The sequence below is a fragment of the Adiantum capillus-veneris genome, chromosome 25 (genome assembly GCF_014529385.1).
Source record: "Adiantum capillus-veneris isolate H3 chromosome 25, ASM1452938v2, whole genome shotgun sequence".
NCBI classification, from domain to species: Eukaryota; Viridiplantae; Streptophyta; class Polypodiopsida; order Polypodiales; family Pteridaceae; genus Adiantum; species Adiantum capillus-veneris.
The window spans coordinates 25,613,407-25,685,495 of record NC_140955.1 but is presented as its reverse complement, the minus strand read 5'-3'; positions in this window follow the sequence as shown (position 1 = coordinate 25,685,495).

The following is a 72,089-nucleotide window of genomic DNA, read 5'->3' as shown; positions in this document are numbered from 1 at the left end:
TCCCTGGCATGTTCCACATCACCCTATATGGAGTGTCATCAAAAATTAAGGTATTGTTTGCATCCAAATCCTCAAATATCTTCCAAATATCACTCAGATTTTTGTGATAAACCCTTGTAAATCCTAACATGATATTTGGATTTTGGCAATTTTTGTTACTCATAAACACCTTGAACTTGGTATACTGCTCAGGAAAACACTTTTGTGTGATGCGTTGCACCCTTGTTAAGTTATAGCAACTCCATATCCATAGCTCAAAGTATTCAGCACAAAAATCCAAAAAACTTTGTGCGTCTGGTCGCACCACATGATAAACTTCATCTTTGTCCTCCACAAGTCGCATGTGTTGAGCCCAAGATGGCATAGAATCTCCATGTTTCATTTCAACTGTCTTGAGAAGTAACCCCTCTAGATCCAAGATAAGTACTCTTTTGATGTCCTTGAAAGCAAGTGGTAGGTGATAAGGAGGTGATTCATTCCTTGGACAAGGTCTTGGAGGAGGTTGGATGGGTAATTCAATAGTTTTCTTCAATTTATGCCAGCATATAGCCAATCCATTTTTCTGTAATGGTTCTGAAATTAAAGAACAAGAACACTTAATGCAAACACAACAATAGACATGATTTTTACATTGTCTACCCTAAGGTTTTATTAGATACCAAAATCCATCTATGATCTACTCATTAATAGAAAGAAAGTCAAATTAAAATCCTGACTCTTTTTTATGCTACACTCTCTCTTAGTCTCAATACCATGGAGTTCAACTAGACTTAAGTCAACTAATAACTACTACTTGTTGTTAAAGGTATGCTTGAAGTGTATAAGGCTTAACCAATGCTCTAGTGTAGAATGGGTATTTAGGTCTCAAGGTCTACCACTTATCCAAGCAAAGATCCATTTAGATATGGAAACCCAATTTTTCTTAATATAATGATATAGAGTGGACAAGTGGTGAATCCTGAGACCAAGCCACTCATGCTACTAGGGATAATAGGTTGGACAAGTGGTGGACCTTGAATGTAAACCCCCCATGTACAAAGTATCAGGGGTTTTGGGTATTTCAATGGACTCTAGCATCTTGGAAACATGGTGGAGCTTACTTCTCTCCATGTTTCAATGGAGTCTATCTTGGATAAATGGTGGAGCATCATTCTCTCCATGTTTCAATGGAGCCTACCTTGGACAAGTGGTGCATGTTTGTTTCTCTCTATGTTTGAACAGATTTAGCTTGGACAAGTGGTGGACCTTGGAACAAAATCCCCATGTAAAACATATCATGGACATTACAAGTGGTGAGAAAAAATACCATTCAATATATAACCTTATAGGTTGGAAAAGTGGTGGACCTTAACACCCAATTATTATTAATATAATGACATAGAGTGGACAAGTGGTGAATCTTGCGACCAAACCTACTAGGAAAAGTACGTTGGACAAGTGGTGGACCTTGAATGCAAACCCCCCATGTACAAAATATTACTCATGCTACTAGGAATAATTTGGTATTAAGGTCCATGTTTCAATGGAGCCTAGCTTGGAAAAGTGGTGGACCTTTGTTTCTCTCTATGTTTCAATAGAATTTGCTTGGACAAGTGGTGAACCTTGGAACAAAACCCCCATGTAAAGCATGTCATGGGCATTACAAGTGGTGAGAAAAAATACCATTCAAGGTATAACCTTATAGGCTGGACAAGTGGTGGACCTTAGCACCCAATTCCTCTTATTATAATGACATATAGTGGAAAAGTGGTGAATTGTGAGACCAAACCTACTAGGGATAATAGGTTGGAGAAATGGTTGACCTTGAATGTAAATCACCCATGTACAAAATATCATGGGTTTTGCGTATTTCAATGGAGCCTAGCATCTTGGAGACATGGTGGAACTTACTTCTCTCCATGTTTTAATGGAGCCTATCTAGGAGAAATGGTGGAGGTTCCTTCTCTCCATGTTTCAATGGAGCCTAGCTTGGACAAGTCGTGGACCTTTGTTTCTCTCTATGTTTGAATATGGTTAGCTTGGACAAGTGGTGGATCTTGGAATGAAACTCCCATGTAAAACATATCATGGGCATTTCAAGTGGCGAGAAAGGATACCATTTAAGATATAACCTTATAGGTTGGACAAGTGGTGGACCTTAACACAATATAATGACATAGAGTGTACAAGTGGTGAATCTTGAAACCAAACCACTCATGCTACTAGGGATAATAGGTTAAACAAGTGGTGGGCCTTGAAATAAAACCCCCTAGAGTGTTTCAATGGATCCTAGCTTGGAAACATGGTAAAGCTTGCTTCTCTCCATGTTTCAATGCAGCCTATCTTGGATAAATGGTGCAGCATCATTCTCTCCATGTTTCAATGGAGCCTAGCTTGGACAAGTGGTGGACCTTTGTTTCTCTCTATGTTTAAATAGAGTTATCTTGGAAAAGTGGTGGACCTTGGAACAAAAACCCCATGTAAAACATATCATGGGCATTACAAGTGGTGAGAAAAAATACCATTCAATATATAACCTTATAGGTTGGACAAGTGGTGGACCTTAACACCCAATTATTCTTAATATAATGACATAGAGTGGATAAGTGGTGAAATTGGGACCAAACCTACTAGGGAAATAGGTTGGACAAGTGGTGGACCTTGAATGTAAACGCCCCATGTACAAAATATCACTCATGCTACTAGAAATAATTTGGTATTAAGGTCCATGTTTCAATGCAGCCTAGCTTGGAAAAGTGGTGGACCTTTGTTTCTCTCTATGTTTCAATAGATTTATCTTGGATAAGTGGTGTACCTTGGAACAAAACCCCCATGTAAATCATGTCATGGGCATTACAAGTGGTGAGAAAAAATACCATTCAAGCTATAACATTATAGGTTGGACAAGTGGTGGACCTTAACACCTAATTCCTCTTAATATAATGACATAGAGTGGACAAGTGGTGAATCATGAGACCAAACCTACTAGGGATAATAGGTTGGACAAGTGGTGAACCTTGAATGTAAACCCCCCATGTACAAAAAATTATGGGTATTGGGTATTTCAATGGAGCCTAGCAACTTGGAGACATGGTGGAGCTTATTTCTCTCCATGTTTCAATGGAGCCTATCTAGGAGAAACAGTGGAGGTTCCTTCTCTCCATGTTTCAATGAGCCTAGCTTGGACAAGTGGTGGACCTTTCTTTCTCTATATGTTTTAATAGAGTTAGCTTGGACAAGTGGTGGACCTTGGAATGAAACCCCCATGTAAAACATATCATGGGCATTTCAAGTGGTGAGAAAGGATACTATTTAAAATATAACCTTATAGGCTGGACAAGTGGTGGACTTTAACACATATTTCTTCTTAATATAATGACATAGAGTGTACAAGTGGTGAATCTTGAGACCAAACCACTCTTGCTACTAGGGATAATAGGTTGGACAAGTGGTGGACCTTGAATGTAAACCCCTCATGTACAAAATTATGGGTTTAGGGTATTTCAATGGAGCCTAGCTTGGAGACATGGTGGAGATTGCTTCTCTCAATGTTTCAATGGAACCTATCTTGGAGAAATGGTGGATCATCCTTCTCTCCATGTTTCAATGGAGCCTATCTTGGACAAGTGGTGGACCTTTGCTTCTCTCTATGTTTTAATGGAGTTAGCTTGGACAAGTGGTGGGTCTTGGAACAAAACCCCTTTGTAAAACATAGCATGGACATTACAAGTGATGAGGAAAAATATCATTCAAGATATAACCTTATAGGTTGGAAAAGTGGTGATGGACCTTGACAAGTGGTGAAGGATACCATTTAAGATATACCCTTATAGGTTGGACAAGTGGTGGACCTTAACACCCAGTTATTCTTAATATAATGACATAGAGTGGATAAGTGGTGAATCTTAAGACCAAATCACTCATGCTACTAGGTATAATACGTTAGAGAAGTGGTAGACCTTGAATGTAAACACCCCATGTACAAAATATCATGGTTTTAGGGTGTTTCAATGGAGCCTAGAATCTCGGAGACATGGTAGATCTTGATTCTTTCCATGTTTGAATGGCACCTATCTTGGAAAAATGATGGAGGTTACTTCTCTCCATACTTCAACGGAGCCTAGCTTTGACAAGTGGTGAACCTTTGCTTCTCTCTATGTTTGAATAGAGTTAGCTTGGACAAGTGGTGGACCTTTGCTTCTCTCTATGTTTGAATAGAGTTAGCTTGGACAAGTGGTGGACCTTGGAATGAAACCCCCGTGTAAAACATATCATGGGCATTTCAAGTGGTGAGAAAGGATACCATTTAAGATATAACCTTATAGGTTGGACAAGTGGTGGACCTTAATACATAGTTCTTCTTAATATAATGACATAGAGTGTACAAGTGGTGTATCTTGAGACCAAACCACTCGTGCTACTAGGGATCCTAGCTTGGACAAGTGGTGGACCTTGGAAAAAAGTCCCCCTGTACAACATAGATGAGTTTTTTCATGTTTTAATGGAAGAGAGATTCGACAAATGGTGGAGCTTGCTTATCTCCATGTGGATTTTAGAACTAGCTTGGACAAGTGGTGGAGCTTTGCTTTTTTACTCTTCATAATACAATGATGTATAGGTTGGTTACATGGTGAATCTTAAGGCCAAACCTCCCATCTTACTAGAGATGATAGGTTGGACAAGTGGTCAACCTTCTATCATTTCTCCATGCCTATAATTAGACAATTAGTAGAACTAGCATCTTTCTATGTTGTCTAGAGCTGAGCTTGGACAAGTAGTGGACCTTGCTACTCTCTTCCCTTGGATTATTAGTTTGAAGACTCATTATATATACTTGCTTAGATCTATATAATTACTCATTAGTTAGGTTACAAGTGGGTATGTAATTTGTTAGCCTCAAGGGACTTTGAATATTGAATAGTAAGACCAAGTGCTGGTTTGAAGATCTTTTGCTTATCTAAACTAGACTCTAACTCAATAATAAGTTTCATAAGTTCCACGAATTGTCCTATCTAGGCTCCAAAAGAGTCTTAATTGGTTTGTGCTAGATTATAACTTCCTTGATGGGGTAGAATCCTAGAAAAATGAGGCACTATAAGTTTTACCTTAGCTCAAATGGATTTTTCACTTAAACTCGACTGCAATTTGGCTATCTAGTCTTTGTCTCGATGGAGTTTAACACTAGATACATAGTAGTGATATTTAAGCTTCATGTCTCTTCACTTGATCGAGATATGAGACCATACTTTCAAGGTCACCACTTGTCTTACCTAAAGACCAATGTGAGACATGGGAGCAAGAAAGCCATCCGATATTGTTTTAAGGACTATTACATAGGCAATCAATAACTTAAGTAAAGAAAAAAGACTTGGATCTTTCACAATTAATAACTTAAGTAAAGCCAAAAAGACTTGGATCTTTGACAGTTTTTTTCAAACTAAAAAAGCACAATCTCATGCTAACAAAACTATAAATCACAATTGAAAGGTTTGAACAAGAAAAAGATCAACAATCTTAATAAGAAGGATACTTTTCATTTCATTTGATGATTACAAACTAAAATAAAGTCTCTCAAGAAATTGATAAACAAAAAATGTAGGTGACTGCTTCATTATTTTGAGCAAAAATATCAAAATCTCTATTGATTGAGCTCCATCTAGTAGTATCCTTTGTAAGATCCTGCAAGAAGGAATAAAAAGAAAGATTTGTTAGATACCATGCACATGAGTGTTCAAGCATGTGTATCAAGAATATATGACATGTCACTAGTACCTTAGGGTTGCTTTCTATCCAGCCTTAGAAGATTGTTCTCAGCTTTCACCTTATTTATATAAGCCTTTGCTGTGGTTGCCTTCAAAACTCCTTTTGTGTTACAACCCAATTGCCTAGCTAAAGTGGTCAATTGTGACGCCTTCATGCTTTCAATGGGTGTACGCTCCTTTGCCAAGATCTCTTGTATTTGGGCTCTTCTCATTTCATTGCGGTGGCTTGTGTCACTTGCATCTTCAATGATAGTTTCATCTCTGTCACCTTTTGCAGGTGGTATTCTTCTTGTAAAGAACACCTTAGCTGACCAAACATCATTTTTCTGCTTCCAATACTCCATGATTTGTTTGTATTCACTATCATTTGTCACTATAGGTTGTCCATAACGATTAGAAGCAATTAAATCACGCACATCCCTTCTCTCATCAAGCTGAATCAAGTATGGCAGTAGCTCCTCCAAGAGCATATTGTCAACCATCTTCTCAGCATCAAATTGTGGTGGAAAAATGCAATTGTTTGCTGGTGAAATACATCCCTTGTAAGGAGAGTCATCAATAAGCACTGTTCTTTGTGGATCACATTCAAACCCCATGGCAATTTTGGCTAGAGGCTTGAACATTGCCTCAACGTTTGGATTGTCGGGTCTAAACAATTTTTGAGTTTGAGCGGTGTAGCAAACATCTTGCGACCAAATTGCAAAGAAAGGCAATGTATCCTCAGCTAAGTTGTTTAGTGCTGCAAGGATTTGATACACATTATTCCTAGTAGCTGTCGACCAAATTGCAACATTAAACCTTTGTAAAATAGTCTTCAAGAATTGGATGCAACCTGGCCTGAGTATAATATATCTTTTTGAATCCATTTGCACTGAGTTGTGGTGTGAGGATGGTTGAGGGGAACGTTTCAACAATAGACCATTTAAATCCAATATAATTGTAAGCATGGATTTCTCAACATCTACGCTACATGACGTAGTACCAATTGGCAATAGCTCGTGAGTGGACTTTTCAGTCTCTTTTGATGTATGTTGCATTTTTGAAGCATCGATTTCTTGGTTCTCATTATTGGAAGCTTGCTCAAGTTGCACAACACTAGACTCTAGTATAGAAATATCATCCATCTTGGGCACTTTAGAAACCATAGAATCTATGGATTCTATAGTTGTTGACTGAACCATAGGAGCATTATCCATCCCAGTTTGTGAATCTAAGAAAACACACACACAAATGGTATCTCAAAACCACTAGAATTTTATTCACCATATTTATATGTAGAACTCCTAGTAAGAAATTTATTTAAGGTAAAGTCGTTGTTAGAATCCTTGCAACCATTTTCAGCATTCGTACACCAAACACCACTTGTCTAAAATACAATCTACTAACTCAACATTTTCCATCCTACACTTTATTAAAGATGAGTACTTAAAGTGAAAACTAAAAGCCACCCTTGTTGAGGAAACATGGATACAAGGTCCACCAAATGTCCAACCTAGACTACAAGAAAATAATTAGAGATTTGGCTTAGATTTGGATTCAAAGGCCACCACTTATTCAAGTAAGATAACTCCACTTGTTTAAGACAGTAATGTTTGAAGCCCCACCACTTGTCCAACCTAGACATTGATTAAATTTTGGTAAGATTTATCACAAATCTAGAGTAGAATCAAGATTCTATGGCCAAGGTAGTCAAATATGTTAGACAACACACAAAGCATAAGAGCACTCTAGATTCTCGTTGAGCATAAACTAAACAATAATCAAATGTTATATTCACTTGAGATTTCATCCATGAAAAATGAAAATGATGCATGTACTTGAGATTTCCATCCATGTACAATACTTTACAATGTCAAGTAAAGTTATAGTCAGCAAACAACTCTTCTCCTGCTTCAACTTGACAAATAGTCTCAATGCATACATGGCCATATTCTTCTGACTTGATGTGTGAAGAGGTGCATTTATGCCAAGGTGGCAAATTTGGATCAAATGTATAGCGTACGTTGGGACAGACATTTGTACTGTGAGAACTATTTATATAGCCCGACACGTTTCCTTCTTCTACACAACCAATAATGTATGATTGATCTTCCTCTTCTTCTATGTTTGGATCCTCTAGAAGAGAATATTTATAAGCTCTTGGAAATATTTTGCATATCTTTTTCAGTCTTGAAATCTATACTTATGCCCTCCATAGTTTAGAATAGTCAAACCACTTTCCAGGGTAGTATGCACAAATAGCCCATAACCAGCTCCTTCAATACATGAAAGTCGCACTTCAAAATCCACACCGTTAATATGGAAAATTACATCTTTGGGAATAGGAAAAGTTGGTGTCCCAAAAGGATCTTCATGCCAATCATAGTGTGAAATACATCTAGTTTTTATATCACTTAACTCCTTTGTGTCTGCAAAAAGAAGAAAATATTATGCATAAAATAATGACAATATCAAAGAAAGATATCATTATTTTATAGTCCAATAGGTCCATTGTATGGAAGACTTAGAGTGCCTCTTACATGGTGCCTCCAAGGTTTCCAAAAAATAAAATCATTGGAAAAAAAAGGCCACTGTGTCTCCAATCTATTGCCCATTTGAAGCATAGAGAGAACCAAGGTCCACCACTTGTCCAAGCTAGACATGGAGCATTGACACAAGATCCAACACTTATCCAAGAACCCTATAGTATATGTGGTAACATGGGATGCATTGATGCAACAAAAGTAGTCTAGCCTCCTCATCCATCTCTTTTTTCTTGTAGCCTAGAGGGATTAGTTTCAAGGTCTATCACTAGTCAAAAACTACACATAGAACATTGATACAAGGTTCCACCACATGTGAAACCTATCATCTCTAGTAGCATGGATGGTTTGATATCAAGGTTCATCGCGTGTCCTACCTATACTCTATTGTAGCATATAGATTCTGGTTTGGTGGTACTACACTTGTCCAAACTTGGCTTGTTGTTGATATCTGGAGGTAATCAAGGGTCCTCCACTTGTCCAAGTTAGGCATATAAAACAATTGCAAGGTCCACCATGTGTACAACATATGATTGATTATAGCATGCATGGTCTTATTTCATGGGCAACCATCTTCTCTCCAACATGTGTCCAACCTCGGCTCCATTGAAGCATGGAGAGAAGCAAGGTCCACCACTTATCAAAGCTATTATTTTCTCCCAGTGCTTTCAAAACCCATAATACGTTGTACATGGGGGGGGGGGATTCTTGTTTCAAGGTCCACCCCTTGGCTAAGATTGGATCCATTGAAACATAAAGAGAAGCAAGCTCTACCATTTGTCCAAGCTAGGAGCCATTGAAACATGAAAACCCCATAATATGTTGTATACGAGGGGTGTTTTTTCAAGGTCTACCACTTGTCTAAGCTATGGTCCATTGGAACATGGAGAGAAGCAAAGCTCCACCACTTTTCTAAGCTAGGATCCATTGAAACATGGAGAGAAGCAAGCTCCATTGTTTGTCTAAGCTAGGCTCCATTGGAACAAGGAGAAAACAAGCTCCACCACTTGCCTATTATTGCATAGAGATTCTGGTTTGAAGGTCCACCACTTGTCCAACCTTGCCTTCATGTATGGAGATAATCAAGAGTGCAATGCTTCTCTAAGCTAGGGACATAAAAGAGTTTCAAGGTCCACTACATATACGATCTATGATGGGTTGTAGCATGGGAGGTTTCATTTTAAGGTTGACCACTTCTCCAGCTCCGCTTGTCCAACCTCAGATCCATTGAAGAATGGAGAATAAAGGTGTACCAACTCTCCAAAATAGGCAGGACAATCTCTATAAAACCCATGAATTGTTAATATATGCTATGCTGTGGAGTTTTGTTTGAAGTTCCACTCCTTATCCAAGCTACAATCCATTGAAGCATGGAACTAAGTAAGATATATCTCTAGTCCAAGATAGGATCCATTGAAACATAGAGAGAATCAAGGTCCACCACTTGTCCAAGCTATGCATGGGTAATTGATATAAGGACCACTACGTTTTCACCTATACTATGCTCTATCATGGATGGTTTCATATCCCACCAATTTTCCAACCTATTTAGTAGGTTGTATTATGGGGGTTTGGTTTCAAGGTACTTCACTTGTCTAAGGTGGGTTCCATTGAACCATGGAGAGAAACTATGTCTACCACTTGTCCGAAATATGCTCCTTTAAAACATAAAAACAAGGTCCACCACTTGTCCAAGCTAAAGTTTCTCTCCATTGAAGCATGGAGAGAAACAAGGTCTACCACCTGTCCAAAATATGCTCCATTGAAACATAAAAGCAAGGTCCACCACTTGTCCAAGCTAATATAACAAATGGGTGTTGGTTACAAGGTGTACCACACTTGTCTAAACTAGTCTTCATGCAAGGTCTACCACATGTCCAAGCTATATGAGCTTGTTTTGAAGGTCTACCACACCTCTTGAAATTAGGATCCATGTAAGGTCCACCTTTTGTCAAGCTATGCATTTAATGAGTACTAAAACTAAGTAAATTGCAGTACTTAAATACCTTTCCAAGCTCATTAAGATTTTGGTCTCTAAGGCCGGCCACCACCACATGTCTAATCTATGCTCTAATTGATTACTTATGCTATTTCTCTCAAAGTCCAAACATAAGCTCCCTTCTAGCAAGGTTAGTTTAAATTTAGGCTCCAGCACCTGTCTAAGCTAGGTTCAATTTATGAAGCATCACCATTTAACCATGCTACGATCTAATGTATCATATCAAGGGGGTATTGATAAAAGGTCCAAAACTTATTGAGTTCAAGCTCTTAAGTAATTAAGTCTTTGTGAGTATTAAATGTTTTAGTTTTAGTCTACAGATCCACCATTCAAAAACTCAAGTAATTTACTATTTACATTCAAACCTTGAATGCTTGAGATAAAAAATACAAGCTCAATCAATACTATATAAAGCAAAATCTAACATTAAGAGTATCAAATCAGTAACAAGAAACACTAACATGCACAAGAAACTCAAAACATACGTGTCTCCATTTCCAAAAAGTCCTCCATTGACAGAGGATGGTGTTGTTGTTGTTCTTCTTCTCTTTGTGGAGAGCACTCCTCTGTAACAGGCACAATGTCGCCTGATTGCGAAGTGGATTGTTGAAGTCCAGCCCATTTTTCTATATCTTCATGAGACTTAACAAAGTCTAGCAGCATGGTCTCCATGCTTTTTGCCTCCTCCACACTATCAATTAAGCAGATGACTTCTTTTTTCTGTTGTATTCCTTCTTGTGCAACCAAGGAGCCATCACCAAAAACATCAACAAGCTTGCGGTCTTCAAAACAATATGTACGAATGTAGTGCTTGACCAAAGCTCTTTTTTTGGCCTCCAAATATTGCAAATCTGACATATCGTTATCTGCTACTTGAAGAAGAGAACAATCAATTGGCATGGGATGTTCCTCTGATCTTCTTCTCAGGTCTTCAAATGCATTGCCTTGTCCCAAGAAGGCAATAACTGTTAGGAATTGAATTGCTCCTTTGCAAGGAGCTGATGGAAAGTGATGCAATGCACCACAACAATGGTAGCTCAGATTATCTCCCATGGCGTGAAAGGCACATTGCAATTTTGTGAAGTTAGTGAAATCCACAAATGCAAGAAAGACAAATCCAGGATCTGTTGACCCTCCAGCAATAGCCAAGATCCCATCCAAAGCATTGTTAAATGTCTCCTCACTCCACTTCAAATTGCCTCCAACGTTTTTTGTCATATCTAAAACACATAAGCCAATAGGCACTTTATTATTGAAGTGGCGCATCAAGTAGAGATTGCCTTCCATTTGTAGGCTCACCACATAGATTGACCATGGCAAATCTCTAGGCTCAGTTTTCTCCTTTTGAAGGTGAATTGCCCATTGCATGTATTTTATTGCTCCATCTGGAAAAGCCATTTTCTTTGTTCCACGCGTCAAACTAGATCTGATCCATTCCTCGCATAGCATTAAAATTGTTTTATAAACAACATCATTGATGTTATACATTTTGACCACCTCCTCCCAGTCTTTACATGGTGAAGACTCATTCAAATTGTTGAAGCCTTCAAGAAGTGCATCTTGAATCAATTTGTCTTGCTTCAACTGCTTGATTCGATCATACATGTCAGTTGCATCACCATCCTTTGCACTCTTTGACAGTAAAATCTTCTCATCTCTAATCTCTTCTTGAATAGTCTTTACCTCTGATTCCTCAAGGCCACAAAGATATCTAAATACAGTTGTTGGGGGTTTCTTATTCTCCTCTTCTAGATTTTCAATGATTTCTATCCAGCAATCATAAACTAAATCAGAGTAGTGACCATGTGTGCCTGTTTAGCAATCCAACTTGCTGCTGCACTCATTCTTGCCAATCGAAGAAAACCCTAAAAAGAAATAGAGAAATAATTAAACTATTGAGCAAGATTTGTTAATTAAACACTATCAAAAAGACAAAGAAAATAACTTACATCCCATCCGGCACGAGATGCATGTCCCTCTGCAATTCCACTTGCTGCCTTTGGTGGTCGTCCTGAGAAGATCCATTGACTCCGTAAATGTCTCAATATTTGGCTGTAAGGTTGCTTGACATACAATGCCTGAGCCTCCTCATTTGCAATGGCAGATATAGCAGTTGCAACAAATGGAGGAGCATTCACAACAATGCGAGCCTTTCTAAATTTATACACGCTAATCAGTCTTTCAAAGATCTCTTTGTTGTTTTGTTCATTGTGAAGCAAAACTTTTGCAGCATAGATTGAATGCTGCCCATCAAGAATCCAATAATGATAATCTTTAATTTTTTGCTCCTCTACCTCTTCTACTGCCAAAGGAGTCCCCTTCTTTGATTTTGCATTTCGAACAGGCATCAAATATGCACATGCTGCAGGCTTGGTCGTACTCCGTGAAAATCCAAATAACACACTTTCAGCGTGTTTTTTATCCATAATACGTGCATTATAGTGATCAGGAGCAAGCCAACAATTTTGAATAGGGATATCAAATTCCCTATATTGGAAAGGAAAATAATTTATGTACTTATTCATTCCACCTGTATCTTTTTCTTGTCCTTTCATGGCCTCAGCTTCTAAAACATCTGGATCCACAATTCTCATCTTTGACATTGAACCCTCTGTTGATGAGGATGCCAAAGATGCCTTGTCTACATCCAAAATGGAGCTAGTTCGCTTAGCTTCTACTTTCTGCACTTTTGCTTGCTTCTTTGTGGATGGTGGTCGTGAAGCTTTCACCTTTTTTCGTTGTAGTGTGGCAATGATGGAGCTTTGAAGTTGATCTGCTGTGATATTTGGATTTGATTCTGCAAACTTCCATCCTCGAGAAAACATTGTCTCTTCTTTGTTTCTAGACATGCGCTCCAATGCATATGCTCCTGGAGATAGTTGAAATTCTAGATTCATTGGAACTAGAATGTCAATGCATTCCACCTCTGGATGACTATCAACTACAGAGACAGATGCTTCCACAACTTGTCCAACATCTTCAAACAAGCTGTCATTCTCCTTTTTGGCAATAAATAGATGCACCTTATGAAATTGTGCACCCTCTATACCATGTATGTCCAAATACCATTTCCTAAGATCATTGCAAGTATAGTCAACTGAGACAGCAACCCTTGCAACCTGTTTTTTTGGAGCCATCTTTCCTGAAACAAAAAAAACCAAATGTTATTTTAACATATACTTTTTTGTAATGGATTAAGTTTGTGTGAATACAAGTTCCACCACTTGTTCAAGCTAGATCTAAGCAAGTATACATAGTGATCATTTAAGCTAGTAAACTAAGGGAAGGGAGAAGTAAGGTCCACCACTTGTCCAAGCTCAGCTCTAGACAACATGGAGAGATTGGAGGTCTACTAATTGTCTAATATAGGCTAACTATATTGAAACATAGAGAGAAGCAAAGGTCCACCACTTGTCCAATCTAGGGTCCATTGAAACATGGAGAGAAGGATGCTCCACCATTTGTCCAAAATAGGCTCCATTGAAACATGAAGAGAAGCAAGATGCACCATGTCTTTGAGATGCTAGGCTCCATTGAAATACCTTAAACCCATGATATTTTGTATATGTGGGGTTTAAATTCAAGGTCCACCACTTGTCCAACCTATTATCCCTAGTAGCATGAGTGGTTTGGTCTCAAGATTCACCACTTTTCCACTCTATGTCATTATATTAAGAAGATCTGGGTGTTAAGGTCCACCACTTGTCCAACCTATAAGGCTATATCTTAAATGGTATTATTTACCACCACTTGGAATGCACATGATGGGTTTTACATAGGGGTACGGTTCCAAGGTCCACCACTTGTCCAAGCTAACTCTATTGAAACATAGAGAGAATCAAAGGTCCACCACTTGTCCAAGCTAGGCTCCATTGAAACATGGAGAGAAGGATGCTCCACCATTTGTCCAAGCCAGGTTTGATTGAAACATGAAGAGAAGCAAGCTGCACCATGTCTCCAAAATGCTAGGCTCCATTGAAATATCTTAAACCCATGATATTTCGTACATGGGGGGTTTACATTCAAGGTCCACCACTTGTCCAACCTATTATCACTAGTAGCATGAGTGGTTTGATGTCAAGATTCACCACTTTTCCACTCTATGTCATTATATTAAGAAGATCTGGGTGTTAAGGTCCACCACTTGTCCAACCTATAAGGCTATATCTTAAAGGGTATTCTTTCTCACCACTTGGAATGACCATGATAGGTTTTACATGGGGGTTTGGTTCCAAGTTCCACCACTTGTCCAAGCTAACTCTATTGAAACATAGAGAGAAGCAAAGGTCCACCACTTGTCTAAGCTAGGGTCCATTGAAACATGGAGAGAAGGATGCTCCACCATTTGTCCAAGATAGGCTCCATTGAAACATGAAGAGAAGCAAGCTGCACCATGTCTCCAAGATGCTAAGATCCATTGAAATACCTTAAACCCATGATATTTTGTACATGGGGAGTTTACATTCAAGGTCCACCACTTGTCCAACCTATTATCTCTAGTAGCATGAGTGGTTTGGTCTGAAGATTCACCACTTTTCCACTCTATGTCATTACGTTAAGAAGATCTGGGTGTTAAGGTCGACCACTTGTCCAACCTATAAGGGTATATCTTAAAGGGTATTCTTTCTCACCACTTGAAATGTCCATGATATGTTTTACATGGGGGTTTGGCTCCAAGGTCCACCACTTGTCCAAGCTAACTCTATTGAAACATAGAGAGAAACAAAGGTCCACCACTTGTCCAAGCTAGGCTCCATTGAAACATGGAGAGAAGGATCCTCTACCATTTGTCGAAGCTAACTCTATTGAAACATGGGGGGTTTACATTCAAGGTCCACCACTTGTCCAACCTATTAACGCTAGTAGCATGAGTGGTTTGGTCTCAAGATTCACCACTTTTTCACTCTATGTCATTATATTAAGAATATTTGGGTGTTAAGGTCCACCACTTGTCCAACCTATAAGGCTATATCTTAAGGGTTATTCTTTCTCACCACTTGGAGTGACCAGCATAGGTTTTACATGGGGGTTTTGTTTCAAGGTCCACCACTTGTCCAAGCTAACTCTATTGAAACATAGAGAGAATCAAAGGTCCACCACTTGTCCAAGCTAGGGTCCATTGAAACATGGAGAGAAGGATGCTCCACCATTTGTCCAAGATACACTCCATTGAAACATGAAGAGAAGCAAGCTACACCATGTCTCCAAGATGCTAGGCTCCATTGAAATACCTCAAACCCATGATATTTTGTACATGGGGGGTTTACATTCAAGGTCCACCACTTGTCCAACCTATTATCTCTAGTAGCATGAGTGGTTTGGTCTCAAGATTCACCATTTTTCCACTCTATGTCATTCTATTAAGAATATATGGGTGCTAAGGTCCACCACTTGTCCAACCTATAAGGCCATATCTTAAACTTTATTCTTTCTCACCACTTGGAGTTACCAAGATAGGTTTTACATGGGAGTTTGGTTCCAAGGCCCACCACTTGTCCAAGCTAACTCTATTGAAACATAGAGAGAAGCAAAGGTCCACCACTTGTCCAAGCTAGGCTCCATTGAAACATGGAGAGAAGGATGCTCCACCATTTGTCCAAGATAGGCTCCATTGAAACATGAAGGGAAGCAATCTGCACCATGTCTCCAAGATTCTAGGATCCATTGAAATACCTTAAACCCACGATATTGTTTACATGGGGGTTTAACGTCAAGGTCAGTCACTTTTCCAACTATTATCCCTAGTAGCATGAGTGGTTGGTCTCAAGATTTACCACTTTTCCACTCTATGTCGTTATATTATGAAGATCTAGGTTCTAAGGTCGACCACTTGTCCAACCTATAAGGCTAGATCTTAAAGGGTATTATTTCTCACCACTTGGAATGACCATGATATGTTTTACATGGGGGTTTGGTTTCAAGGTCCACCACTTGTCCAAGCTAACTCTATGGAAACATAGAGAGAAGCAAAGGTCCACCACTTGTCCAAGCTAGGCTCCACTGAGACATTTAGAGAAGGATGATCCCCCATTGGTGGAAGATAGGCTTCATTGAAACATGAAAAGAAGCAAGTTGCACCATGTCTCCAAGATTCTAGGATCCATTGAAATACCTTAAACCCACGATATTGTTTACATGTGGGGTTTAACGTCAAGGTCAGTCACTTTTCCAAGCTATTATCCCTAGTAGCATGAGTGGTTTGGTCTCAAGATTCACCACTTTTCCACTCTATGTCATTATATAAAGAAGATCTAGGTGTTAAGGTCGACCACTTGTCCAACCTATAAGCGTATATCTTAAAGGGTATTCTTTCTCACCACTTGAAATGTCCATGATATGTTTTACATAGGGGTTTGGTTCCAAGGTCCACCACTTATCCAAGCTAACTTTATTCTTCTCATAGAGAGAGCAAAAGGTCCACCACTTGTCCAAGCTAGGCTCCATTGAAACATGGAGAGAAGGATGCTCCACCATTTGTCGAAGCTAACTCTATTGAAACATGGAAGGTTTACATTCAAGGTCCACCAGTTGTCCAACCTATTAACGCTAGTAGCATGAGGGGTTGGTCTCAAGATTCACCACTTTTTCACTCTGTGTTATTATATTAAGAATATTTGGGTATTAAGGTCCACCACTTGTCCAACCTATAAGACTATATCTTAATGGTTATTCTTTCTGACCACTTGGAGTGACCATGAAAGGTTTTACATGGGGGTTTGGTTCCAAGGTCCACCACTTGTCCAAGCTAACTCTATTGAAACATAGAGAGAAGCAAAGGTCCACCACTTGTCTAAGCTAGGGTCTATTGAAACATGGAGAGAAGGATGCTCCACCATTTGTCCAAGATAGACTCCATTGAAACATGAAGAGAAGCAAGCTGCACCATATCTCCAAGATGCTAGCCTCCATCGAAATACCTTAAACCCACGTTATTTTGTACATGGGGAGTTTACATTCAAGATCAACAATTTGTCCAACCTATTATCGCTAGTAGCATGAGTGGTTTGCTCTCAAGATTCACCACTTTTCCACTCTCTATCATTATATTAAGAATATTTGGGTGTTAAGGTCCACCACTTGTCCAACCTATAAGACTATATCTTAATGGTTATTCTTTCTCACCCCTTGAAAGACTATATCTTAATGGTTATCCCTAGCTATTATTGCTAGTAGCGTGAGTGGTTTGGTCTCAAGATTCACCACTTTTATTAAGAATATGTGGGTGTTAAGGTCCACCACTTGTCCAACCTATAAGGCTACATCTTAAAGGTTATTCTTTCTTACTACTTGAGTGACCATGATAGGTTTTACATGGGGTTTGGTTCCAAGGTCCACCACTTGTCCAAGCTAACTCTATTGAAACATAGAGAGAAGCAAAGGTCCACCCCTTGTCCAAGCTAGGGTCCATTGAAACATGGAGAGAAGGATGCTCCACCATTTGTCCAAGGTAGGCTCCATTGAAACATGAGGAGAATCAAGGTGCACCATGACTCCAAGATGCTAGGCTCCATCGAAAAACATTAAACCCTGATATGTCGTAGATGAGGGGTTTACATTCAAGGTCCAACACTTGTCCAAGCTATTATTGGTAGTAGCCTGAGTGGTTTGGTCTCAAGATTCACCACTTTTCCACTCTATGTCATTATATTAAGAATATGCGCGTGTTAAGGTCCACCACTTGTCCAACCTATAAGGCTACATCTTAAAGGTTATTCTTTATTACCACTTGGAGTGACCATGATAGGTTTTACATGGGGGTTTGGTTCCAAGGTCCACCACTTGTCCAAGCTAACTCTATTGAAACATAGAGAGAAACAAAGGTCCACCACTTGTCCAAGCTAGGGTCCATTGAAACATGGAGAGAAGGATGCTCCACCATTTGTCCAAGATAGGCTCCATTGAAACATGACGAGAAGCAAGTTGCACCATGTCTCCAAGATGCTAGGCTCCATCGAAATACATTAAACCCACGATATTTCGTAGATGAGGGGTTTACATTCAAGGTCCACCACTTGTCCAAGCTATTATTGCTAGTAGCCTGAGTGGTTTGGTCTCAAGATTCACCACTTTTATTAAGAATATGTGGGTGTTAAGGTCCACCACTTGTCCAACCTATAAGGCTACATCTTAAAGTTATTCTTTCTTACTACTTGGAGTGACCATGATAGGTTTTACATGGGGGTTTGGTTCCAAGGTCCACCACTTGTCCAAGCTAACTCTATTGAAACATAGAGAGAAGCAAAGGTCCACCCCTTGTCTAAGCTAGGGTCCATTGAAACATGGAGAGAAGGATGCTCCACCATTTGTCCAAGGTAGGCTCCATTCAAACATGAGGAGAAGCAAGGTGCACCATGTCTCCAAGATGCTAGGCTCCATCGAAAAACATTAAACCCACGATATGTCGTAGATGAGGGGTTTACATTCAAGGTCCAACACTTGTCCAAGCTATTATTGGTAGTAGCCTGAGTGGTTTGGTCTCAAGATTCACCACTTTTTCCACTCTATGTCATTATATTAAGAATATACGCGTGTTAAGGTCCACCACTTGTCCAACCTATAAGGCTACATCTTAAAGGTTATTCTTATTACCACTTGGAGTGACCATGATAGGTTTTACATGGGGGTTTGGTTCCAAGGTCCACCACTTGTCCAAGCTAACTCTATTGAAACATAGAGAGAAACAAAGGTCCACCACTTGTCCAAGCTAGGGTCCATTGAAACATGGAGAGAAGGATGCTCCACCATTTGTCCAAGATAGGCTCCATTGAAACATGACGAGAAGCAAGCTGCACCATGTCTCCAAGATGCTAGCTCCATCGAAATACAATTTAACCCACGATATTTCGTAGATGAGGGGTTACATTCAAGGTCCACCACTTGTCCAAGCTATTATTGCTAGTAGCCTGAGTGGTTTGTCTCAAGATTCACCACTTTATTAAGAATATGTGGGTGTTAAGGTCCACCACTTGTCCAACCTATAAGGCTACATCTTAAAGGTTATTCTTTCTTACTACTTGGAGTGACCATGATAGGTTTAACATGGGGGTTTGGTTCCAAGGTCCACCACTTGTCCAAGCTAACTCTATTGAAACATAGAGAGAAGCAAAGGTCCACCCCTTGTCTAAGCTAGGGTCCATTGAAACATGGAGAGAAGGATGCTCCACCATTTGTCCAAGGTAGGCTCCATTCAAACATGAGGAAAGCAAGGTGCACCATGTCTCCAAGATGCTAGGCTCCATCGAAAAACATTAAACCCACGATATTGTAGATGAGGGGTTACATTCAAGGTCCAACACTTGTCCCAAGCTATTATTGCTAGTAGCCTGAGTGGTTTGGTCTCAAGATTCACCACTTTACCACTCTATGTCATTATATTAAGAATATGCGCGTGTTAAGGTCCACCACTTGTCCAACCTATAAGGCTACATCTTAAAGGTTATTCTTTATTACCACTGGAGTGACCATGATAGGTTTTACATGGGGGTTTGGTTCCAAGGTCCACCACTTGTCCAAGCTAACTCTATTGAATATAGAGAGAAGCAAAGGTCCACCACTTGTCCAAGCTAGGGTCCATTGAAACATGGAGAGAAGGATGCTCCACCATTTGTCCAAGATAGGCTCCATTGAAACATGACGAGAAGCAAGCTGCACCATGTCTCCAAGATGTAGGTGCCATCGAAATACATTAACCCACGATATTTCGTAGATGAGGGTTTACATTCAAGGTCCCACCACTTGTCCAAGCTATTATTGGTTATAGCCTGAGTGGTTTGGTCTCAAGATTCACCACTTTTATAAGAATATGTGGGTGTTAAGGTCCACCACTTGTCCAACCTATAAGGCTACATCTTAAAGGTTATTCTTTCTTACTACTTGGAGTGATTATGATAGGTTTTACATGGGGTTTGGTTCCAAGTCCACCACTTTCCAAGCTAACTCTAATGAAAGATAGAGAAAGCAAAGGTCCACCCTTGTCTAAGCTAGGGGTCCATTGAAACATGGAGAGAAGGATGCTCACCATTTGTCCAAGGTAGGCTCCATTGAAACATGAGGAGAAGCAAGGTGCACCATGTCTCCAAGATGCTAGGCTCCATTGAAAAACATTAAACCCACCCCCGATATTTGTCGTAGATGAGGGGTTTACATTCAAGGCCACCACTTGTCCAAGCTATTATCACTAGTAGCATGAGTGGTTTTGTCTCAAGATTCACCATTTTTCCACTCTCTAGTCATTATATTAAGAAAATGCGCGTGTTAAGGTCCACCACTTGTCCAACCTATAAGGCTACATCTTAAAGGTTATTCTTTATTAACCACTTGGAGTGACCATGATAGGTTTTACATGGGGCTTTGGTTCCAAGATCCACCACTTGTCCAAGCTAACTCTATTGAATCATAGAGAGAAGCAAAGGTCCACCACTTGTCTAAGCTAGGCTCCATTGAAACATGGAGAGAAGGAATGCTCCACCATTTGTCAAAGCTAACTCTATTGAAACATGGGGTGTTTGCGTTCAAGGTCCACCACTTGTCCAAGCTATAGTGCTAGTAGCATGAGTGGTTTTGTCTCAAGATTCACCACTTTTTCACTCTATGTTCATTATATTAAGAAATATCGCGTGTAAAGGTCCACCACTTTCCAACCTATAAAGGCTATATCTAAGGTTATTCTTTCTTACCACTTGGAGTACACATGATAGGTTTTACATGGCGGTTTGGTTCCAAGGTCCACCACTTGTCCAGCTACTCTATTGAATAATAGAGAAAGAGAGCAAAGCTCCACCACTTGTCCAAGCTAGGGTCCATTGAAAACATGGAGAGAAGGATGCTCCACCATTTGTCCAAGATAGGCTCCATTGAAACATGATGAGAAGCAAGCTGCACCATGTCTCCAAGATGCTAGGCTCCATCGAAATACATTAAACCCACGATATTTCGTAGATGAGGGGTTTACATTCAAGGTCCACCACTTGTCCAAGCTATTTATTGGTAGTAGCCTGAGTGGTTTGGTCTCAAGATTCACCACTTTTATTAAGAATTATGTTATGTTTAAGGTCCACCACTTGTCCAACTATAAGGCTACATCTTAAAGGTTATTCTTTCTTACTACTTGGATTGACCATGATAGGTTTTACATGGGGGTTTGGTTCCAAGGTCCACCACTTGTCCAAGCTAACTCTATTGAAACATAGAGAGAAGAAAGGTCCACCCCTTGTCTAAGCTAACTCTATTGAATAATAGAGAGAAGCAAAGGTCCACCACTTGTTCCAAGCTTAGGTCCCATGGAAACATGGAGAGAAGATGCTCCACCATTTGTCCAAGATAGGCTCCATTGAAACATGAAGAGAAGCAAGATGCACGATGTCTCCAAGATGATAAGCTCCATCGAAATACCTTAAACCCACTATATTTCGTAGATGGGGGGTTTACTTTCAAGGTCCACCACTTGTCCAAGCTATTATCGCTAGTAGCATGGTTTGGTCTCAAGATTCACCAGTTTTCCCACTCTATGTCTTTATATGAAAGAATATCTGGTGTTAAGGTCCACCACTTGTCCAACCTATAAGGCTATATCTTAAATGATATTGTTTTTGACCACTTGGAATGTGCATGATATGTTTTACATGGGGTTTTGTTCCAAGGTCCACCACTTGTCCAAGCTAGATCTATTACATATATATTATACATACAATATTCAACTAGATTCCCTACCTATCATGTCCAGTAGCATGGATGCTCTAGCTTGAAGGTCCACCACTTGTCCAACCTATACTCTCTTATGTAAGGGAGATCTCGCTATAAATTCAAAACCTTCCCGCCTAAATTTAAAATATTCCTCCCAAATCTTAAATATCCCGCCTAAATTTTCAAAATATCCCGCCCAAATTTTAAAATTCAAACTTTTTTATAAAAATTTAAATTTTACTACTTAAATTTAAAATATTCCATGCGAAATTGATTTTAAATTCAAGTTTACCACAAAAAGATATCATTATACCACCTAAATTCAAATATGCAAACCTCAAAACATTATATTGTACATAAATTCAAACAAATTCAAATTAACAAGCCTAAACTGATATTAGTTTGCATAGATATGAATTTATCACACCTAAATTATGTCACCATGTTAGAGAGAGTGGTTAGAGAATTTGAACAAGGTCCACCACTTGTCCAACCTAGATACCAAGAAGGATTGAGTGTACAAGGTATTGTTTGGAGGTCCTTATAGTCCACTGGTCTCAAGGTCCACCACTTGTGGTAAGGGTCACCAAAAAGTGTATATATTCATCCAAAGAAATACACGTATTTTTGGTCTACATGTCCTAGTTTAAACCATTTATGTCCATTAGGTGTATCACTAAACAACACTACTATTTTTGAGAAACAGAAGTTACAATCATATCTACAAATGGATTAGAGGAAAATCAACTCAGCATACATCCAGAACTCGCTACAAGAATCGACTTTAACAGATCACGCAAGTAAGTCTTCCATTCAATTTTACTAGTATTACAATGTGTTAGTTATTTGTGATATTTATGTATGTATATATACTATGTATGCATATCGTAATTAAGTGTAATTGTGTATCTGCATTATGTATGAGTATTACAATGAAATAACACAAATATACATACATACACATAGATAACACAGACGCACACATACATGAGCATGTATTTTCAAGAGAGAGATAGCAAGATACAGAGATAGATAGATAGAGAGAGAGAGAGAGAGATAAATACCTGTTTTTTAGAGAGAGGAGAGAGAAAGATAACAGATTTCACTGTGTTTATGTATGTGGAAGAGAGGAAGACGATGTATGGGAATATGTGCACGTATTTTCAAGAGAGAGACAACAAGATAACAGATTTCATTGTGGTTATGTATGTGGAAGTGAGGAAGACGATGTGTCGGAATATGTGCATGTATTTTCAAGAGAGAGACAGCAAGATAACAGATTTCACTGTGGTTATGTGTGTGGAAGAGAGGAAGACGATGTGTGGGAATATGTGTATGTGTGCGGGGATACTTTTAAACTATGTATCTCTGTCTTTTGACGAGAGAGTGTGTGTGCAAGAAGAGTTACAGAGAACCATCTTCTCTATATGGAGAAAGACAGAGAGTGAGAGAGAGAGAAATACCTGTTTTTTCTCTATTCGTGAGGTGTGCAATGTCTCCCGAGAAGACTGCCCGATCCTGCCCTTCTGGAAAGCGTTGTGTACGCTGCTGTTTCTTTATCTTGTGCGCGAACTTTCAATCCTGTGCACTCCACCTGTGTGTTGTGTACGATGCCGAGCTTGCTCCTCTATGCGCGCGTATACTCCAACTGTGTGCGATCCGTGTGCGATTTTTGTGTGTTTGCTGCTCGCCTGCTTTCTCTGTGTGCGTTGCTCGTGCGCTCTCTGTGTGCCTAATCTTGATAGGGTTTATTAGAATGGCACGTATGCTACAAGTCCATGTTTTATCATAGGATTAAAAAAAACAAAAGCAATATAAAAAATTAACCAATTCACACGACCAAAATTAAAGAAATCATGGTTGAAAATATGAAAAACATGCGTAACTCTATACTAGGAATTGACCCCGCCCGGGGCGCTGCCCCGGACCCCGCCCAGAACAATATCCCAAAATCAACCTCCCAAGCCCCGCCATCGAGAGCGCTATATTCCACATCCCCATCAAGAGCGCTACCCCCAAACCTCACGTGGAAGCGCTGTCTTGTGGCATTGCCCTAAGACCCCGCATCTGGAGTGCTAAATGGGAACATTCTTCATTAGTGAAATTTTGAACATAAATTATATTAGCATATACTTAAATATAATACAAATATTAACATATTAGCTATACTACTAATTTACTGTAGCAGTTCTAGATTATGTCCCATACTATATTTAGGGTGCCAAAGGTTTGGCCTTATGGTCCTAGATTTAGCCAAGTGGTTAACACATATAGGACCAAGTGCACACTGTGCCACAAAACTTGGCCACCACTTCACTTGCCAAAGTTTAGGCCACATGGTCAATCCTAAGTTTCCAATGTTCTTATTATGTCACCTTTTGCCTCGTGGAAAACCTAGGCTTGTTTTCACATACTCAGGCACTTCAAGCCACAATAAATTGTCATTACTCTTCGGCAACCCTTTTGTTCAAGTCTTTGAAAAAACATTGTTTAAGGCCACCCTAAACCATTTCATTTAGGGGTGTCTAAAACTAGCTTTTTGGCAATTCGAGAAGAAAATGGTCAAAGTTTTATACTTAGTTTTAACCACTTGACCAATTCAATATTGGAAAGCAAGGTCTTGTAATACTTTTCTTTGGACATCACACATTAAAACTAGGTCCCTCACTTGTCCAAGCTATGCTCTAATACAATAAAGGGCTTTTGGTTTCAAGATGCACCACTTTCCCAACCTTGATTCCATTAAAGAAGCTAGCTCTACTTAGACATTTAATAGCAAGGTCCTGCAGCAGTTCAGATTGAACATTTTCCATGGCAGCTAGGTCCACCACTTATCTAAGCTATGCTCTAATAGAGTAAGGGGGTTTTGGTTTCAAGATCCACCACTTGTCCAAACTTGATTTGGGAAGCAAGGTCCTATAATAGTTTGCTTTGGACATTCACCATTACAACTAAGTCCACCACTTCTCCAAGCTATGTTCTAATACACTAAGGAGGTTTTGGTTTCAAGGAGAACCACTTGTACGACTTTGTTTTTGGAAGTAAGGTCTTTACATAGTTCACCTTGGACCTTGGGCATTGGATACTACAACTAAGCCCACCACTTGTCCAAGATATCCTCTATATATAGCCAAAGGGTTTGGGTTTCAAGATTCACCACTTTTCCAAACTTTCTTCCATTAAAGAAAGGAGGGGCATTATAACTAGGCCCACCACTTTTCCAAGCTATGCTCTGATATAGAAAGGGGATTTTGGTTTCAAGGTCCACCACGTGTTCAACCTTGCAAGACTCAAGGGATACTTGGACATTGGAAAGCATAGTCCTATAGTAGTTGATAGGTGGCAGTGGGTATTACAACTAGGTCCAACCTATGCTCTCATATAGCAAAGAGGCTTTGCTTTCAAGGTCCACCACTTGTCCAACCTTGCTTCCATTAAAGAAATGAGGGGCTACGTAAACATTGGCAAGCAAGGTAGCAAGGTCCTAAGGTGTTTCACCTTGGATATTGAACATTATAACTAGGTCCACCACTTGTCCAAGCTATGCTCTGATAAAGAAAGGGGATTTTCGTTTCAAGGTCCACCATGTGTTCAACCTTTCTAATATAGAAAGGGGATTTTTGTTTCAAGGTCCACCACGTGTTCAACCTTGAAAGACTCAAGGGATACTTGGACATTGGAAAGCATAGTCCTATAGTAGTTGATAGGTGGCAGTGGGTATTACAACTAGGTCCAACCTATGCTCTAATATAGCAAAGAGGCTTTGGTTTCAAGGTCCACCACTTGTCCAACCTTACTTCCATTAAAGAAATGAGGGGCTACGTAAACATTGGCAAGCAAGGTAGCAAAGTCCTAAGGTATTTCACCTTGGATATTGGGCATTATAACTAGGTCCACCACTTGTCCAAGCTATGCTCTGATATAGAAAGGGGATTTTTGTTTCAAGGTCCACCACGTGTTCAACCTTGAAAGACTCAAGGGATACTTGGACATTGGAAAGCATAGTCCTATAGTAGTTGATAGGTGGCAGTGGGTATTACAACTAGGTCCACCACTTGTCCAACCTATGCTCTCATATAGCAAAGAGGCTTTGGTTTCAAGGTCCACCACTTGTCCAACCTTGCTTCCATTAATATAGCAAGGAGGATTTGGTCTCAAGGTTCACCACTTGTCCAACCTATGCAAACCTTTTTCATGTTGTAGCATGATTTTTTGTTTGAAGAGTATTTTTCTATAACTATGGATTTAACAATGTAATCTTTTTACTTACAGGATGGACTTCGAATCTGGGGAGAAAGTACATATGATACTTGACAATGAAATCGTTGGTATTGGTTGTGTGTGTAGAACAGATCCAGATTCCACTTGTGGTGGTACAAAGATAGGGCTGGGAAATGTCTCCATACTAGTGGAGGAATGCTTGAAGGATGTGGTCCTACCTTTTCCTACAATGGATACTTCATCTCTCCAAGGCTCATTATGGAGTGTTGTTCGATGGTCAAGCTTCTTTTGCAACCTTTTGTATTAAATGGGAACTTAATTGATCCACACGAAAGCTACAATGGTGATGAAGAACATGATCATTCTGATCCTCTAGTTACAGATGCAATACCTATGACAAGCCCAGAATTTGAAGCAATGATTCGAGAGTCTTGGAGAAATCAGAGGGTCCTTTTAAAAGATGACACAATGATGCAAACCATGAATGAAGGGACCATCTTATATGTATTTCCACATGATTATGTCAACTTTCAGGAACTTGGTCCTGATTGTGTGGGTGTGGGTATTGAAAGAGAAAATGCAAGCATTCATGATGTGGTTGAAGTGGGTAGCATCACTTTGCGAAAGTGGCCCATCAAGCAAACAACAATGTTGAATGGGAGCCCATTACAACGCTTTGTTCCTGTTGATGGCATGCATGCTACATATGAGGATGTATCCAACGATGGCAATGTTGGAAAAAAACTTGATGGGAGTAATGTTGTCCAGTTGTCAAGGAAGAGACGATACACTTTCATGAACAGGACTCAAAAATCAAAAGCAGCACCAGCTTCGACTTTTTACCTTTCAAACAAATCAATTCAAAGGGTATCATGCATTGATTGTTGTGCACAAAAATGCTGCCAATTTGCAGATCGTGATATGGTGACAAGGTTACGACAACAATTTTGGGGAGAGTCTCAAAAATCACGCACTAATTATGTTTATGATGTTCTTTCTATATGTTATCAGAAAGATGAGAAGTCACGATACCAATTCAGGCTAAATGGCTCTATTGTTTGTTGTAGAGCATGGTATGAGCTACATGGAATACCAAAGACATCATTTTATCGATACAAGGAGAACTTTGAAAATGGTGTGCGCCAATATGTACATGGGAACACATGTACATTGAGAAGGGGACTTCAACATACTAGTTTAGCAAGAGCACTACTAAATGAGTTTGTGGAAAACAACTCTGAGAAGATGCCACATAGAAGTAGAACACTGCTAGATGGCTCAAGAGAGACTCAATTGGTGATTCCATCAACATACAAACAAGTGGATATTTTATGTGAAATCAACACGACACTTGACCAAATGGGCTATGAGAAGAAGCTATCCCAATCTTCTTTTGGTAGAATTTGGAACAAAGAGTACCCACATGTCACTTTAACAAAGACGAGTGAGTTCTCTAAGTGCAATATTTGTAGCTCAATCAAGGCAAGGTTAGAAGCTAAACCTTCTCTTGAAGAGAGAGCTCTTCTCTTGAGGGAGAGAGAAGTTCACATGGCACAACAAAAGAGTTGCAGAAGCCTATATTATGCATGGCGCACGTATTCAGAAACTCAACCACAAAAATATGTATGCATAATCCATGATAAGATGGATCAAAAGAAGACTGCCATTCCTAGATTACGCATTGTTCCCAAGGGTGTGGATTCAGGATATAATCTGCAGGTGGCATTGATTGGCATGATCACTCATGGACATGGAGAAGGTCATTACGGACACTTTGTCTTGAATGGTTTGTGGCCAGCTGATCCAAATCTTACAATTGGCTCAATTGCTAATTGTTTACATAACCTCGAGAGGATAGATAAGCATCCTCTTGGTGATCTAGTAACAAATGGACTTCCAAGGAGCAATATTTCACTACTACATGCTTTGAACTCAAGGGATGCTTTGGACTACCATAACTTGAGTGATGGAAAAGAGCCCATTGTGCAGTCGTCAGAAATTGCAGAAGAGGAATTGGGGTCAACATTTCGCAGATTGCCAGAGAACTTGTTGCTACAATTGGATAATTGTGCAGGGGAAAACAAAAATCGATACTTATTTGCCTATTTGTCAATGCTTGTTGCAAGGGGTGTTTTCAAAACCATCCAGCTGGGATTTTTAATGGTTGGGCATACACATGAGGACATAGACGCCATGTTTAGTAGGTTTTCAGAGAAGTTGAGAGTTACACAAACCTATACTTTGCCACATTTGATGGATACATTACGAAACAGCTCATCTTCATCTCCAGCTCCATTTTTTCTCACAAAGATCCCCGATTTCAAGCAATATTGTGATGGCTATCTTTGTGATGGACAAGACATACTTGTTGGACATTCCAAACCGCTTCAGTTCAGGTTCTTTATGCAGGATGAGACACCAATGATGCAATATAAGGCACATGTAGGTGTATCAAGTTGGAGTGGAAGTATTCGCCTTTGGAAAACAGACACAGAAGGCAAGCCAATGTTACCACATGGAGATCCACCTCTAGTACAAATGGCGGAGTATGTCAAGGCCCACGAAGAAGTCATTTTGGGGCTAAAGAACTATATAAAATTTTGGAAAAATTTAGGGAATGGTTCAAGTATTCCGCGATATTATAGACCCGTGATAGATTATTGGAGTAAGGTAATTGAAGAGATTGGAAAAGCAATCATATCAGAGGGAGTCTTGTATGAAATGTTTTGGCCAAAAACTCAAGAATATTCTCATCTACAAAGCACTACAATGAATTTGCAACAAGGAGCAGAAAGATTCCTAGGCCTTGAAGAGTTGAACGATCATTTTTGTGGGCCTCAACGAGATAGGCCAAGGGAAGAGTTTGACCCTATGTCTGATGTGCACCAAGGTGACTTTCTTATGCTTGTTCCGAGTGACACAGAAATCTATCCAGTGTGGCTTGCAATGGCTTTATCTGACATTGATAATGAGCCTACATCACCAAACTACAGAAAACTCTTGATTCAATATTGGGCACCTTGCGCGAGAAAAAGTGGGATGACAGATACTCAAGCTTACAGTAATTGTTGGAAGGGTTATTGGGCTGTCAACTATAAGGACCCACAAGTGTGGGAAACTATAGATGCAATTGTTTGGTCCTGGAGACCCAACAAAGAAGGACCATTTTCTAGAATAAAGATTCCAGAAAGACATGCTCTAAAAGCCAAAGAAGGCCTCACTGGTGCACATCAGCCACACTTGGATCAAAGTTCAGATATGGTATCAAATGTGGAGTAGAATTATGTGGAGCTTCTATTGTGACTATACTAGTCAATTTGTAAACAAAATCTTTTTTGTATCTTCCTTTGTTTTATGTAATTTATAGTTATTATTCAAATCCATGTGTTGTACATCCTCTTGACTTTTGGTGTTTATCAACACCACAATCCTATGAGATTTTCACTTTATTTACTAGCCACACACCTCAATTTTTCCCACTTTAAGTGGAAAATTCCCAAATTACATGAATTCGGTCGATTTGGAGATTCCCATAATGTGAGATTTTTACCAAAATACCTAATATGGTCTTTGTATATGATTGTGTGTAAAACTAGAATCAAAGAGGATGAGTGTATCATGTTCTCTCAATTTTTTCCATGCAAAGCATAAGGGACTTCCATGTGGAAGACCGCCCTCTTCTTGAATAGATACATTGCTATTCTAGGGGGTTCCTTCTTTGCATGCTTTTGAGGACATGCCTGGTAAAGGAGTCTTACAAGTTGGCGAGCGAGTTTTTTTTAGCAATGAAAAAACTGAGTGAGTCCCTCACTAAATATTAATGGGCTGATTTTTGAAGATGCATAGCAACATGTTAAAGTTTGGATGACTCTAAAAAAAATTTATTCCCTAAAGGCTGCATCAAATTACTATATAAAACCCAAAACTTTGTCCACATTACCAAAAGTTCTTCTTTCCCTTTGCCTCACATTGAGGCTTCTTCCTCTTCTTGTAGAAAATGAGTGCTTCTTCCGCTCAATATAATTTCTCTTTTTGAAGTTCTTTACAAGAATTCATAGGCTTTCTTTCTCTTCTTGTAGCAAAGGAGTGCTTCTTCTACTTCATATAATTTCCTCTTTGGGAGCAAGGACAATAAGATCCAACCGTGTTTGGACCACAAACTGCAAAGAAGGATTTTCCATAGCTTCTTCTAACCTACAAGTAATAAATTCAATTGTCCAAATTTCATTAGCAATGGCATCGTCATTGTGTAGATCCAAACTGGTGAAGTCAATCACTCTCTCCTCTTCCTAATTGTGTTCAAACATAGTGAAGGTGCTTCATGAATTAGAAGTTCTTTGAGAGAGATAACTATTTTGTGTGAACAATTACAACTATGTCCTTTGTGAATCAAGAGAAAGTTCTTTGGATCTTACACACTCTAAGTTCTGGAGAATCAAAACTATTCCCATTTGTGAATCAAGAGAAATCTCTTTAGATCTTACACATCCTAAGTTTAATATATTTTAATCAAACAAGGTAGAGAGCAAGGTCATAGCATTGCCCATCTTGAAGCTAACAAATTACTTTCAAGCTTTCTATATAATCAATAATGATAAAACCAAAGGTACCCCCCAGAAGGATCCACTATCTCTAGGACATCTTTCAAGGTGTTTACATTGCAAAATACACGGGCTAATAGTTCCGAATACTCACTTACAATGGTTAATTAAAAGGTTCAACCTTTACGCTCAATCCTAGAACGATCCTTTCTTCAAAAAGAAAGAGATAACCTAGATATGATCTATTACCAATGTTAGAGAATTGGAATTAAAGTGTGATGAAAATCATAGATTAACTAGAATAATTAATTAATTGTGGAACACTAAACATATTTTGAGCATGATGCTACAAAGAAAGCATTAACTTAGATTCAAATCACAACATCAAATACATTTGTTGAAATTAAGAGAGAGAGAGAGAGAGAGAGAGAGAGAGAGAGAGAGAGAGAGAGAGAGAGATTTCGTTAGCATCCTCGAAGGTCAAAATATGACCTATGGGACCAAAGTTACATATGGTGTAGTATGTATGGGGCTGATGAGTGATTCTCAATGATCCAAAATTATGGTGATGAGAGTCACAATGGAGAGCCCACAATGTGGTAGAGAAAAGTGTGTAGGTCTAATTCATGGCTAAAAATGTGAGGGAAGCAAGTTCGGATGTGACCAAAATTTGAGCACTCTAGTAGTGTATGGTAATTGGACTCTCAAACTTACAGTGAGCATAATGTGCACAATCAATTTGACTCTTCTTCATTTCCCCAACACCCTGTCTTGCATCAAAGGAAGAGGGAGCTCGCCGAATGGCTTCAATAGTGTGTATCATTGATAAGGAGATAGGCTCATTCATATAAGGTTGAGTACGGATTCCTCTTTCAACAAAGAACATGGTTTTGTAGTTGGGGGCAATATGGGCGGTGTCATATATAAACCACGACCCATCAAATTTCTCTCAAGATGTAATACATTAGCATTCTAGAAAAGCTTCATTCACTTGGGAGTCTATTGAGGCATCATGTAGCAAGTGTAACGCGTCCCATCTCCAAAAATACTTCTTTATGCCTTGCGTTCATCTTGTGCTCAATATCTTGCTTTTATGTATCTTTTAACTTTTTTTCTTGCTTCCCATGCAATTGTAGGAAGTCAATGTCAGGGGTTTTGACACATCTTTATCATGTACTCCACAACACTTTCCATGCCCATAACCTCATTTGGAAGGGATCTTGACTCAAGAAATAGGAGTATATATGGTGTTTGTATTTGAACTTGGAGAAAGTTTGTAAGAAAATGCTTTCAGACATTCTTGAACTCTTTCCAAGTAGACTTTGAGATGCTCTTGCCCCAAACTTCAGCTCCATAAAGAAGAACTGGTGGCACCAATGCGTCAAAAAGGTACTTCTTGAGAACCCAACATTTGACATTTCCTGCTTTACACATGTTCTTAAATGCATAGTATGCTCTCTTTATTGGGAATAAAGGTGTAGCTAAATAGAGATTAGAGTAGTTTACTTAATGGATGGAGATAATTTTCACACACAAGAGAGATAATAGAGGAAGGAGAGAGACAGAGAGATACATAGACAGATTGAATTATCATCCACGGATATCAGATATGACCCATGGGACCGAAGACAAAAAAAACATTACAGCGATCGCTTTGGATGAAGCGTAAGTACATATCAATTAAGGCCTGAGGGTCCATCAAGAGAGAAAAACGGAAAAGGGATAAAAACTAAGGGGGGTTGGGTGAGGGGGAAGCTGGTTTGGGAGTTCAAAACTCTTGGATGATGGATTTACCACCTTGGTAGACTGCCCATTTACCTTGTTTGCACACTTTGTGCATTTTCTTGAGCTCATTGGCTTTGGCCTTGAGTTGATTCGGAGTCAATTCTTCAGCAATCCAAAAAAAATTTCCCTTGAGAAGATGAGATTGTCATAGTAACTTCCTCCGCTCTTCTTTGTCCTTGAAAGTGAGGATACAATGCTCGGGTGGTACCTTTCTATGTGTGTCATTGATCCAAGAGACGGCCTATGGCTTGATATTTGTTGGCTGGAGAATATTGTTGAGCTTGGAAATTGCTTCTTCAAGAGTGTCCGCATATGTGCACCATGGTGAGTGGAGTCTTCCAATCCTGACCTTGAGGCCCAAGGATTTTTGTAGCCAATTTTCTTGTAGTGTTGCTCAAAGTTTGTTGTCAATCCTTTTGTGTGTTGCCTCCTGGACTTCTTTTTGGGCTACCTTGATAGAATCGCTAGGCGAGGTTTTGACCTCCTGTTCTTTTGCGAGTAGAGTCTGACTTTCCACTTCTTTTGTTTCTTCAAGCTTGCAGGTGTTGCTCGAGTTGAGTGTGCTCCTCAATGAGATCTTGAATCTCAGCCTTTAGGGCTGCAATCCTTGCCTCTGGACGAACCACTGGGTCCTTCTTTGGAGCAGCTTCCATCACAAGAAAGGTCTTGCGGGTGATATGAGCGTGGATATCATCATGTTGCCAAGGTGGGATAGCACCCTTAAATTTTGTGTTTATCTGAGCTTAGGTTTGTTACCTATGTTTGATTTTTTGTTGCTTGACTTCAGAGCCTGCTTCATTAACCCACTACAGAGAGTGTCGCGTTGCAGAGCTATGCGATGGGGAGTAGAGGTACGATGCTCGAGACAGTGTCCCCCTGGTTCAGCTAGTAGGGTAGGTTGGCCAATGGATTAGAGGGCAAGCAAGCAGCAGACACCTCCGATTGTCATGCAAATAGAAGGCACGAGAGAGAGAGAGAGAGAGAGAGAGAGAGGAGAGAGAGAGAGAGAGAGAGAGAGAGAGAGAGAGAGAGAGAGAAGAGAGAGAGAAGAGAGAGAGAGAGAGAGAGAGAGGAGAGAGGGGGGGGGGGGGGGGGGGGGGGGGGGGGATTAGAGGGCAAGCAAGCAGCAGAAACCTCCGATTGTCACGCAAATAGAAGGCCAGAGAGAGAGAGAGAGAGAGAGAGAGAGAGAGAGAGAGAGAGAGAGAGAGAGAGAGAGAGGAGAGAGAGAGAGAGAGAGAGAGAGAGAGAGAGAAGGGGTTTTCCCTTGTCTATATTTGGTAGCAGCTCTTGTAGGAGCCTTTGTCTGTATTTGGCAAACAACACATAGGACAAGGGCCTGCTCTGCAGTGCATGTGTAAGGCTTGACTCGGGGGCCTCTTTGTATGACACGCTAGGGAAGAGGGCAAAGCTTGAGCCTCGACACCCCCCCACAACGCTGTCCTCGCCCAGGGGGAGACACACTTGAAGTAGAGAGGGAGGGCTTAGGGTTTGTGGAGAGAGAGAGAGAGAGAGAGAGAGAGAGAGAGAGAGAGAGAGAGAGAGAGAGAGAGAGAGAGAGAGAGAGAGAGAGAGAGAGAGAGAGAGAGAGCACGATATACATGGTTCACCAAATGTGGGCTATGTCCACTAGAAAGTAGCCACTCAATGGCTTTGCACTTCAAACTAGAAGTAGGCTACAAAGGGATTATACCCTTAATGCAACTCCCACCTTGCTTCACTCTCACCACCTCACACACAACTTGATTCACCAACTCCACAATCCATTATATGTGTAGAAGAGGCCTCCTTTTATAGTCCAAAAGGGCTACCCTCTCTCATGAGCGACACCCGTGTGTGTAGCTGCTCTTGTAGTAATTTACATTCTTACATCCCCTGAATCTCCCATCCATTTAATCATTTCCGGCTTGATACCTTGAAGATCTCTCACTTTGCAAGGGGCCAACTTTTTGAGCCCACCACACACATTCTCAATAGTAGAAAACGAGAGCATAAATGGGAGTGCACCATAAAATGGTATTTTTTTCAACATTTGGTTGCTCATATATTTGTCTTCAATATGTGTACATATTGAACACGAGAGCATAAATGGGAGTGAACCATAAAATGGTATTTTTTTCAACATTTGGTTTCTCATATAATTGTCTTCAATATGTGTACATATCCATAAGACTCAAGTTATCAAAATCTCAATCCACTTACCATTCAAGGTTCTCCAAAATTTTCCATGTGTGTGCCAATCTTCGACATGTGTGTGCCTTTTCTTGGACTTGAAAACATTTATGCTTGACTTCCAATGTCCTTCTCTTCTTTTGAATCAATGCTTTGTATGTACGCGAATGACTTTTAGAGCTGTCTTTGTCCATATTTACATCTAGCTTTATCAAGGAATTTCAAGCATCTTGACATTATTTATCAAACCACCTTTTGCATGATCTACCTTTTTTGATACCACCTTTTGTGTGATCTACCTTTGTTGATCCCATTGACATGCTTTATGGCAAAGTATTTTTTGACAGAAGAACAAATAACATTCTTGAAAGCTTCTCATTTAGTTTCCATGGTGCATCATATTGAAGCTTTGTCATCCATAACTTTTGCTCAACCATTTTAATATAGATTGATATGTGTTTGAAATCCATACAAAGAGATAGCTTCTCTTCCCTTTCGTCGAGATTATCATGCTTAGTTGTCACTCCACATGTAAGGTCAATACTTAAGGTTTGATGGTATGAATTTGGGGTCCATTGGCTAATTGTAAAACTCTTTATGTGATACATTATGTCTTTGGAGAGTAGAATATAGTCAATCACACTATCCCCATTGTATTTTCTACATGTAAATCCATTGGTTCCACTCCATTAAGATACACCATTGGCAATGACCATACATGTGCTATTGAACATGTGTAAAAAGTGACTTTCCATAGTGATCCATCTCTTTCACTTCCATTGAAGTATGATCATACAAGTGAACTTGCTCCAACTTTTTTAAAATCTATGGCATATCAAATGGTTGAGTATCATGTTGCAATGTTTTTGTGCAAGAAGTCATATCCCCAAAGACAATAACATCACCCTTGCCTTTAAAATAAGAAATGTCCTCTTCTAAATCAACAAATGGTTGATATGTATACATGCAAGCATACAAGGGGGAATCATGATGAGAAAGGTAGAACCACCTATAAAAATGGGTGCTCTTTTTGGTGTCATAATATTCAGCCATACATAACATTTGTACTTGTCATCTTTCACAATTGATACAAAATCTTCCGACCCTTTCTTAATCATACCTTGAGATTCTTTGACCACATCAATGAATGCACAATGGAATCCTCCAACCTTTTAACCCTTTGTGTAGTATACTCCCATATTTCAACAAGATGTACAACATCGGATTTCCTTGTTAGTTCATAGATGCCAAACCCGCATTCCATGGATATCCATTGTAATTCTAAAGTCAAACTTTAAATTGTAACGCAATCTCATAGGTCGTGCATTCCTATTTGTTTGAGGGACTTTCCTCCTCCTTGGGCATGTTTTCTTTGTGAGAGATCTCCTTGTTTTCTTTTATTTCTATCCTCATATGCCTTGCGACACACATTTTGTTGCTTAATAGTGCAATCTTCACATACAAAACATTTTGTATCCCTCAAATAAATCCAATCATTATCAAAGATAATATTTTATTTGGTCTTATCTCGCATGGTGCATACAATTTGCCATTCTCTCGAGCAAGGAGCTCTTCTCTTACCCACTCTATGTGCTTCGTAAACCATAACTCCTAACACGTCATAGAGAATCTTGAAGAAATCTTTGAGAACAATGGCAAGACAAAGAGGTGTATCTAACTTCTCTTTCGGAATTCCACAAATAACAATGTTCTTGAAACGTCTCTCCCGTACGGTCCACATTCCTTGTTTGGGCCATAGCTTGCATAAGAGGGAAAATAGGGGGTGTTGACCACCAAAATCAAATCCTTGTTTTAGTGAAGTTTCCAAAAGTAGGGCTTTATATCTGGCCAGAGAGGGGGCGCTAGTAGCTAGCTTGGGACTCGCTCCAGTCTCACCAAGTACTTATAAATTGGATTGCAATGCTCAGTTTTTAGTGTAGACAGCTGTGCTATTGTATGGAGTGGTGCAAACTCACTAGCACCATCTCCATAAGATCTTCTCTCTCATTTGCGGGAAGAAGAGGAAGAACACACTCTCTCTCTACTTACTTAATATCTTCTCTTCTCTTCTCACGGTGTGCGCGCTCTTCAACAACTTCATGGCAAAAACCTCGACGTAGATTTCATAATCACTCTCTTGTGGCAAATCAAGAAGCCTTTTTAAACTCCATATCCATCATCTTTTTCTCTCTTTTTTGCTTTCTGAGTAACTACCCTCTTAGTGGTTGCATTTTTGTATACGAGGGCATGTATGGACTTGTAGGATGTGTACAAGGATGATCCATGCTTGTCTCATCATGTTTAGCATGTTGATTTATGCATACAATGTGTTTATGGACACGTGGGTGCATGAAAAATGCTTTTCGTTTTATGTCATGTAGACGGTAAGAACATTGTTTTGGTCATATCTTCCAGAGCACTATGAACCAAGTCAAACTCTTTAGTTGAAATATTAGACACATCATTTAGAACATATCTCTCTCTTGTGTGTCACGTGAAAATTCCACATGAGCGAAGAGTTATGGTAAAAATACAACTTTCTGTCCACTGCACCCCACCATATAGATTTAACCCGCTTAACCAAGTCAAAAAATTGATTAAAATTGAAAATAAATATATTTAGATTATTGATATCATTTCATGAGTGCGAGTTATTAACCATTCCTTGTACGGGGTTACCTACGTATGTAGGGGTGCTACCAAGGGGGAGTTCCATATAGCGTCATGAGTTTGATGAGTGGTTCACATATATTTTGGTTTACTTTGGTGATTTGATTTCAAGAGTTTGATGTCCATAAACTTATATGGTGGTGTATGGTTAGCCAACCCAAATTGTATGGGCAAATATAAATACAGTGGCTCTCTTTTAGTCTCACAATTGTTTGCATAAGTCTCATAAGGGCAAAATGATGTGATAACTTGTTATTCTATGTTATGGTAAAGAGTTTAATGCATTGGTTTGAATTCAAATACTTTCATTTGCATATAATGCATGCACCCAAAAATAGCAAATAGTTGTTTTTTACATATATGTGATGTTATGGCATATTTTTTATCAAGGTGGTGGGGTTGTGTTACATAATTGTTGAGTTGATGGGATGATATCATATGATGTATGGAACCTCATGGATGGATGTGAATGTTTCATGTGCATGTGTATATTGCTTTCCACCCTTCTAAGTCAAAACTAGCTCTATGTGCTGGGGGGGTGAGGGTCTTTTCTGAAAAAAAAGGTTCATGTCTTAAGGGCCATATGTGTTGACTTGATTTGATTGCAGTGGATATGGTCAAACTCCAAGTGTGGAAGTTGGTTTAGTAAGAAATATGTTTTATGGTCAAGGGCTAAAATCCCTCATAGATTTTGGTTATGATTTTGATTGTGGAAGTTGGTGTAGCTCCTGGATCCATTTTTTGGGATATGGTTGTGCTACCAAAAGGGTGCCAAAATTTTTGCAGCCATGTTATGTGCTAAAGTGGTTTTGTAGGATTGGACCCTGAGTCGGGTAGAGTGCTCACCCATGTGATGGGATTGGATTATGGTTTATGGTTTATGGTTTTGGATTGGATCATGAAGTCATTTTGATGGTTTATGGTGGACGTGTCAGGAGAGAGACTCATGTGTTATGTTTCTTATGGCAGTGTCTATACAAGATTAGGATCACCTACATCACTTAGCCTTAGATAAAAGGGTGAATGACCTAGATTTTTCTAGATTGGGGATGTTGCTTGGATATTCTTTTTTTATTGGCTCATCTACACGGTTAGTGTGTCAGGGATTGAATGACGTACACGGCTAACACATTGGGGATCTTGTCTTGGCTTTGCTTAAATACCCAATGTTCGGAATTGAAGAGGTTGGTGCCTAAACTGGTATGGTTTGTGTTGATTTCCTACCACCTGTTGGTATTTGGGATCCTTTTAGAGCCCAGATTCATGGAGGGAGGTGAAGCGGCCTCAGCTTATGTCTGGAGGTGTTCTCACTCGCTCCACCGATGAAGAAAAATTCTCTTTTTCCATAGTAGAGAAAAAGTGGATGGGTGGATCAGTTGATCCCTACACACGGTTTGCTGCTTTGCTAGTCATTTATATATTTGTTTTATGGTATACCCAGATTTTGTTATTGCATTAATTCATAGTTGCCTGCTTCATTTAGATGGGGCATTTAAAGATTCTCTTTTGTCATTATCATGTGTCTTTGTGCACTCTATTTCACCCTCCACTCTCTCTCTCTCTCTCTCTCTCTCTCTCTCTCTCTCTCTCTCTCTCTCTCTCTCTCTCTCTCTCTCTCTCTCTCTCTCTCTATCTATCTATCTATTCTTGAAATGTGGTGTACACATATATTCACCCCCCACTTTGTTTTTTTTATTGAGTATACTTTCATTCATACCACCCATTCAGAGGTAGCACTAATCACTAGGTGCCTATCAATGCAGTCTGGCTCATGGCTTACCTTTTCTTTCTTAGCTTGTTATTCAAGTTTCAAAGCTCTTTGTACTAAGTCATTGAACTTCTTTGTTGGTGTTGGAACCTCTTGTTTCCTTAGCTTTTTGCTTCTGAATCCGTTCAACAACCGAGCTCTTATCCTCTTCTCAGAAGGAGGTTCTTGTAGTTGTCTGGTTAACTCTTTGATCTTCTAAACATAACTCCTGACCGACAGCTTACCTTGCTTCATCTTGTCGAGCTCACAGAAAAGATTTTCATCTTTCCTATTATGAGTATACTCCAATTTAAAAGCTTTAATAAGCTTATGGTATGATCTAAGTTGACAAGTTGGGTAATGGTAGTACATTTCTAATATGCTTCCTTTAAGGTCTGTGGAAAGTACTCTCCCCATTCATCTTTGTCAATATTCTTAAGGTCAACATATATCCCAAAAGCTTGGGCATGAACATCAAGATCATCCTTCTTTCCGAAGGAAATTTTCAAAGTACTAGAGTGTTTAGCATTGTAACTGTTTTTGGTTTTGTGAATTCGCTTCTTCTCTCTGGACCTTATTTACTATAGTAATCTGTATCAGCATTCTAATCCTTGTCTATCTCAATTTTTGACACTGTGTCCGCTTTCTTCTTCTTTGATGACGTATTGCATTGATTTGTGACTTTGTTTACTACCTTCGCTTACTTCATTGTGTGTCCGGATTTTCTAAGATCCATGGGATCGATTCCTTCGTTCGGCCCATTTAGTTCGCCTTCTCCTAGCACGAGTGTAATGATGGGAATCCCTTAATTCATCAGTTATCCCTGGCCCTGGGGCTACCAGGTTTGCATTTAGTTTCAAAGTCCTACTCTGATTCCTCTTGAATTGGACTGACACATCTTGGATCATCCATGAATTTGGTAGCTGGCGTCAACAACTTGTACCTCTTCTAGGCAACAAATCTGATATCTTAGAACTCTAACACCCATTGGAAGATAGTTCGCATGTCGAGAGAAAATTATCTCAAGCCATCGTGATCGCCAAAATGGAATAAGCTGGTCACTCTTAGTCAGCTATTATAGGTTGGTAGTTAGAGTTAGTTTAGATCATGCAGTAGAAATTAGCCCGGATTAGACATAGACACGACTAATACTAGAAAAGACAATGGAATTGGAAACTCAACTTAGAGACTAGAATTGGAATTGTATATTAAGAATAGTAAACTAGTACAATGAGAGTAAGCTCAGTGAGAGTTGGATTATTAAACTACAACAGCTCTAAGTACAAGAGTTCGGGCTTTAGAATGATAAAATGTAGGATTTGATAGACCCTCAAAATGAAGTAATGGATCCTATTTATAGTCTTCTAATTGGCTTATGACTGGTTGTGTGTGGTATCAGTTACCATGGTAACTATCCATAGTTATTTATTCTAGAAGCAATTTTCAAGCCATGCCAATTTCTGAGCCAATCTACTCCTTGACTATTCCCCAGCGGCTCTACAAAGTCTAATATCCCTCTCTTGAGCTCCAATCGGCACTTTTCCCAAGTCACCGCACCCCTCCGTGATCCTCAATGACTATCGCAAATCTTGTATACACCGTCCAAAGCCAATCAAGATCCCTTGGGTGCCCTTCTCAAAGCGTCACCCCTAAGCAATTTGAAGGTAGTGTGTGTTAACAATGAGGTGTGTGTGTGTGGGGGGGGGGGGGGGGGGCTCATCGGCAGGTAGCACTGCAAGGGGGGCATTTCAAAACACAAATGACCCGACAATGGGGGAATGTTGCCACGGTAAAGCCAACGAGCCCGCCGAAGATAGCATTTTAGAACGTTGCCGAGACAGAGGGAGGGGGATTTGATGCCAGCAAGGGGGAAGGTCTTTGATGTCGTTGTGAGCAACGGTGTTTTGAAATGTCAAAAGGGGAGGTTTGTCAGTGATGAGAAGGTTCTTCTCTTCTCTAGGGTGTATCTCTACCTCACCAAGGTTCTTCAAGCACAAAGCTTCACCAACAGCTCTCATACCATGTCAAAGTCGACGATGCGGAATCATAGTAATTAATCAACCTTGACAAAGAATTTCTGAATGTGTAATACAATGAAGGCAAAGGGTTTCTTATATAGCAACCTCAGTAAATTGCCTGCCCATACAAATAAGTAAAATAAATACCTAAAAGCCAAAACAAATAATGGGATCACATTGGGAAGTTCACTTGAGATGCTAAAACTCTAACAGGGCATTGCTTCTTTTCCTTCCACATCCATGACGTGTATTTTTGAAGTATATAGCTTTTGCTTGATAGTGTGAGCGCTCCATTCCTTGGCTACTCCAAATGCCCAAATGAATCATAGGTGTCAAGAAAAAACTCACCATGTGCAAAAATTATGTGCTACAAAAAGAAAACCACATAAGAAATTCAACTCTAGAGATTATGTTCAACCCTAAATGTAATGTGTTATGTGTGTTTCCCCCTAGGCATCAACGATTTGCGCTATGAAACTCTTGATTGCAAACTTCATAGTGGAAATCTCATCAGAGGTTAGCTTTGCCTTTTCAAGCAAATGAGAAAGATCAACTCAACAGATTGCTACATACGAGCGCACTTAATTCCAAAACCTGCTTCACCACCTCTATAGGTGGTTATGTTGCACACCTTTTTCAAGAATGGTCAGTTAGACCGAACGCGTTCATGTTGACAAGGTGGATATATGGATCTTTTGTGGAATGGATTTAACTTGGTTCTTGAGATTATACAAATGGTTTGTAAAGGTTTTTAAAATGGGCTCAACACTGAGAGTTTCTTGGGGAAAATTTGAGTAACAAGTAATTAGTAACGAATTGTAGAAACTCCAACCAGATTGTATCCTTGAAACTAGAAAGAACTCTTAGAGTAATCAGTAACACTTGGTAAAGTGGAAAGATTATCCCACCGAAGATGCCACTTGCGAAAATAAAACCTTTTTTCTCAAAGACTTTCCCAATTTCGGTTGAGATGAGGGCATCTCAAATTTTTAAGTTGGGGTGATTGTAAGGTCTCCACCTTTCTAGCTGTATGGAAGGAACTCAAAGCTTTAGGCGAAAGCATTGGTCATACAAATAGGTAAAAACACTATCTCAAAGCTTTAGGTGAAAGCATTGGTCATACAAATAGGTAAAAACACTATCTCAAAAACAATTTTAAATGGTATTTTTGGAATCTTAAGCACAGCAAACCCAAGGTTAGAAATTTTCAAAATTAATTTCGGACAAAAACTAACCCCGCTAGTCTCTCCGGAAGATTCAATGTAAACTAATTTGCTAAGAAAAATTGGATGGTTGCAGTAATCATTTAAGCATAGACTTTTACTAAGGCCTCCCAGATATTTATGAAATTAGCAAAAAATAAACAAAAAAATTAGCAAGGTTGCTTTCTTAAATCAGGCAGGCTGTGGGAGGAGGTTGCAGGACCTGCCAAGGACAAGAATAGCAGTAGATAGCACCTTCTTGAGCTTTGGGGGGCTGCTTGAGCTGCAAGTAGTTGTCTGTTTCAGCTAGGGAATGCTCAGAAGGCCCAGAAAAAGTATAAATAGGGCCCTCCTAGGTCTCTCATTCAGACTCAGACTTGGAGTCCTAGCAATTTGTCTCTCAAATAGGAAGAACTCTACTCAAAAATCACTAGAGAGCAAAAACTCTAGATGATTATCAACGTTAATTAGCCTTATCCGTTCTTGATTAGCAAAATTATGCTAACTTATCTCTATTTTCTTAATTAATCTAATTAATTAAGAAGATTAAACCTCTTTACATTAGCAATTACTCTCTTAACTCTTAATATTCTATTGATTACTTAGATTAAAATTAGGGATAATAGTCTAATTAATTATTAAGCCATATTAGGAATAAAATTAATCTTTTAATCTTAAATTAAAGATAATTATACTAATTAAGATTAAATTAGTATAAGATAATCATCAAAGCTAGATTAGATTGTTAAAAAGCTAGAAAAATTATCTCTTACTTTTTTTATTAGTTTTTATAATTAATTAGGTAGAAATTAATTTTTTTAATCAAAAAAAGATTATGGAAAACCTACTTAATTAACTCAAAAATTCTTAAGTTAATTATCACAGTTAGGAAACACTATTAGAAACACAGGGTAAATTCTTCATTAACAAATAATTAATTTAAGTATTTAATTAAGTTGAAATTAGCTCTATTTAGCCACAAATCTAAAGGGGGAATTAGTAAATCATTTTAGATAATTAGATGCTATTTATAAAACTTATTTTACATGATAAAGAAGCTATGATAATTATCTTAAGGTTAAAATATTTTTTAAGCTATTTATCTAAGTCAAATTATACTATTTCTAGCTAAAAATTAAAGGAGAAAACTAGTAAATCAGGTTAGACTATTAGGTGCTATTTATCAAAGTTAGTGTACCTGATAGAAAAGACGTGATAATTATCTTAAGGTTATAAAATGAATATAGCTATTTATCTAAGTTAAATTAGACTAATTCTAGCTGAAAATTAAAGGGAGAAATTAGTAAATCATGTTAGATAATTATGTGCTATTTATTATAGTTAGTATACATGATAAAAAAGGATCCTCATAATTATCTTAAAGTTAGGAAATTAATATAGCTATTTATCTAAGTCAAATAATACTAATTCTAGCTAAAAATTAAAGGGAGAAATTAGTAAATCATGTTAGATAATTAAGTGCTATTTATCAAAGTTAGTTTACATGATAAAAAAGTTTTGATAATTATCTTAAGAATAGGAAATGAATATAGCTATTTATCTAAGTCAATTTAGACTAATTTTAGCTGAAAATTAAAGCAAGAAATTATTAAATCATGTTAGATAAATGAGTGCTATTTATCAAATATATTTTACATAATAAATAATTCATGATAATTATCTTAAGATAAGAAAAATAATATATCTATTTATCTAAGTCAAATTAAACTAATTCTAGCTAGAAAAGAAATGGGAAAATTAGATAATTAAGTTGGAAAATTATAAGATAATTACCAAAGTTCAAAAATATTTGTGATAATTATACCATAGTTAATTAGTCAGTTAGGAAATTATAATTGACCACAAGGCCTATTTTTAGCTAAAGATTAATTAAAATAAATAGACTTTGCGGTCAAAATAAGCAGATTCCAAGCTTAAAATCCGATGGGAAAGGTTAAATTTATCTTTTGGATAATTTACCTAATGATTAGACCTCTTTTCTTAAAAGATAAGAAGTTATGGCACCTAAAAGGACCGGAGAAAATCCTACATCTGTTGATGAGGACGGAGCTCCAAAAAGAACTAGAGCGTCGCACGACAAAGAAGAAGAGCCTAGTAGTATGCCTACAGATGAGAGTGTGCAGGTCCTGGTGCTACAACAAATGCCAGATCAATCCCATGTGGGTCTTCATTATAATTTATGTTCTAAATAGTTCAAGTTTTTCTTTAACTATTAACATTGCATACGTAAAAGAGGGAGTAAGGAATTAGGAAGAGTAAAAACTGGCTCAAAACGGAAGACATCTTCCAAGAAACTAGTATGCAAGTGTTTGTAAATTAGAAAAGAATTGTTTGGTTTAAGTCTGGTTGAATTAGGAAAGATATGATTGATCATCCTTAAGACAGCTTGTCTCAAGACACCTCTGACTCCTTGTTATATTTTGATGAATAATGATGGCCTTCCAACAAACGAATAAGTTGTTTACCCCCATGAACAATGAGTTTCTACTCCGTGTTATGTCTTGATGTTTCTACATAAGTTAGGATACCTAGGGGAGCCGCCCGATTGTATGGGCAACTAGTTTGGTGTATGGGCACCTCGGAAAAAAAGGTGGGGGTTTATCCACCCCGGATTGTGAACAAGGAATGGGTGTCGTTTTTCACCCTTAGGTGGTATTGAGACAAGAAGAGTACTGGTCATGGTTATTATGGACAATGTTTTGATTGACAATACCCTGTCTTAAGTTTAAATATGTATGTTTGCTAAAAGAATGCATTCCAGTATTGTCTTTAATACTTGATTGAAGGAATCACTGTGACGAAAAGTTAAAAGATATCATTTTTTTAAATGTTAAAACAATGTGATAGCAATTAGGAAACCAAAGAATCATGTGTGAGTGTGGGGTGGTAGGTGGGGATTGACTAAGGTTGTCAATCATGGACGGGTGGACCTGATTAGTCAGGTAACTATCCATCCCCGTGCACTGAAAACGTTTAGAAAACTTCTTCAATTGGAAGAGTAGTCCACCAACGGGGTTGTGCCCTCACATATGTTAGGGGGGGAAAAGCGTTGGTTGAGGATGTCTTAGCCCAAACTTGTGGAAGTTATAGGGCCAAAATAGTTCTGAACTTTTAAAATGTTGTCTTGTTTCCGCTGCGAGACAGGACTAGGTCTTCTTCTAGGGCTATAGACCCAAGCCATTGTCAACGATAAAGGTCTATTCATTGGATTTTTCTTGTTTAGAGACTCTGATTTTTATTAGGCCTAGAGACCTGTCAAGGACCCCATCCCAATTTCGGTATTGGTGGGTTGGGGATCTCACAAGTGGTATCAAAGCGTGTGTTAATTAAAGTCTTGGACCTAGGGAAAAGTTTAAGATGTTAGGTTGAAATAAGCAATCTTTGATAAATTCAATTAAAGAAGTACTTAATTAAAAAGAGGGAGAGAAAAAAACAGAGAGAATTATCCCCATCTTTGCAGGGAGGTTTCCATCAGGCCTACCACAAATCCATAGATTTCAACATTAGGTTTATGAGCTTGCCTATCCCGACACTATTCAATGCAAAAGAGCGTGATGAAATGGTTAGATAAGAGATTTTCTCCTTCCACTTGGAGGATCAAGTGGCTAGGATCTGGTGGAATTTTCTTCATTGATGCGGCAGAGTTAGACAGTTTAGCACTAAATATGAAGAGACTCAAATGGGTTGAAGATCTTCAAGTGATTGAAGTATACTTTTTCATTGGGACAGAGAATCCATAGGAAATCTTTGTAGTGGATGGTGCCCAAGTATTACAGAATCAATGGGTGTTTGATCAGGTGTCTAAAGTAATCTACCGAGGTAGAATTAGGCCCATAGGTGTAGACCCTAGTTTTAGTGGACCAAAATATGTTTTATATTTTGATCCTATAACTGATCCTCCCAAAGTCCACAAGATTCTAGTATAGGGTTGTTTTCATCCTTGTACATAGTAGGATCTTCATGGATTTTATTAACTCTTGTACATACTATGGATCTCATGGGCAAGCAGCTATCTGTTCTAGCTCGGGAATGTCCAGAAGGCTCAGAAAAAGTATAAATAGGGCCCTAGGCCTCTCATTCAGACTTAGACTCAGAGTCTTGGCAATTTCTCTCTCACATAGAGAGAACTCTACTCAAAAGTCACTAAAGAGCAAAAACTCTTGTTGATTATCATCGTTAATTAGCCTTATCCGTTCTTGATTAGCAAAATTATGCTAATTTGTCTCTATTTTCTTAATTAATCTAATTAATTCAAAAGATTAAACCTCTTTACATTAGCAATTGCTCTCTTAACTCTTAAAATTATGTTGATTACTTAGATTAAAATTAAGGATATTAATCTAATTAATTATTCAGCCATATTAGGACTAAAATTAATCTTTTTAGTCTTAAATTAAGGGTAGTTATACTAATTAAAATTAGATTAGTATAAGATAATTATCAAAGCTGGATTAGATTGTCAAGAAGCTAAAAAATTTATCTCTTAATTTTTGGATTAGTTTTTGTAATTAATTATGCAAAAATTAGCTATTTTTATCAAAAAAGCTAATGAAAAACCTACTTAGTTAACTCAAAATTCTTAAGTTAATTATCATAGTTAGAAACACTATTGAAAACACGGTTTAAATTCTTCATTATTAGATAATTAATCTACGTATTTAATTAATTTGAAATCAATTGTTTTTAAACACAAAATTAAAGGGGAAAACTAGTAAATCATGTTAGATAATTAGGTTATATTTATCAATGTTAGTTTACATAATAAAGAAGCTGTGATAATAATCTTAAGGTTATAAAATCAGTATAGCTATTTATCTTAGTCAAATTAGACTAATTCTAGCCAAAACTTACAAAGGGAAATTAGTAAATCATGTTAGATAATTAGGTACTGTTTATCAAAATTAGTTTACATGATGTAAAAGTTGTAATAATTATCTTAAGGTTAGGAAATTCATGTAGCTATTTATCTTAGTCAGATTAGACAAATTCTAACTAAAAATTAAAGGGGGAAATCAGTAAATCATGTTAGGTGCTATTTATCAAAGTTAGTATACATAATAGAAGAGCCGTGATAGTTATCTTAAGGTTAGGAAATCAAAATAGCTATTTATCTAAGTCAAATTAGACTAACTCTAGTCAAAAATTAAAGGGGAAAATTAGTAAATCATGTTATATAATTTGGTGCTATTATCATAGTTATTTTACATGATAAAAAAGTTTGTGATTATTATTTTATGGTTAGGAAATTAATAGAGTCTTACCATAGCCCGAGCGAGATTTCTCCAACGAACTAAAACCCAAGCAAGAGAGGCCGATCAACGTGTGAGTGAAGCGGCCAACTACCAAAAGTGAGTGAACGAAAGAAGACTACATGTCTTAAACTCTACTGGCACAACTGGCTTTGGGTGAGAGTTCTGACGCTTTAGAATGGTGGGGTAACTGGGGTTGGATCCCTGCAATCCAAAATAGAGGGGAGAGGAATTTCACGTGGAAAAGGGGCTTCCTACTACCTCTTACGCCCTGCAAGCAACACAGTATAGGCCGTAGGACAAGGAGGGAAAGAGGAGAGCGATGGGGAAGCTGTACAAAGCACATGACAATGGCAGGGTTAATGTGGGTCTCTGGAATTTGTGGGTGCTCTAGCATGCTTTTGGGTTGTATTTTACGGCATCACCTCCTAAACCAAGGACCACACACCAATGTGCGGTCCACTATGAACAACGCTGGGGATTTTTTTTCCAAAACATGGCAATATTGCTCACGGGTCCAATGTTTTTTAATCGTCGTTAGATTTCAAACTTTCCTTTAAGAAAATAAAAAAAATTACAGGAAGGACGTGCGGTCCAATAGCAGTCATGTGGTCCAATAGCAGTCGTTGTGTCAAGCTAAAAACCCCTTTCTCAAAGGAGCGGTGAAACGCTCCTGTCAAAAAGGGTAACTTTTCCTACTTTAAGTGTAGCTACAAATATAGGGCCCATGGAAAATAGCTATAGAGAAAAAAAATAGTATGAGAACGCAAGGGTAGATCCACACTAACAAAAAAAAAAACGGTTTTGAAATTTTTTCTTATAAAAAAGAGCTCTTCATTCTCTTAGTTTTTCTATTTTGTTCAACATCATAAAATTCTACGGGATTGACACATAGCTAGCTTTCATATGTGCACAAGATTGCTGCCTCTACTAATAGCGCGAGTAATTCACAAGAACACATCATTCCTCCCACTATTATTAAAACATTGTGAAGTATGGCAACATCATGTGCTTCTATTGTCTTGTCTTTGCTCAACTAGCTAGGTGTGAAATTCAAGGCAGAGGGAATATTATCCTTTGTAGCCCCCACACACCAATGCGCCTAGCTAAGTTTGCAAACTGTAGGCAATCCAATAGAATCTAAAGATGTAGAATTTTTTTGGAGAAACTAAGGAAAAAGGACCATTTTTCCCAAAGGAAAATCTTTCTAATATCCATTAGAGAACGCGATATGGTCTGGATGTAGTGTGGATGTTCCTGTAGGAAAGGACATATCAAATTGTGTAGTTGATCCATTAGGAGTACCTATATGATGGAAAAGGTGGGGCAGTTTTAGCTCATATGCGGTCAAAAGAGGCATACATGGCTAGAGTGTCAATCTCTCACCTATCTATGTGTGACTGCAAAGCTCCCACAATCTCAGGATGTGTTAAGTATGGAGCCCGATTTACCCTTGTAATTTTCTGTGGTAAAAGCGCACATTTGTAAGGCCCCCATTATGAGGAGAAGCCATCATGCGTGAAGGAAAATCACTCACCGGAAACCAAAATTTTCACGGACAAGAATCGGAGGCAACTTTAAAGGCCTCGACTTTTTTCGCCGGAATATTATGGCCGGACGGCGGCCGGAAAGTGGTCGGAAAACAACCGGTCGGTTGGCCGGTGGCCGGTAGTCAATGGCCGATGGCCGGTGGCCGGTGGTCGGAAGTCAATGGCCGGTGGCCGAATTCAAAAGCAGACTTGTCTTCTCAAGGGCGGCCACACATGGGCGCATTGGAGGGTCCGATTTGGACTTATTCGCACAAGGGCGGCTACACATGGCTGTCTCTCATAAGAGAGGGCAGCCCTTTTGGCCTATAAAAGGAGGCCATTTCTACACACATTTCATAGTGTGAAGTTGATGCAACAAGGTGAGTGTGAGGTGGTGAGAGTGAAGCAAGGCGGGAGCTCCATTAAGGGTATAATCCCTTTGTAAACTACTTCTTGTTTTGAAGTACTAAAGCCATTGAGTGGCTGCTTTCCCGTGGACGTAGCCCACATTGGGTGAACCACGTATATCGTGTGTACTCTCTCTCTCTCTCTACTCTACAATCTCGTGTATATAAATCTGTCTCTCTCCATTAAGTAATCTACTCAATTATCTATTTAGCTACGTCTTATTTCCTAACAACTGGTATCAGAGCAAGGTTTGCTCATAGCTAAATTATCTCAAGGAAAGGATTCCTTGAATTGAGTGGAGTTATGGCGGAGGAAGGGAAGCTCAAGATTGAGAAGTTCAACGGCAAAAACTACCAACATTGGAAGATGCAGATTGAAGAATATCTCTACCAGAAGGACCTCTATTTGCCACTAGGCGGTCTTGCGAAGAAGCCCGCAACAATGGCAGATGAAGCATGGATTGTCCTTGATCGAAAGGCACTGGGAACAATCCAGTTAAGCTTGGCGTCAACGGTGGCCTTCAATGTTTCAGAGATGAAGACCACGGAGGACTTGATGAAGTCACTTGACGACTTCTACGAGAAACCATCGGCATCCAATAAGGTATTTCTTATGAAGCGCTTGTTCAATCTAAAGATGGCAGAGAATGGTTCAGTTGCAGAACACCTAAATGACTTTAACACAAACATAAGTCAACTTTGATCAGTGAAAATCAATTTCGATGACGAAGTGCGAGCTCTCCTTATACTATCATCTCTACCGGATAGTTGGGACAGCCTTGTGATGGCTGTAAGTAATTCTATCTTTGGCACAAATACTCTTAAGTTTGATGATGTTGTGGGTGTTCTCCTAAGCGAGGAAATGCGAAGGAGAAGCACAGGAGAATCATCAAGTGCTGCACTATCAGTGGAAACAAGAGGAAGGCTTAAGGAGAGGTTCAAAAACCAAAAGGGTCGTGATCGCTCAAGGCGGAGCAAGTCACGCACAAAGTCAGTTCTTGAATGTTGGAACTGCGGCAAGAAGGGCCACGTCAAGAAGGATTGCTGGTCCAAGAAGAAGAAGGAGACAGAGTCTCAAGACAACAAGCCAACATTGGAGGCCAATGTGGCAGGTAAAGTAGAGCAAGATGCTCTAATTCTCTCATTAGACAATGTGTCTAATTCCTGGATAGTAGATTCCAGGGCTTCATTCCATGCGACACCACACAAGCAACATTTCCAAGACTACACCAAAGGTAATTTTGGGTATGTATACTTGGGAGATGATGAAGCTTGTGAGATCGTCGGTAAAGGTACAGTTTCTGTCAAAACTGCTAACGGAAATGAATGGAAGCTTAAAGATGTTAGGCATGTTCCTTCTCTTCGCAAAAATTTGATCTCTACAGGACAATTGGACGATGAAGGTCACAACATTGGATTCGGAAACAAACGGTGGAAGATCTCAAAGGGATCTTTGGTGGTTGCCAAGGGTGAAAAAGTCGGTACACTTTACTTGTGTACTGTTAGCACACAACCTTCAGCTTGTGCAGCAACTACAGAAGTTGACAGTGCGGTGTGGCACTACCGACTTGGGCATATGAGTGCCAAAGGAATGCAAATCCTTCAAACAAAGAAGCTTCTACCAGGTTTGAAAGAAGTGGACTTAGAGTTCTGTGAAGATTGTGTTTATGGTAAACAAAAGAGGGTAAAATTTCAAAAATCAAGAAATGAAAGAAAAAATAAAAAACTTGAGTTGGTTCATTCTAATGTTTGGGGTCCTGCAAGTACACCATCACTTGGTGGCTCATTGTACTATGTAACATTCATAGACAATGCGACTAGAAAAACATGGGTTTATGTCATGAAGAATAAATCCGATGTATTTTCCATATTTCAAAGGTGGAAAGCCTTTGTGGAGAATGAAACAGGTACCAAGGTTAAATGCCTCAGATCCGACAATGGAGGCGAATATTGCAGCCAAGCTTTTGAAAGCTTTTGTGCTAGCAATGGCATTCAGAGGCAAAGGACAACCCCAAGGACACCTCAACAAAATGGGATTTCGGAAAGGATGAACAGGACAATCATGGAATGAGCACGAAGGATGCGGCTACATGTAGGCCTACCGCTTGAGCTTTGGGCGGAAGCTGTAAGTACGTCTGTGTACTTAATCAATCGTTCACCCTCAACGGCATTGGATGGGGGAGTTCCAGAAGAGGCATGGACAGATAAACCGGTGAATTATGCATTTCTCAAAGTGTTTGGGTGTGAGGCTTTCATGCACATAGATAGAAGCCTAAGATCAAAGCTAGATGCAAAGTCCAAAAAGTGTTTCTTCATTGGCTATGGAGAAGGTGACTTTGGGTATCGCCTATGGAATCCTGAAGATGGTAAAATCTTAAGGAGTAGGGATGTAATTTTTAACGAACAAAATATGTACAAAGATTACTTGGAAAGAAAACAAACAAAAGAAACAGGTGGTGATGAGTACATGGAGCTTGAGGATGGTGAAGTCTCAAGGACTGCAAACGGTGACAATGTGCAACAACGTCAACCAAGTGAGGAGCCTCAACCTATTCCCCGAAGATCTACAAGAGCAAGTAGACCTCCAGAAAGGTTTGTTCCTTCCTTCAACCATCTCTTGATCTCAGATTCTGGAGAGCCGGAATCATACGAAGAAGCTATGCAACATGAATCCAAAGAAGAATAGAAAAAGAGCATGCAAGTGGAGATGGACTCACTACATCGCAACCAAACATGGGAGTTGGCTGAGTTGCCTAAAGGTAAGCGGGCACTTCAAAACAAATGGGTGTACAAGCTGAAGGAAGAAGAAGGTGGGAAGAAAAGGTACAAGTCTAGGCTTGTGGTAAAAGGTTTTTCTCAAAAGAAAGGTATTGACTTCAATGAAATATTTTCTCATGTTGTAAAAATGAACTCAATTAGGCTTGTCTTAAGCCTTGTGGCTGCTCATGATCTAAATCTCGAGCAAATGGATGTAAATACGGCATTCCCTCACGGTGACTTAGAGGAGGAAATCTACATGCTTCAACCAAAGGGGTATGAAGTAAAAGGTAAGGAGAAAATGGTTTGTAGATTAAAGAAGAGCTTGTATGGTTTAAAGCAAGCATCAAGACAATGGTACTTGAAGTTTGATCGATGGATGTTGGATCATGGATTCACAAGATGCAACTCGGATCACTGCGTCTACACGGAGAATTTGGGAGATGGGAAATTCATCATCCTAATGTTGTATGTTGAGGACATGTTGATTGCAAGTGCTAACATGCAGGACATCAAAGACCTAAAAGAGGAGCTGTCCAAATCTTTTTCAATGAAAGATTTAGGTGCTGCAAAGAGGATACTTGGTATGAAAATATCAAGGGACAGGACGAAGAAGACAATAAAGCTATTTCAAGAAGGTACTAGAAAGGTTTGCAATGCAAAATGCAAAACCAGTTTCTACACCTTTGGCTGGTCATTTTAAACTAACGAAGTATATGTGTCCAAAGACACAAGAGGAGATAGCCTATATGTCTAAAGTTCCATATGCTGCAGCGGTAGGTTCTCTAATGTATGCTATGGTCTGGACAAGGCCAGACATTGCACATGTAGTGGGAGTTGTGAGTAGGTTCATGGACAACCCAGGTAAAGAGCATTGGCAAGCTGTGAAGTGGATACTTAGGTATCTAAAAGGGACAACAACAAATGCTTTGTATTTTGGAGGAACTGATATTTTTCCAGAAGGGTATGCTGATGCAGATATGGCAGGTGACAAAGATACTCGAAGGAGCACTACTGGCTATGTGTTCACGGTTGGAGGCACAGCAGTAAGCTGGGCTTCAAATCTGCAGAAAGTGGTTTCACTTTCTACCACGGAAGCAGAGTATGTAGCAATGACGGAGGCAAGCAAAGAAATTTTGTGGCTTCACAGATTCTTAGAAGAGCTTGGATTCAAACAAGACAATTGTGTCTTGTACAGTGATAGCCAAAGCGCTATCCATCTTGCGAAGAACTCAGCCTTTCATTCAAGGACAAAGCACATTGAGGTGAGATATCACTTCATATGCACTCTTTTGGAAGAGGGACAACTAAAGCTAGGAAAGGTGCATACAAGTGAAAATCCTGCAGACATGTTTACAAAGGTGGTCAACAAGGAGAAGTTGAGCTTTTGCTCATCTTCAATCGGTATTCAAGGATAAGAAGCCAGAATGGAAAGCAGTCACAGGTTTGGTTTGGAGATCAGTCTCCAAGTGGGAGATTGTTAAGTATGGAGCCTGATTTACCCTTGTAATTTTCTGTGGTAAAAGCGCACATTTGTAAGGCCCCCATTATGAGGAGAAGCCATCGTGCGTGAAGGAAAATCACTCACTGGAAACCAAAATTTTCACGGACAAGAATCAGGGGCAACTTTAAAGGCCTCGGGGGCGAAGGCCCCTGAGACTTTTTTTTTTCGCCGGAATATTATGGCCGGACGGCGGCCGGAAAGTGGTCGGAAAACAACCGGTCGGTTGGCCGGTGGCCGGTAGTCAATGGCAGATGGCCAGGTGTCGGAAGTCAATGGCCGGTGGCCGGTGGTCGGAAGTCAATCACCGGTGGCCGGTGGCCGAATTCAAAAGCGGACTTGTCTTCTCAAGGGCGGCCACACATGGGCGGATTGGAGGGTCCGATTTGGACTTATTCGCACAAGGGCGGCTACACATGGCTGTCTCTCATAAGAGAGGGCATCCCTTTTGGCCTATAAAAGGAGGCCATTTCTACACACATTTCATAGTCTGAAGTTGATGCAACATGGTGAGTGTGAGGTGGTGAGAGTGAAGCAAGGCGGGAGCTCCATTAAGGGTATAATCCCTTTGTAAACTACTTCTTGTTTTGAAGTACTAAAGCCATTGAGTGGCTGCTTTCCCATGGACGTAGCCCACATTGGGTGAACCACGTATATCGTGTGTACTCTCTCTCTCTCTCTCTACTCTATAATCTCGTGTATATAAATCTGTCTCTCTCCATTAAGTAATCTACTCAATTATCTATTTAGCTACGTCTTATTTCCTAACAGGATGGTGCTATCTAAGTGCATCTATCTTCAAATGCACCAGTTGATATTGTGAAATGTGGTGAATAAAATGGAGTCACTTTGCATATCTCCTTTGTTTCATGCTAGAGCTCGAGTTGGAGGAAGATGCATCTGTATTATGTAATTCTAAACTTCTTATGTTTTTCTCACTTCCGAAGGTCATGGCTGCTAATAAAAAGGGTCCAATGTTTACTGCCTTTTTGCATATACACCATGAATACACACGATAATTGGCCTCGACATCATTGTCACCATCATCGCACCTGTTTGTGGGAACCAAAGTAACGCAAACTTCATCAACCCTAGATATCATTCCAAAACCACAATAGTGATGTCACCCACTACCGAGTTCTTCAAAGCTCACTATGTTGAGATTGTGTTATCACGATCATTGTGGGAATGAGTGGATGAGCATACATCGAGGCAAGTCATCGACCTGCTACTACTGTGCTGCTTTCAGTGTCATGTTGGAGTCTCTCTCTCTCTCTCTCTCTCTCTCTCTCTCTCTCTCTCTCTCTCTCTCTCTCTCTCTCTCTCTCTCTCTCTCTCTCTCTCTCTCTATCATTAGTCACCCCTTTTGAGAAGTTTCTACTCACATGTACACATTGGCATCCATTGTATATAATAAAGTGGTCATTGGTCTCTATCATTAGTCACCCCTTTTGAGAAGTTTCTACTCACATGTACACATTGGCATCCATTATATATAATAAACTGGTCATTGGTCTTAAAAGAGAGAGAGAGAGAGAGAGAGAGAGAGACGAGCTTGATCAACTTTAACAAGAAGCCTTGCAGCCGTTGAACCAATCACATTTGCAGGCCAACACTTTGGATGCAGCAAATCCACCTCCTCCTTCTCCTCCTCCTCCTCCATCTCTGCCTCCGCAGCCACCACCGTCACCACCTCCTCCCCAGCCGCCGCCACAACTGCCATACCCAGGCCCTCGTACCCCTACTGTTATACCCATACCCCTGCTTGTACCCTACGTAGCCACGCCCGCTTCTGCCTCCTTAGAAGGCGTGCACACAAGAAGTTGGCACTGCAACCGAGAGTTTGTGCACTAACCGCCCACACTAGCCTGACATATGCATGTTGACTTCTGAGCCTCGTTGGCGCCCTCCACGTACACACACACTCACACAACAAACACGCACACATAGAGTTTCATCTGCAATCGAACATCAATGGAGTAGCTCCATTTACTAAGCAGCGTCTACGTAAAGGACGTACGGGCCATGGCTTGACCAGTTGGGGGGTTTTTTTTTCCCAGACACAGAGATCACGCGTCAGGACTGGGAAAGGAGGCGTGACGGAAAATTTTCCGCTGGCCCAGAAGGGGGTCTGTTTCCACGGTTCCATTGGCAACCATTATGATACCGACGGTTGCGGCTGCTGGCCAGCTTGGACTCCGTAAACTGCCAGGATCGACAGGCGCTCCGTCAAGGTGGCGCGGTTCTCTCTCTCTCTCTCTCTCTCTCTCTCTCTCTAGCAAAGTGCGTCGGGCGTGCCCTTAAAGGGAGTTCAAGTCTTGAGGTCTCTTAGGATAGTTTCCTACGAAGTTAAAACTTCTCGTTCTTTTCCTCTCTCTCTCTCTCTCTCTCTCTCTCTCTCTCTCTCTCTCTCTCTCTCTCTCTCTCTCTCTCTCTCTCTCTCTCTCTCTCTCTCTCTCTCTCTCTCTCTCTCTCTCTCTCTCTCTCTCTCTTTCTTTTCCCCCAAAGGCTGCATTAGAGACATTTATGTCTTACATAGCACCGAAGAAAATTGGCAGTTTGGCCTACGTGTGAAGTATTCTTGACAAGTACAACCTCTTCAAAAGGGATGATGACAGGTCAAGGGATGCCAACCTTCTTGAACATTTCCTTGGTTTCAATGGCCTGCAACTGCTTAAGGATGGATTTGTGGATGTCTTGAGCATTGAGGACTAATCCATCAAGGCTTACCTCCTCCTTGCCGTTAGTGTAAGTAGAAGACACAAGGGGAGGGGTCTTGTCTGTACGGTGCTTGATGAGAATTTGGCACTTGGGGTTGCTGGATTTGCGCTAGAAACTCCACGGCTGATGCAGACCTCACATCGAAGGTGTTGAACTCGATCTTCACCTTGCTTAGATGCTTCAACATCTCTCTCTCTCTCTCTCTCTCTCTCTCTCTCTCTCTCTCTCTCTCTCTCTCTCTCTCTCTCTCTCTCTCTCTCTCTCTCTCTCTCTCTCTGCGTACGACGTTGGCGTGCACCTTTTGAAGGTTTTCACACCAAATTACACTACATTTCTCCAAAATTTGTAGGTTTTCTTACCCTCAAATGTAAAATTTAGAGGTAAATCTCAAAATTTTAGGTGGGATCACACTTAACCTAGGTTTTCTAAGCATTAACTATAAATGAATCATCTTATGTCCTGTTGAAACCAAAGCTCTCTCACAAATCTTGCCCACTCTCGAGGTACTCTTTTCCTTTTACACGGATCAAGTGCTCCACAAAACTAAGGAAACAAAATTCACAGTCGAGACATTTTATTGGGTCAAAGTAATTTCAATTTAAATTGTGTTGATGGATTGGACATAATTTATTTATTTATTTTAAAATAAAATATTTTAGCATCTTCAAAATTAAGAATCTCACATTTGAAAAATTGGTTTATATTTTTATATATTTTACTGTCTATAAAGTTTAGGATCAGTAAAGCATTTTAGTGTTTCAGATGATTTAGAACCCCAATAACCCATCTTCAGCGAGCCTGTAGTCAAAAATGATTAGGGACATAACCATTTATGGACCAGAGCATGGCCACAAGCTTATTTATATGAATCTTCTACGGCAGACATGGCAAGTCATGCTTCCGAGTGTTAAGTGTAATTTCTACCTTAAAGGGGCAAAGACAAGCAATGTCTGTGGTATGCAAGTCCTTGCCTAGAGATTATTAAAGCAATGATTTGTTGCCTTGGTTGCTAGAAATTTGGTAAGTCTCACCCATTCATCGATGGAAAAAATGGGTTTACAAAGTCGATGACAGAAATGGGTTTGCAAAGTCAATGTAAGATGACGTGTTTTGGGATTCTACAAAATCAAATAAGCAGATGTGTGCAATTAATTAATGATGGCTTACATGATATTAAGCACCGAGTTGTCACACCATGTTTTTGGGGTTGCAAAAAATACATCACATCCGGTTTGAACCCCATGGCGGTTGTGGAGAATTATGTTTGGTTTTGCATTTTCTTTGCTACACTATCCTCTATAGAGTCACTATTGAGGTCTTGATCTTTGCTTTTTTATTTCATATACTCGCTCGGTTACTTGTTCGCTCGGAAGTACTCGCTCGAGGATTGAGATTCCTCAAATTAATATAGCTATATATCTAAGTCAAATTAGACTAATTCTAGCTAAAAAGTAAAGAGAGAAATTAGTCAATCATGTTAGATAACTGAGTGCTATTTATTAGATATAGTTTACATGATAAAGAAGCCTTGATAATTATCTTTAAGGTAAAAAAATTAAAATAGCTATTTGTCTAAGTTAAATTAGACTAATTCTAGCTAGAAAAGAAATGGGAAAATTAGATAATTAAGTTGGAAAATTGAAAGATAGTTACCAAAGGTCAAAAATATTATTATTTACTTGTGATAATTATACCATAGTTAATTAGTTAGTTCAAAAATTATAATTGACCAAAAGCCCTATTTTTAGCTTAAGATTAGTTAAAATAAATAGACTTTGCGTTCAAAAGTTTCTAAGAAAATTACAGTAAATGTAAACTAGTGATATAAAGTTGAGGAAATTAAATCTTTAAGAGAAAATAAATAGAATAAATATTAAGCTCAAAATAAGTAGATTCCAAGCTTAAAATTCGATGGGGAAATTAGAAAAAAGATATAAAAAATTATAAGAAAGTTAAAAGAGCTTATAAAACCCTTAGGAAAGCTTTGGAAAAAGTTATCACACCTATATAGTAAAATAAGAAATTACTAGGTCAAGAATTTAGGGCAATTAAGGCTACAAATTTAACCTTGATTGGGTTAAGATAGAATACAAAGGTTAAGTCTAGCTTTTGGATAATTTACATAATGATTAGACGTCCTTTTTTAAAAGGATAAGAAGTTATGGCACCTAAAAGGACCCGAGAAAATCCTACATCTGATGATGAGGGCGGAGCTTCAAAAAGAACTAGAGCGTCGTACGACGATGAAGCCGGGCCTAGTAGTAGACCTACTGATGAGAGTGCAGGCCCCGGTGCTACAACAAATGCCAGATCAATCCCAAGTGGGTCTTCATTATAATTTAAGTTTTGAATAGTTCAAGTTTTTCTTTTAAGTATTAACATTGCATACATAAAAGAGGGAGTAAGGAATTAGGAAGAGTAAAAACCGGCTCAAAACCGAAGGCATCTTCCAAGAAATTAACATGCAAGTGTTTGTAAATTAGGAAAGAATTGTTTGGTTTAAGTCTGGTTGAATTAGGAAAAATATGATTGATCATCCTTAAGACAGTTTTTGTCACAAGACACCTCCGACTCCTTGGTATATTTTGATGAATAATGATGGCCATACAACCAGGGATAAGTCTTCTACCCCCATGAACGATGAGTTTCTACTCTGTGTCATGTCTTGATGTTTCTACATAAGTTAGGATACCTAGGGGAGCCGCCCGGTTGTATGGGCAGCTGGTTTGGTGTATGGCCATGTTCATCAATGTAATGCTTACCTACCCTTTTGAGACATTGACCTTTGACAACCTGGCACTCATCAAGCTTCATAACGAAGATAACCTTACCATCACACTGTACTATGTCACCCATAGAACCTAATCATTGACTCTTGGAGCTTCAACAAGTCAACACACACATTGTTGAACTCATTCTATTGAACAGATTTGATGTCTTCCAAGGGCATGACATCCTCCACATATTGAAATCCACCTAATAAGCGTGCAACATCATTATTGGCACATTTATTTACAATGCTCACACTGTAAGGTGTTAATAGCAACCTAAATAGTCCCTTTACCATGTGTCCTAGTGTGACAATTCTGTACAAGGCTTTGCAAGCCTTGACACTTATTCTTACACTGTTACATATCTCCATCATCTCCTGAGGCGACATAATGTTCTTCAATTCACTTAAATACTTGTGGCATAAAACTTTGGCAATGCTAGCATTGGGTGGACAAGGGGGTTTACATAGCTTAAGTGGAGAGGCCTTGAGTAACATCATCGATGGTGTGGTGTGTGCATTAATTTCACATGAATCTCTCATGTTCCTATACTCACATGGTTCATGGTATGCTCATAAATGAGGGTGGCACATAGCTATGACTTTGTGTCATGCCTATGCCTCATGGATGGCTCATATTTCATGTCATGGGAGACAGGGTAATACCCATGGCTAGGGTTACTTCCCAATGTCTACCAAATGCTTTCTCCACAAAGGTGCTGACATAATTTGAAATAGAGTAGCATGTGGTATAGGATTGGTCTTTTGGCAATGCTTGCAACTGCCCATGAATGATGTTACATCTCTTATCATAGAAGGCCAATAGACTCCAAACCATTTGAGTATTTCCATAGTTTGATTTGTTGTGTAATGAAAACCAACAATAGTTATATGGACGCATTCCAAAAGGTAAAATTTTTCATGAGGTTCAATGCACAATAGGAGAATCCCTTCAGACATTCTTTGATATAGCCTCTCTATCAGCAATTGATACATAGAAGTTTGTTCTATCAATATTGGTGCGATTGTCAAAGGAATATCCAAATTCAATTGTGAAATTTCATCAATGTAATTGTCTTTTTGGACCATCTAAGGATTATCTCTATTGAAAATAGATATGCAGCTGATAAATCATCATCATCAACCTCTATTGGTTTTTCTTCCGTTATTACTCTCGATAATTGGTCAACTCTCACATGAGTTGCTCCTTTCTTGATGATAACAATAAAGCCAAGCTCAAGCAATATGTTGAACCATCCAATGATCTGTCTTGTATTACAATGCTTGTTTACTACGTAAAGGAGGGGTTGGTGGTCAAAAAAACATGTAAACTTGTTGGCAAGAAGATAATGCCTAAATTTTTCATAGCATATATCATGCCCAACCCTTCTCTCTCAATGGTTTTATAATTCTTCTTTGCTAGATTGAGTTGTATGCATGCATAGTAGATAGGAAAATCCATGGTGCCCTCACCCAACTATGCTAGTATGCATCAAATGGAAAAGTTTAAGGCATCCGAATGAACATGGAAGATTTTGTTCCAATCCGATGTGTCTTTAGTATGTGTGCAAAGACTAAAGCATCCTTTAGTTTTTGAAATGATTCCTTATACTCATCTTTCCAATTGAAATTGTTGATAAGGCCGTAAAGGGGCTTTACAAAAGTTGCACATATGTATATAAATCAGCGATATTATCCTCAATGTCCCATGAATGATTGTACCTCCCTTATTATGTTTGGTCTGGCCAACTTGGTAATGGCCTTGATTTTCTCCATATCCATGGATATCATATTTTTGACACTATATGTCCCAATATTTTTCCTTGTTGTACTACCATAAAGACATATTTTTCATGATTTAAGCACATCCTATACAAATAGAGTTTCTCCAAAAAATGGGATGCTCAAAATGATCTTCTTGCAAGGAAGAATGAACACAGAGGTTATCTATGTATACTTCTAAGATTATTTGTAACTATTCTCTGACAACATGATTCATCAATATTTGGAAAGTGATTGGGGCATTGGTTAATCCAAAAGGCATGCCCATTCTATAGTGAAAGTTGTCTTGTATTGATCACAAGAATGTATAGTCAATTGGTTGTATCTAGAATCCATTCAAGAAACTATTCGCCTCTTTTCTCGCTACTCTTTCCAGTACGTGTTCATATATAAGTAGGGGGCACTACCACATCCATGGAGTCTTGATAAGAATATCCTTGTCTTCTTGACTTAAATCAGTGGCTATGTAAGATGGTTTTGGTGGTTTCCCTTGAAGAGCTAGGTCAAATTTCTTTGCATTTTTAGGTCCATCATAAGATTCTCCTATCTCTCTTAGCTCTTGTATCTGTTGTTGTACCACGATTCTTTTATTTTTGAGAGTCTATTTCTTATAATGAGATGGAACATTGATTTGATCACTTCCCTTATCAAATTTTGATACCATCTTTGTTGTCTAGACCGCTTGAAGCATCCATTTTGACTCCTTATACTTCACTTTTCTCTCCTTTTATAGTTTCTTTTCCTCCTTCTCACAAGTTGGTTCTGATTTTGATTCGACACTTTTTTTTTGTTGGGATGAACTTTTTCCATCACATAATAACCAATTATCTTAGCCTATGTGCAATCCTTCGCTCCTACCAGTGTAATGGTTTCTTGTTTGCAAGTAGGGGCATGGGTTGTTATCGTGTTTGTTTTCTCTCCTTTTCATTTGATCATGGAATCTCATGGAGAATATACTTGGAGCTACAGACTCTACATCAACAAGGAAAGAGCCAAGGATGAAGATGAAGAACATATGACTGCTACACAAGAAGATCATCATGAACCATCTACTTTCTCATGAAAAACATTTATTACGATGTATTCTAGCCTTTGAGCCTAGGTATGATAAAGTGGTCACCTTGTGAACCATGAAAAGATGAATCATGTTGGTCCTTTCATGATGTATCACACTGATTAGAGTACCATGAAAATATGAATCATGTTGGTCCTTTCATGATGTATCACACTGATTAGAGTACCATGACTAATTTTAAGGGGGAGTTTGTTGGGGGTGGTAGCCCTAGTCATGGGTACACCCTCTTCTCTCCTCAAGTATGAATACCATAGACATGAGCATGATGATCCATAGCACATGGGCAAGGCACATGATAGGAGGATGAGTCAAAGAAGAACCCGAACCCACCATGTTTAGAGATGCATGCAAGGAAGTATTTATTCAAGTGTTGGGAATTGAGTTATGGCTGCTGGCAAAGCTTAGCCATGAGAGAAAGAGCATGTAGGAGAAGAAGGAAGGACCACACACACACACACACACAGAGGATGACCAACAAAACAACAACACTATATTATTGTCTTGATGGGAGTAGCTAAGTTTAGACTTAGCTATGTGTATTATCTAATAAACTAGTTTCCCACATGCCACATGGGCTTGAACCCAACAATCCCACCCTTAATTTAATGGAAATGGCCTATTAACTTTTGAGAATAGAAAAATTTAGAGAAAGTACTTTTGGGAAATTACTTTGAGAGCATAGCGGGTGAACTTATTTGATGGTAGCAACAAAACATAGCATTTAGTTAACTTGGCATGAACAATACTTTTGCAAGAGAGAGAGTTTAGAGAACGTGACAACAGTTGAGGACCGAATTTATGTGGATCCGGTCCCCCCTCCAATAGGCATTTGTATTATAGTTTCTCCCATCAAGAGAGACGTGTTACAATAAAATCTTTGTGTTTCTTCTTGTGACCTAGGTGATGCAATGAAGATGGAAAGCTTCATGCATCACGAGCATAACATAAACTTTGTGGAAGCATTAACTATCCCAAGCCTCGGTCCCAAGACCTCAAACACCTTGGAAGGTGGAGAGAGCTAGCAGGGAATGAGGGTAGGGAAGAGGAAGAAGAAACATTTCATAGGAGAAAGAACTAGTTCCTCACTTATCATCACTCTTCTTGCTAGCATACATAATCTCATAGTAATGAAGATGAGAAGATGAAAAGCTTAAGCATTAAAACATGGATCTTGGTTGGATTTTATTCCATAGCCAAGAGTGTTGGTGTAGGCTCTCTGTTATAGAATTGATATTTTATTATTTATTGCAGCTGACAGGTGGAAAAGACTAGACCGAGCTAGGCCTATGCGAATGGAAATATATATATATATATATATATATATATATATATATATATATATATATATATGTATGTATTTTATTATTCAAGTGCTCTTTTATGAGCTTTGGCCATTTATGACTGGACGGCCAGTTTGTACTCAAATTGACCATTCAAGAAATCTATAAATGAAATACGTGCAAGAGAGAAATGGTCACTCTTGCACGGGGGGAGATTGCACCCAGTGCTCGTGTCTATTCTTCTCTCCTCTCCTCTCTTCTCTCTCGCCGTGCCGGTGTAGCACTCCACTCTAGGAGGTGCATCCTGCACGCGCTGTCTTTCCCTCTCCCACTCTCTATCTCTCTTTGTTCACGTATATCATCGATTATGTGCTCGTGGATGCGTCAGATATGCAGATCAATCATTTTATTGTCTATAGCGTGTTATTTTCATATTTTGCAGGGACGCCACGTCTTCTATTGGTATCCTAAAAATTCCCCTACTCTTCACCACATATCCTTATGCGCAAAACTTGTAGTTTAATAGTGGTTTGATAAATTAATGTTGATTATATTTGATTTCTTTTAAGTGAGTCTTTTTGCAAATATTCTCACACCCCTACAAATACCCAAGCACCTTTATAGCAGGCAAAAAATTTCCCGTACGCTTTAAGACGACAGGACTTCCTTACTTGTTTACATTATGTTGCAAGATCTATTGTTTCTAATATCATGGCTTCTATTTTCTTTGATTGGACTCTTTCCTGAGATGACTTGTCATACCACTACTTACATGAGCTCAATTGGTGTGCAATGATTGCTAAGGTTTGATACATGCTTCCACATTCCAATCTATTCCAATTTCATATCAAACAGGTCATTTATTTTTCACGTTTTATGCCTAGCCTAATCCATTGGTAACAGTCACACATATTCATCGATTTCGGTAGTGTGTAGATACTCATCTTGGTGTAGATCCGCCGATTTAGGTAGCACATGGATAAAACAGAAGATTCATGTTTTTTAAACAATATCCAATGCAGATTCGCCGATTTAGGTAGCACGTCTTAGTGGTGTAGATTCGTTGATTTAGGCAACACCAATCACAAAATCATGCTACAGTGGTGGTTGGTCACCACTGTCACCGGTATGGTTTTGTTACCCAGGTATACAAAATGAAGGATGTATGGATTTGGATTTGGAAAGGATATATGATGATTTTTTGTCGCGATAGTGTTTATGGAATTCGACTTGAGACTAATGAGAATTGATTATTGAACGATGAGAGTGACCAATGATATCCTGATTCATCAGGGTATGACATATACTGCTTATTCTAGTGGTATGGGACACTAGAATAGGTGGTATGTAGATGACGGCAGACATAAGCAATATTGTCTAATTTTATGGATTTTTCTTTTACTATTTGATACAGATTTCTAATCATTGTTTGTAGATTTTTTCTTCACAACTGAGGACAGTTGCTTTCCAACAGAGAGGTATGTTATAGAATTGATATTTTATTATTTATTGCAGCTGACATGTGGAAAAGACTACACCAAGCTAGGCTTATGTGAATGGAAAAATATATTTTTTGTACATTTTATTATTCAAGTGCTCTTTTATGAGCTTTGGCCATTTATGACCAGCCGGCCAGTTTGTATTCAATTTGACCATTCAAGAAATCTATAAGTGAAATACGTGCAAGAGGGAAATGGTCACTCTTGCACGGGGGGAGATTGCACCATGTGCTCGTGTCTATTCTTCTCTCCTCTCCTCTCTTCTCTCTCGTCGTGCCAGTGTAGCACTCCACTCTAGGAGGTGCATCCTGCACGCGCTCTCTTGCCCTCTCCCGCTCTCTATCTCTCTCTGTTTGTGTATATTGTCAATTATGTGCTCGTGGATGCGTCAGGTATGCAGATCAATCGTATTATTGTCTATAGCGTGTTATTATACGTGTTTTGCAGGGACGCCACGTCTTTCATTTGTAGCACTCTCAACCTCTCTACTTGCTTGGAGAAGGAGAGGGAGCTCTTGCACTTTGCACAATATGAGAGTGTGTCTGTGGTAAGTGTGGGAGAGTATACCCCTCAAGCAACCCCCTAGCATTCTTTGGTGGACCCCCCCTTGTAGCTCATGCTTGAAGCTCATTGGACCCCTCCAGGCCTAGCCAATCACAAGCAAGAGTCATACCAAGCAACAAGGAGAGGGAGCTCTTGCACTTTGCACAATATGAGAGTGTGTGTGTGGTAAGTGTGGGAGAGTATACCCCTCAAGCAACCCCTAGCATTCTTTGGTCGACCCCCCCTTGTAGCTCATGCTTGAAGCTCATTGGACCCCTCCAGGCCTAGCCAATCACAAGCAAGAGTCATACCAAGCAACAAGGGTAGCCTTGGGACAAGTGTCCCCCTTTCCCCTTTGAGAGAGAGGGCTTGATAAATGCTAAAACAATTAATTAAATCCACTAAAGGGGGAAAGTGTCCCCCTTTCCCCTTTGAGAGATAGGGCTTGATAAATGCTAAAAAAATTAATTAAATCCACTAAATTATCATTGAAACCCTTGGAAGGCCAACCAATAGGCTTTAGGCACACCATAAGGGTAACGTAGCTAGGGGCTTGACATGTGTCCTACTTGCCTCTTGGGCAAGGGGTGCCCTTTGGGGGAGAGATTGGTCAAGCAACCACCCCCCCTTCTTGCATGGCTCGTCCCCTCCTTGTAGGGATTTTCTTTGACTTTTGTGCCACCTCAAGCCCCTCAACCTTGGGCCCAGTTCTCACCACAAGCACACTTTAAGCCCCTCAACCTTGGGCCCAGTTCTCACCACAAGCACACTTTAAGCCCCTCAACCTTGGGCCCAGTTCTCACCACAAGCACACTTTAAGCCCCTCAAGCTTGAGCTTGGTTCCCACCTCAAGTACAACCCTAGCATCTCAAGCATGGCAAGCACCTCAAGCATCTCAATCATCAAGCACTTCAAGCATCTCAGTCATCAGGCATGACAAACACCTCAAGCTTGGGTCGAGTTCCCACCTCAAACACAGTCCTAGCTTACCTAAGGTCAAAGGAATTTTAACACTAACTATTGGAGATCTTCATTGAAGCTAACCCTAAGGTCTTTCTACTCCATTGGTTAGCCTTTCTCTTTGATAGATCATCTCTCGTTTGGGCCCCTTTACCATTGGCCCCATGTTGAGATAGATCTATAAGCACATGTCTATATCCTAACCCTTGTTCCCATTTATTCTCCCATATTAAATGATCAATTTAATATAAGAAAATCATTTGGGTTGGTTAGATACTAGATTTTATGACACCTAAGCCTAAACCATTGACAATGGGCTTCTTATAGACCACAAAAATCCACAAAATCACCTCAAACATGAGTAGAAGCCCTCCCTTGACAACAACATCGGGGTGTGTGTACTTCCTTGAGACAACAATGAGAGTGAGATCCTTAAAAGCTGCGTTAGGAAAGTGGGGTTTGCAGTAGGGTTTTGAAATGCTTGGAAAAGATGCAATAGGCAAGTTTTGGCACATATGGAGCATAAGAGTATTTTGAAACTCTATGAAAATGGCTAAAAATTGCAATACATAGCTCTAGCGACACATTGTTGGGCTTTTCAACATGCCTATCGATTGCTCCACCTTGTTGCCAATGAGACCACCAAGGGGTTGCATTTCAAAACATCGCTAGTGTGCAAGGAATACTTGCCGACCTTCATCTTTTTTGCCACCGCCGTCAAAAGCAACAGCATTTAGAGATTAATGACCTCCTGGTTCTTTGATACCACTTGTCAGGATTGTGATCTATGGTGGGTGTCAGTGAATCTTAGCCATGAGAGGAAGAGCATGCAAAAGAAAAAGAAGGAAGGACAACACACACACAAACACACACACACACACACAGAAAGAGAGAGAGAGACCAACAAAAAAAACAACGCTATATTATTGTCTTGATTAACCTTTTACAATATACAAAGACTAAACTTAGCTACTCTAGTTTTCATACATGAACCACAAAAAGGAGTGACCTATGTGTGTTGTCAGATAGGGTAGTTTCTCGTATGTCACGTTTGAACTTAACATTCGAACCCACACAAGTCCTCTAGGAGAGATCCTCTCTCCATCAAATCACCTCTCTCTCTCCCTCTCTCTCTCTCTCTCTCTCTCTCTCTCTCTCTCTCTCTCTCTCTCTCTCTCTCTCTCTCTCTCTCTCTCTCTCTCTCTCTCAAGTTCTATATAATAGAGGCATTGTACACACACTTTGAAAGTAATGAAAAATCAATCTAGATTTTGCATTAAGTTCATTGTCTAGTGTCTCTTCGTATTTCTGTGATTAGCCTAAGCATGATCAACTATGAATGAAACTAATGTGCATCCACCTTAGGCCTGTCACCCTCACAAGTGGTATGAAAGCTATTTAGAATTAATCTTGTCTTTTGATCCTTGGATCCTTAGGCATTTATCTCCTAGCTATATCAAGCAAGACTCGCCTCTAATCACTTGGTTGATATAATCTTTTTTGCATTGCATTTAGGACCCCTAATCTCTCAGTAGGTGCTTAATGTTTGGGCATGTATTCTAAGGATGCCACTACCCTTCATTTAAAGATTGACTCCCTAGGATTATATTAGGATCACTCTAATCTTAGCAAAGCGTGAACATTAAGCCACTAGAAGCTCAACGATGTGCACTATGAGATTTAAGGTTTAGCCATCTTTGGAGAAGAACTTAAAGCAAGGTCAAACTACAAAAGTTGGCCATACCAACCTGAGAAAATCAAGGAATTGGTTGCCTGCTATCAACTTTGGAGCGCTTAAAGTAGAGGATACGGGCTTCCTTCCAAGTTGAGCCCAGCACAAGATTTTTTCATTAGCTCAAGGAGTATCACGCAATATCCTCATCTCTATTGATTAACACTAGGTAGGTAATGTGACACTTATATGTCCTTGGACAATTTTATGTCCTGCTAATAATTGCCCTTTTTCCTTGTATTATTTGAGCAGTTTCAAAAATAAAATCTTGGTGCTATATATCCACATAGTTGGCTTATGAGCTTAAAAACACTTGAATTTTTTTCTGGCTACTAATGCCACCTTTAACCTTATTCTTGCAAGGCATTTCTCAACCTAAACTATGTAGAAAACATGTGGTATTTCTTGGCCTTTTTTCAAAGAATTACACCTACAACACATGAAAACCCATCTTTGTGAGATTTATAGTGCTAGAGATTTAATCTTAGTGGCTGTCAACACTTCTAAAGAAAATCAAATGGCCATAATACAAGAATTTCATAACCTTGATTTTTTGCCAAATTTTACAATTTCATGATTCTTTTAGTGACTTTAATAAGATTGAAAGACGGTTTTGCCTATGCACATTGGTTTCATAACATGAAACTATTCTTGCTTGAGTTTTGGGGCACCCAATACCCCATATAGTGAACTATACAAGCATGGTTGAGTTTTTCAATTCACCCAAGAATTAGAGCCATTCATAGTATTGCTAATTTCAGCAGCCAGCTATGCAAAATTTATAGCTTACATCCATATCTAGTCGTGATCTCTAAATTTGCCTATATATTGAGAATTCTTTAAGGGATTAAAAAGATCAAAACATGGAGCCCAATCTTTTCATGTTTGTTGTTTTAGTACTTTCATATTCTGCACAAAAGTGTCAATGTGGTGAAAGTTTTTTTTTTTTTTTGGAGTGGTTCATGGTTACTTATGAATGTAAAGGACCACTGGACCTAAGAAAACATGCACTTAGCAACATCAACGAGCGTGGATATATAATTTTTTATAAGATGTCAGTAGAATGGGAAAAATGCAACTTTTTTGAACTTTCTTTTTTGTCCCAAAACATAATTGGTGAGGCAAAAATAATGACATGAGATGATCACTAACTCATTGAACTTTATGGAAAAATTACGATATGGTCTAGAATCCTCAACGTTCTTAGTATGCAATTGATTGTAAAAAAATGTGCTTTTTGAGTGAAATGCTATGGTACATCAACTTTGGAGGCTTACCATGGCCAAATAGTGAGGAATAGCTCCATTTTACATGAATTTAAGGAATCTCTAAGCCCCAAATTGTACTAGATTAGACGTTGCATGTCTCCATAGAAGGAGCTAAGACCTTTCCATTACAAATCACTAGCACTTGCACTAGGGAGGGCAAGAGATGAAACTACCATCTTTTATGGCATTGGATTTCATGTTGGCAATCTAAAATGAAATTAAACCTTTGAATGAAGGATTTGTGGGGAGTTATGAAGCCACTAGATCATCATGAGACTAATGACACTAAGGACAAGGATAGAGAAGCTTCTAGCACTATCTTGACATCTCTCAAGGAGGATGACTACCTTCACCATTTGGATGATAGTACCTCTGCATATCAAGTATGAACTCTCTTGGAGGAGATATTTGGAGCTAAAGAATCTACATCAACAAGAAAAGAGCTAAAGATGAAGATGAAGAACACAAGGCTATTGCACAAGAAGATCATCATGAACCATCTACTGATGAAAAACATTTCTTTTGATGTATTCTAGATTTTGAGCCTAGGTATGATTAGGTGGTCACCTTGTGAACCATGAAGACATGAATCATTTTGGCCCTCTCATGATGTATTAGTGATCCACACAAACCCTAGATGAATTAATTTAGACTAGAGTACCATGACTACATTTAAGGGGGATATTGTTGAGGGTAACTCTAGTCATGGGTACACCCTATTCTCTCCTCAAGTATGAAGTCCATAGACATGAGCATGATGAGCCATAGCACATGGGCATGGCACATGGTAGGAGGATGAGTCAAAGAAGAACCGCCATCTTTAGAGATGCATGCAAGGAAGCATTTATTTAAGCCTACATAAGTTCTCTAAGAGATATCCTCTTCACCATTAAATCATCTATGATGATACCAATGTTAGAGTGTTGGCAATATAACAAAAAAATATGGATATTTATGTGTAGATCAATCACTTTGTGTATAACTAAGCACGTTGTAGCATAACATTTGTAATAGCATGTATATTTTCATCAAGATCCAATCAAGCATGCACAAATGAACCGAAACACAATTACACACACACACACACACACACACACACACAAAATTCAACACCATTTGAGGGCCGGACTATTTGTAGCCAACCCCCCTCCACAAGGAGTTTGGAGCCTGAGTCCAATACATGGGTAAAGGTGTTGGCCATTGCATGGTTTCATGTGGCATACAGGCCTTGTCTTAGCAAAAAAAAACATGTTGGTGATAGAGCCGCAATGGGAGCTCTAACACTTCTTAAGGTCATTGAACATTGCAATTGCTCCAAACCTTGTAGAAGCATCCACAATGTCCCCCTTGTTCTCATGGCCTCGCTACCAACCGGCAATTTTAATGCATCTACTATCACATCTTTAGTAATTCTGAACTCTAACATTTTCAAAGTTGGAATCTAAAAGTTGGGTCATGCCTTCCCCTATTATGGTTGGCATTGGTTCATGTGCTCTCTTGAAATCCACTCCACAAAGTGGCCACCTACTCAAAATAGGTTTGCAATCCCATCCTTTGGAACCCTATTTTGACTACTAGCATTTTTTGGTAGATCCACCAACTCTCCAAACACAATTGGTAGCTCCACTCCACTAGGTGGATACTCAAAATAAATTTGCAATCCCATCCTTTGGAACACCCTTTTGACTTCTGGTGTTTTTGGTAGATCCACCATCTCAGCAGGCATGATTGGTAGCTCTACTATTGTGCCTTCTGCATCTTTAAACTTTTGTTGAATCACTATTGTGGAAGCCACCCGCAATTGTGCTCTCTCAATCCAACAAGTAGAACCTTGTTGGATGTTTTCATCTTCCAGCTAGTATGGCTACACTCTTAGCCATTCCCTCTTTCAAGGCCTTCTTTTTAGGATTCCTTATCTGGACATGGTTTCTACATGGGTCAAGCTGAAGTTGCAGAGCGGAACGTGGGTCGACTCTCTCACACACACACACACACACACAGTGAGCTTACACAGTACAGTACGCAGAGAACTGTTAGAAGGGTTATCTCCCAATTCCTTAGTATTCACAAAGTATAAGTTAGTATATACAAAGAGTTAGAGGAAAGTGAGTTAGGCAGACGGCCAGCCATATCCGCATAAGAGGCCACTTGGGCTTTAATCCCAACAACCTCCCACTTAAAGTCCAATGTGGCACTTTAAGTAACTGTAAATCTATGAACATAAATGTACAAAGATTTACATGGCTGCCATCTATCCAATGCCCAATAACTCACGACAATGCACAAAGCCCTCTCCTGGAAGTCCCTTTGTGAGTAGATCGGCAGGATTGTCCTTGGTGTGGATCTTCAGCAGTTGTATCTGCTTGTCTTCAAGTACTTCCCTAATGAAGTGATATTTGACATCAATATGCTTAGTCTTCGAATGGAACACTGGATTCTTTGCCAATTGTATAGCACTTTGACTATCACAATATAACTCTGGCATATCTACTTTGATTCCCAAGTTTGCAACCAATCTACCAAGCCAAATAGCTTCTTTGCATGCCTCATTTGCTGCAACATACTCAGCTTCTGTAGTAGACTGCGTAACACAATCTTGTAATCGAGATCGCCATGATATGGCACCTCCAGCCAATGTAAAGACATAGCCTGATGTAGATCTCCTCTTATCCAAGTCTCCTGCATAATCTGAGTC